General features: G+C 47.5%; 1 protein-coding gene across 1 annotated transcript; it reads right to left on the bottom strand.

Moving 5' to 3' along the window:
* Positions 1-41,788: 41,788 nt before the first annotated feature.
* Positions 41,789-46,593, bottom strand: LOC143768472 (beta-microseminoprotein-like). Its single transcript, XM_077257153.1, has 4 exons — positions 46,469-46,593; positions 44,859-44,964; positions 42,434-42,533; positions 41,789-42,197 (listed from the first exon to the last, which is right to left on the bottom strand). The coding sequence occupies exons 1-4, from the start codon at positions 46,469-46,471 to the stop codon at positions 42,071-42,073; spliced, it is 336 nt and encodes a 111-aa protein (XP_077113268.1). The 5' UTR covers positions 46,472-46,593; the 3' UTR covers positions 41,789-42,070.
* Positions 46,594-72,089: the final 25,496 nt, after the last annotated feature.

Here is a 72,089-nt window from a genome sequence, read left to right as displayed (position 1 = left end):
CACCCGAGCATGCTCGGGAAATCTCGAGTAACGAGTATATTCGCTCATCAGTGATCACTAGTAGCAACTAAAGAATGAACTAGTAAGCAAAATAAATTGAGATTTTTTTATTGTATCTAGGCTTCATTACATATACTTATTGGTACATTATAGGGTTTTCATGTAATAAAGACTAGAACAACTTATAGATTCTATTGCACTGCAAACAAATGAGATGAGAAACATGTTGGAAAGAATGTGGTACCTTTTTTGCACGATCTGCAAAATATCACTATGTTATTAAAGCCTTTTACATTGTTGCATAATTTAATAAAGTGTGACAAACAAGCTTAAAAAAAAAAAAAAAAGTAGACTGTACTGGAGGATTGTCAGGTGCATTATCCAACCATTCCTGTGATCTCACATTCTTCAGATGGATTATCTTTTTTGGTCACTGTGTAACTACATGATTCCTGATGAAAAGTAGCTTCACAGATCTGTTTATCATAACTTGGAGTTTTCGTCCTAAAACAAAAAAAATTAAAAAAAAGTCAAAATTTGCATCCACATGTTGTAATTGTCGTCAGTTCTAGATTTCTTTAAAGTGACATTTTTTCGTGCAAAACTAATATATACAAAATATATTTATTATCTCCTCACAGGTGCACATACCCAAATGCTGCCAATGGGAGATTAGATCAACAATTAAAGATGTTATATGCAACAACCCATTAATGTGCTTACAAGTAAAACTATATAGAACTTACAGTGAACAACACCTCATGCCTTTTGGGCCGCATGAGCACTCTTCACAGTCTGCAGTCCAATTTTCCCCTGCTGAGTGAAGTATTCCGTTGTGCTCACATCCTGAAATAGAGAACAAGATGAGAAAGAAAATCTAAATTCAGGAAGGAGCAAGGAGAAAAAAAAAAAAAAAAAGATGCACCTTTATCACCAGAGAGTTGCAGTAACCTATAGTCAGCATCCCACTGTATGGTCTCATCATTATTAATGATCATGATGATGTTTAGGCAAAAGCACCCTGGCAGCATGGTGGAATGGCAACAATCGACTGACATGGCATGGACTTAAGGCATGTGGACATTGGAAAGTTAGTTCTAGTTCATCAGGGAACAGGTCACCGGTGGGGAGAAAACGATCTTTATTCTCCCAGTCAGTATGTGGCATTCAGTCATGGGGTCAGCAGCGGTTCAGTCACCGCTCTGAGTATACAGAGTGGCCACTGGAAATGCACCCCCAGCTGTGACTGACACATGACACTAATGCAGAGCCTGTGTCAGTCAGGGCCGGGGGCGCAGTTACAGCGGCCGCATTGTATACTCAAAAATGAAGAGCAAAGTCTACCAATAAATTCCCATATATATATATATATTTTACACATACACTAGATGGTGACCCGATTCTAATGCATCGGATATTCTAGAATATGTCCATGCATTACAAAACACAGCCCACACAGTATCAAGCACTGGCCACGTAGTATATAGCATATATAGCAGCCTACGTAGTATACAGTAGTGTGGGCGCCATATCCCTGTTAAAAAAAATAAAAATAAATAAAAATAAAAAAATTGTTATATACTCACCCGCCAGGATCCACCGAAGCTCTGGCGATGCGCGCGCGGCTGCTGCCATCTTCTGTTCCCAGGATGCATTGCGAAATTACCCAGATGACATAGCGGTCTCGCGAGACTGCTAAGTCTTCTGGGTAATTTCGCAATGCATCTCTGGGAACGGAAGCTGGTGGAAGCCGCGTGCGCCTCGATGGAAGTGCCTCCGAAACGCATCGGTTTGCTTTTTGCCCTAGTGAGACTCCGTAGGCTTGTGACGTCACACGCTGCCTAGCAGCGCCGGCCATTTTTTCAGTACAACCAGGATCGCCTCCGGCTGGGACAGTTCCTGGCTCTGTACTGTATACTGGCACCCGGTCCTCTGGCTGTACAAGTGGTAACCGGAGTGTGCCTATCTGACCGCCACCGCTTTGAGGACCACCCTTACCAACAGACCCCTGGCCCATCGCCGTGGAGTACCGCATGTATCTGGGGGTATACTCATTTCAAGCCATCAGCTAAACCATCACGGTATGTGATCTATTATTTGTTTACCCCAATTATACATAGTGTACATACTAATTGTGAGGTATTCTAATTGAAGGTAGGAACAGTGTCAGTCGACGTTTGTTTGGACACTAGTGCAGATTATTCACTACATTGTGCAAAGCTTGCCATGCAAAGGCGAACCGGTAACTAACTTGGAGATCAGTTCAAACTAGCTTTTAGACCCTTGTGGTGCGGTATTTATTATTTTAAATTGGGGAATCAAAGTCGGCAGAGAGTGGAGGACAGGAAAACACCTACAGTGCCAATTTTAATGCCAAAAACATCAATTCTTATTACTGAAGCTTGTCAATCTTAATTTACTTTAAAATAATAGTTAGGCATTGAAAATTGGGGGTCATTTGGCTAAAGTTGTGGGGGGGTAGGGCTGGTTCAAGTTTTTCGTGGGCCCAGGAAGCACGGTCTACGTCACAGCGGTAGAGTAGGGAGAGGTAAGTATTTAAACTTTGCAAGTGCTGTGATCCTGAGCAAGCAGGGGGGGCCCACTCGTTCGCATTGGCACTGGCACAGGGCCCCTCAAAGTACGGCGGTGTGTTTGACGGCGTGGGCGCCTCCCACCGGCGGAGACACTTTTGCGTACTATGAGGGGCCCTGTGCCAGTGACATTGCCAACGAGTATGCCCCCCCCACCTGATGAAGGAACCTGCACTTTCACCTGCACCTTCCTGTTTGTCCCCATGTAAGGTGGTATAGTATGCGGGAAGGGGAACCTGACTCTCAGCAGGGTCAGATTCTGGCTGTGTAGAATGCAAGGGAAATGTAGTGGTCTGGGTCAATGTACCAGCAGACTCATCTAGCAGTGGCTGGGCAATGGGCAGGATGACGAGGAAACACAGATATAGGCCCAAATAATAAAGTGGACTAAATGCAGTTAAAAATTGGTAACAGGAGTAAACTAGCGGCATAGCATTGTTCAGCGGAGGACAATTGTAAGGAGTGGCAGACACAGTTAGTAGGCCCAAAAATGTACGTAGGCTAAATGCAGTTCAAAATTGGTAACAGGAGTACACTGGCGGCATAGCTTTGTTCAGCGGAGGCCAATTGTAAGGAGTGGCAGACACAGTTAGAAGGCCCAAAAAAGTAAGTAGGCCAAATGCAGTTTAATATTTGATATAGGCTGATAATTGAAGCTCAGCTTTGTTCAGTGGAGGAGAACAACAAGCAGCGGCAGACACCGTTAGTAGGCCCAGCCAAACTAGTAGGCCAAATGCAGTTTAATATGTGATATAGGCTGAAAATTGAAGCTCAGCTTTGTTCAGTGGAGGAGAAAAGCAAGGAGCTGCAGACACCGTTAGTAGGCCCAACCAAACTAGTAGGCCAAATGCAGTTTAATATGTGATATAGGCTGAAAATTGAAGCTCAGCTTTGTTCAGTGGAGGAGAACAACAAGCAGCGGCAGACACCGTTAGTAGACCCAACCAAACAAGTAGGCCAAATGCAGTTTAAAATTGGTTACAGGGGTACACAGGCGGCATAGCGTTGTTCGGCGGAGGACGATTGTAATGAGTGGCGCAGACAGACTTAGTAGGCCTAAAATAAAAAAGTAGGCTCAGTGCAGTTTAAAATTGGTTACAGGGGTACACAGGCGGCATAGCGTTGTTCGGCGGAGGACAATTGTAAGGAGTGGCTGACACAGTTAGTAGGCCAAAATAATAAAGTCAGGTAAATGTCTGCCAAAAATTTTTTCCAAAATAAACAGGTGGCATAGCTACGTACAGGGGTGGGCTCCTCTGCTGAGTAGCAGACAGTGGTAGTTGGCGCAAAGTATTAAATGGTCTAAATGGAGGCCAGGGCCCCTGTATGTTTTAACTATCATCTATCATTAAAACAAATTTGTATTGGCAGTGCCATTGAAGGATTTATCAGCACAGACTGCACTGTGGTGGAGCAGGGAGAGATAAGTATTGCAAGTGGTAGAGCACTGTTCGACCAGGGGGGGAACACTCTCATGGGCGGCGGTACTGGCAAAGGGCCCCTCATATTACAACGGTGTGTCTGACGTTGGTTGTGCACCACCACCGTCAGAGACACTTCATTGTACGATGAGGGACCCTGTGCCAGTGCCGTCGCCCAAGAGTGGGCACACCCACCTGTCCAGGCAAACGGCACTCGCACGGGTGGTGGCCACGGCCCTTTGGGGGGAGTCAGCCCATTTAGGGAGGTAAAAAAATGGCCTATGGTGGACATCCAGCAGCTGAAAATGGAGGAATTGGAGCAGTCAGTAAGAGGAGGCCATAAGCAAGACATTTTTCAGGCAAGCTACGTGTCAGCAGAGGAAGGTGGGGCAAAATAATTTGAAATCCATGATTGGTTAATTTTAATGAAGGTTAGATCATCAACATTTTGGGTAGCCAGACGAGTCATTTTTTCGGTCAGTATTGAACCAGCAGCACTGATGACTCTTTCTGATAGCACACTAGCAGCTGGGCAAGCGAGCTCCTGTAATGCATATTCTGCCAATTCAGGCCAGGTGTCTATTTTAGATGCCCAGCAATCAAAGGGGAAAGACGTGTGAGGGAGACCATCGATAAGGGAGGAAAAATAGTTCGTAACCATACTGGACAAATATTGTCTCCTGTCACTTTGAATTGATGCAGCAGTACCTGTGGTGTCTGCGGTCATTGCGAAATCACTCCACAACCTGGTCATAAAACCCCTCTGTCCAACGCCACTTCTGATTTGTGCACCTCTAACACCTCTGCCATGTTGCCCCCTGCAGCTTGTGTGAGAACCATCACCGCCGCTGTGTGCTGGGAATGCCTGAAACAAATGGTCTACAAGAGTTGCTTGTTTGGTAGCCAATATTTGCTCAAAGTTCTCATGTGGCATGATATTTTGTAATTTCCCTTTGTAGCATGGATCCTGGAGGCAGGCCAACCAGTAAACGTCATCGGTCATCATTTTTATAATGCGGGGGTCCCTTTTTAGGATACGCAAAGCATAATCAGCCATGTGGGCCAATGTTCCATGTGTCAATTCACTGCTTGTGCTGGGTTGAGGAGCACTTTCTTGCAAATCAACATCACTTTTGTCCCACAAAAACCCTGTACCTGACCTTGCAACTTCACCAGTTTCTATTGCCCCCTGAGAAGCATCCTCCTCCCATAAATATTCATCCCCATCATCCTCCTCCTCCTCCTCTTTGTCCGCCACCTCATCCAGGAGAGTCCCCTGAGCGGACAATATCTGACTGTCATCAAGGCTTCCCTCATCCTCGGCTGCAGACGCCTGCTCCTTAATGTGCGTCAAACTTTGCATCAGCAGACGCATTAGTGGGATGCTCATGCTTATGATGGCGTCGTCTGCACTTACCAGCCGTGTGCATTCCTCAAAACACTGAAGGACTTGACAGAGGTCTTGTTGCTTCGACCACTGCACAACTGACAACTCCATGTCTGCCATCCAACTGCCTGCCCGTGTATGTGTATCCTCCCACAAATACATTACAGCACGCCTCTGTTCGCACAGCCTCTGAAGCATGTGCAGTGTGGAGTTCCACCTTGTTGCAACATCGATTATTAGGCGGTGCTGGGGAACCTTCAGCTGATGGTTCTGCATACAGCTGGAGTGTACGGGCGACCGGCGGATGTGCGAGCAAAGTCTTCGCACCTTTACGAGCAGGGCTGGTAACCCTGGATAACTTTTCAGGAAGCACTCCACCACCAGGTTCAAGGTGTGAGCCAGGCAAGGTATGTGTTTCTGTTCTGAAAGGGCTATGGCAGCCATAAAATTCCTTCCGTTATCACTGACTACCTTGCCTGCCTCAAGATGTTCACTGCCCAGCCATGACTGAGTTTCTTGCTGCAAGTACTCTGCCAGTACTTTTGCGGTGTGTCTGTTGTCGCCCAAACACTTCATTTCCAACACAGCCTGCTGACACTTACCACTAGCTGTTCCATAATGGGACACCTCGTGTGCAACACTGGCAGCTGCGGATGAAGTGGTAGGGCGACTGTGCTTTGTGGACGAGCTTTCGCTTCTGGAGGAGGAAGAGGAGGGGTGTCGAACGCCTACTGCCAACTGTTTCCTAGACCATGGGCTAGGCAGAACTGTCCCGCTATGGCTGTCCCCTGTGGACCCTGCATCCACCACATTAACCCAGTGCACCGTGATGGACACGTAACGTCCCTGGCCATGCCTACTGGTCCATGCATTTTTGGCCTGATACCGGCCTGCCAGATGAAAGCTGTTGTGATGTTGATGCCTGCTGCGGATCATCCTCCTCCGCTTCAGAGCTACTGCCAGCGGCACCCTGTTCCCCCAATGGCTGCCAATCTGGGTCAACAACTGGGTCATCTATCACCTCTTCTTCAATGTCATGTGCACCTTCCTCAGTGTCACCGTGTAAGATGCTATAGCGTTCGGGACGGGGCACCATAGTTTCATCAGGGTCAGATTCTGGCTCAGTACACTGCAAGGGCAATGTAGTGATCTGAGTCAATGGAACAGCATAATAATCTAGCTGTGGCTGTGCATCTATGCACTCCATGTCCGATTCATCTTGTAATGGGCTGTTAACTATTTCCCTTTCTATCCCTGGCATGGTATGTGTAAAGAGCTCCATGGAGTAAACTATAGTGTCGCCTGCCGCATCCTTCACTTTTACTTTGGGTGAAGGACACAAGGAAGCGTCTTGATCCTGACCGGGAGCATCCACTGATGACTCGCTGCTTTTATATTTCAAACTTTCTGAAGAGGAGGCGAAAGAGCTAGAGGCTGAGTCAGCAATGAAAGCCAAAACTTGTTCCTGCAGCTCCGGCTTTAGAAGTGGTTTTCCTACTCCCAGATAAGGGAGCCTTCGAGGCCTTCTGTAGCCAGACGATTACGCTGTCTGAACAACTCGAGCCTTAGGTGCTATTTTGCTTTTCCCACTACCACCAGATGCTCCACCACCACCACCATCATTACCAGCTGGCAATGACCGCCCACGGCCTCTTCCACCAGACTTCCTCATTTTTGGGAAAATGTAACCATACTAACAACCGTTATATGGTACTGTAAAACAAGGTAGAAAGTGTATATAAACTTGTTGGCAATTTAAATCTCCCTTTATTACGTGGGAGACTGCTGCAAAAACTAGGCCCACTGTATTACACTACAGAATGTAAGTGGCAGAACGTGGCTGGTAGATATACGAGAAACAGAACTGACGCAGATCCACTTAGGGGCAATTTAAGTCTCCCTTTTTTGTGTGGGAGACTGCTGCAAAAATCAGGCCCACTGTATTACACTACACAATGTAAGTGGCAGAACATGGCTGGCAGATATACGACAAACAGAACTGACGGAGATCCACTTAGGGGCAATTTAAATCTCCCTTTTTTGTGTGGGAGAGTGCTGCAAAAATCAGGCCCACTGTATTACACTACACAATGTAAGTGGCAGAACGTGGCTGGCAGATATACGACAAACAGAACTGATGCAGATCCACTTAGGGGCAATTTAAATCTCCCTTTATTATGTGGGAGACTGCTGCAAAAACCAGGCCCACTGTATTACACTACACAATGTAAGTGGCAGAACGTGGCTGGCAGATATACGACAAACAGAACTGACGCAGATCCACTTAGGGGCAATATAAATCTCCCTTTATTATATGGGAGACTGCTGTAAAAACCAGGCCCACTGTATTACACTACACAATGTAAGTGGCAGAACGTGGCTGGCAGATATACGACAAACAGAACTGACGCAGATCCACTTAGGGGCAATTTAAATCTCCCTTTATTATGTGGGAGACTGCTGCAAAAACCAGGCCCACTGTATTACACTACACAATGTAAGTGGCAGAACGTGGCTGGCAGATATACGACAAACAGAACTGACGCAGATCCACTTAGGGGCAATTTAAATCTCCCTTTATTATGTGGGAGACTGCTGCAAAAACCAGGCCCACTGTATTACACTACACAATGTAAGTGGCAGAACGTGGCTGGCAGATATACGACAAACAGAACTGACGCAGATCCACTTAGGGGCAATTTAAATCTCCCTTTTTTGTGTGGGAGACTGCTGCAACAATCATGCCCAGTGTATTACACTACACAATGTAAGTGGCAGAACGTGGCTGGAAGATATATATATATATATATATATATATATATATATATATATATATATATACATATATATATATATATATATATATATATATATATATATATATATATATATATATATATATATATATATATATATATATATATATATATATATATAAGAAGGGACTCTACTACAATAGCAATCTCCCTACAATGATCTCAGGACAAGTATTGCAGCCAGCAATAAAAAGGACTGCTGCACACAAAAGTGTGGACAAATAAACAATAGAACTGTGCAGAAAGGAGCAGCAGGATTTTTTATTTTAAAAAAGCAGTTGGTTTGCACAGTGGCGTACAAACAGCAATGCAGCTATCAGGGAGCCTTATAAGCTACAGAGCTGATGCACAAAAATCTAGCCTCCACTGTCCCTGCAAAGAAAAAGGTGGTGTTGGACAGTGGAAATCGCTACAGCACAAGCGGTTTGGGGGTTAATCTTCCCTCCTTAACTATGTCCCTGCTTCTGACGAAGCTGCAGCAACTAGTGTTGAGCGATACCGTCCGATATTTGAAAGTATCGGTATCGGAAAGTATCGGCCGATACCGGCAAAGTATCGGATCCAATCCGATACCGATACCAATACAAGTCAATGGGACTCAAGTATCGGACGGTATCCCTGATGGTTCCCAGGGTCTGAAGGAGAGGAAACTCTCCTTCAGGCCCTGGGAACCATATTAATGTGTAAAATAAAGAATTAAAATAAAAAATATTGCTATACTCACCTCTCCGACGCAGCCTGGACCTCACCGAGGGAACCGGCAGCGTTGTTTGCTTAAAATGCGCGCTTTTCCTTCCTTCCGTGACGTCACGGCTTCTGATTGGTCGCGTGCCGCCCATGTGGCCGCGACGCGACCAATCACAGCAAGCCGTGACGTAATTTTCAGGTCCTTCTAGGCATTCAGTATTTTAAAATTACGTTCCGGCTTTGTGATTGGTCGCGTCGCGGTCACATGGGCGACGCGACCAATCACAAGCCGTGACGTCACGGGAGGCAGGAGACGCGCGCATTTTAAAATGCGCGCGTGTCCAGCCTCCCGTGACATCACGGCTTGTGATTGGTCGCGTCGCCCATGTGACCGCGACGCGACCAATCACAAAGCCGGAACGTAATTTTAAAATACCGAAGGACCTGAAATTACGTCACGGTTTGCTGTGATTGGTTGCGTCGCGGCCACATGGGCGACGCGACCAATCACAAGCCGTGACGTCACGGGAGGCTGGACACGCGCGCATTTTAAAATGCGCGCGTCTCCTGCCTCCCGTGACGTCACGGCTTGTGATTGGTCGCGTCGCCCATGTGACCGCGACGCGACCAATCACAAAGCCGGAACGTAATTTTAAAATACTGAATGCCTAGAAGGACCTGAAAATTACGTCACGGCTTGCTGTGATTGGTCGCGTCGCGGCCACATGGGCGGCACGCGACCAATCAGAAGCCGTGACGTCACGGAAGGAAGGAAAAGCGCGCATTTTAAGCAAACAACGCTGCCGGTTCCCTCGGTGAGGTCCAGGCTGCGTCGGAGAGGTGAGTATAGCAATATTTTTTATTTTAATTCTTTATTTTACACATTAATGTTGTTTCGATACCGATACCCGATACCACAAAAGTATCGGATCTCGGTATCGGAATTCCGATACAGCAAATATCGGCCGATACCCGATACTTGCGGTATCGGAATGCTCAACACTAGCAGCAACCTCTCCCTATGCTCAGATCAGCAGAAGTAAGATGGCGGTCGGCGTGCACGCCCCTTTATAGCCCCTGTGACGCCGCAGAAAGCAAGCCAATTAGTGTCATGCCCTTCTCTAAGATGGTGGGGACCGAGACCTATGTCATCACGCTGCCCACACTCTGCGTCCTCCTTCATTGGCTGAGAAATGGCGCTGAAAGCGTCATACGAAACGTGACTTTGGCGCGAAGATCGCCGACAGCGTGGCCGATCCCACACTGGGATCGGGTCGGGTTTCATGAAACCCAACTTTGCCGAAAGTCGGCGAGTTTTCAATTTGTCCGATCCGTTTCGCGCAACCCTAATAGGCTGTTCTGCAATCAGCAAGAAGGTTGAGTTTACAAGAAAAGTCAGGCTGTAACAGACTGACAATACAGATTTCCATCAGTGAGCACGACAAGATTATTTAGCACGATTTGGTCTTATTTATTTATTTATTTATTTAGTATTGTGTGGAGAAAAAAATAGGCTATACATATGTAGCGCCCCCACTGCCGCAGGGCCGAGGGGTACCCGGTACTGGGCCTCTGAGTCTCTGTTCTGGGGTTGTCACGGTGGCTAGACCCGGTCCGTGACCCTGCTGAGGGGCGTACAATGATAGGTGTGCGTGATGGTGATGTTGTAGTGGTGCGGTGCAGGTCACAGTAAATAACAGGGACACCAGGTTGCAGTCTCTTTACCTTTTTACTGAAGGTTTGGAGGTACCCAATCCAGGGCACTGTTAACAGGGCTGGCTGAGACCGGCCGGTCCAACGGCACATCCGGAGCTCCCTTTTCAGGTGGGAATCAGTGTCTACCTTCTAGCGCCTGTGTGTTGTAGTCCTTCCCTGCTGAGCACTCCAGGATAGTCCTCACACCTTATTCTGTCTGTCTCTGATGTTCATTCTCTCTCCGTCCCCCAGATGATATGGCAGGACGCACCCGTTTGATGGGGTAGGCCTGGAGTTCTTCCGGGACTCTAGAGTCGCCCCTCTCCCACAGCTGCCTCCGTTGTCTGCTTAGGTGTTTAAGTGAGACAGCCAACCTATAATTGGCTGCCCTGCCGTGGTTTGAAGTAATGCTTAAAGTCTCTTACTTTCTCGGCGTTCCGGCCACCGACTGTTTGCGCCTCAGAAGGATGTTGCCTCGGTCTTACAGCACGACTCCTTCTGGTCCTATCGCCTCTTTGCTGTATTCCTGTTTTCTCACTTAGCACAATAAACCTCGCTTCTTGTCCTTTCTTAGGAATCTGTCAGGATCCCATCTCTGACAGGTCCTCTCTCTAGCTCTTCCCAGTTACTTCTTCCTGTCTTCCTGTCCAACCCCCAGTTTTACCAGAGTGTGAGGAGTGGCCTACTAGGTAGAACCACCCCCCCTGGTGGCCAGAGTGTGAAGTGTAGTGTGAGTGTTACCTGATCAGGTGAACCCCTTTAGTGCAGTCAGACGTAACATCACTCCCCTTAGCGGCAGAGCGACATTACTGCAACGACCAGGACTCTGGGGCGCTGCACTCCCCCCCGGTTAAATCCAGTACTCCCGGACTGGGAAAACAAGAACAACAATACATGTTAACAGGAAACACACAACAATTTGAAAGGTTATAAACAATTAAACATAACAGTGCTTCCCCTTGTGGGAGGTGAGGACTTCTTGAACGTTGCGAAAGTTAGGTCATGCACAGTTTATGACTCTCAGTTCAGTGGTTGAAACAGCGGGGACCCCAGGTAAACAAAGGGGTCCCCTTTTAGAAGTTTTTGGAGCAATTCACTGTCCATTACTTCGTTGTCCATTTTTAAAACCTGTAACAGAAGATATGCACACAAACATTTTCAACTAAATAGCAGCCCTCATTAATACCTCCAAGTTTTGTAGCGGAGGGGAGTTTGATTCTGAGTGCTGCGTGTGGACCTTCGCAGGGCAGTGGTCGCTATTGACCTACCAGGGCCCGCTATGCTTGCTACCGCTGGTGTAGTGCACTGTCTTCTGGCTACACTTCTAGTGAGTCTGGGTGGCACTGGCAGGCTAGAGCTCTCAGGGCGGCTGCTGCTACCAACAGTGGGTACGGCAGGCTCGCCGATAGCAGAGGGAGGATTTGCCATTTCAACGGTCAGCACAGCATCTTCAGGTAGGGCTTGTTGAGGTTGCGGGACCGGATGATCTGGTACCACCATTGTTTCTGGTGGGTCCGGCTGGTGGAACGTTAGAACAGGTACCACGATGGCCTGATTTATCTGAGTCCAGGACTGGGGAAAGTCACCAAGGACAGTGTGGATCATCTTCTCCTTTTCTACAGGTGGGGAGGTTCCTGGATCCATTTCCTTCGCTCTCAGCTTATCAGGGCAGGCTTTAAGGTGGTCCCTGGATATCACCGTCGAGGTCTCCCCTCTGTCCTTGCTGATGAGACAGACCTTCGTGTTGTCGAAATCGGATGGCAGGATGGTATATGGTTCCGCTTCCCATTGGTCATCGAGCTTGTGTAGTCTCCTCTTTCGTTTGAGTACTTGCTCACCAGGTGACAGGGGAATCGCAGGAGCGTGCTGGTTGTAGTCCCTTTCTTGTTTCTGCCGAGCCTGGGCGAGACTTCTTTCCACGCGCTCCTGTACTTTGCGGTACCTTCGCTGCCTTTCTGCATCCCAATCTGCATCCGGCGAGGTATCTTCGGGGACTAGGACCCCCATGTCCAGATCAACGGGTAACTGGCTAGACCATCCTCGCATCAGGTACGCTGGAGTGCAGTTGGTGATTGTATATATCCACCAAGTCAGGCAACTTTGTCGGCCACAGGTTCCGTTCCTCTACGGGCAAGGTCTTCAATAAGTCGATCACCACTTGGTTCATCTTTTCGCACATCCCATTGGTTTGAGGATGGTACGGTGTGGTTCTGATCTTCTTACACCCGTACAGTTGGCAGAACTCTTGGAACACTTCTGCTTCGAATGCTGGTCCCTGATCGGTCAGTACCTTCTCCGGGTAGCCATGGGGCCTACAAAAGTACTGCTGGAAGGCCTTGGTGGCAGTCCTGGCCGTTAGATCCTTGACAGGCACAACCACCAAAAATCTGGAGTAGTGATCTACGATGGTAAGAGCGTAAATATAGCCTGACTGGCTAGGTGTCAGCTTCACATGATCCAGCGCGACCAGTTCGAGCGGCCGCCTGGTGATGATAGGCTGCAAGGGAGCCCGCTGGCTGCCACGGTCCCTCCTGCGTAGGCTACATGGACCGCACTCCCGACACCACTTCTCAATGGCTCTCTTCATGCCAATCCAATAGAACCTCCCTCGGAGTAGCCTCTCCAGCTTCCTCCACCCGAAGTGTCCGGCTCCATCGTGGTAGGCTCCTAGAACCATGGGCGCATCTCGCCTTGGCACCACTATCTGCTATACCAATTCGTGAGCATGTGGGTTGATGCTTCTCCGCCACAGCTTGCCATTATGGATAAACAGTTTGCTTCTCCCCTTCCACAGCTGTTGGATCTCCTGTAGATCATCTGGGACGGGATGCAGCCCTGCCTGCGTCAAGAGCTCTTTCACCCGACGGACTGCGGGGTCACCATCCTGAGTTTCCGCCCATCCGTGATGGGGCAGGGGATTCAGCATGGCATCCGGTTGGTTCTTGTGCCTGTTCCTCACATGATGGGAGTTCTGAGTGGCTTTGGGGCGATGGAATGCAGGCAGCTCCACCTCTTCAAGTGCCTCCGGGTCTTCCCCCGTTTCTGGCAAATTTGGCATTCGAGACAAGGCATCGGCATTTGCATTCTTGCGTCCTGCCCGGTACTTGATGGTGAAGTTGTAGTTGGACAGCCGGGCCATCCACCGCTGTTCCAAGGCCCCGAGTTTGGCGGTATCCAGATGCGTTAGCGGATTGTTATCCGTGAAGACGGTGAATTTCGCTGAGGCCAGGTAGTGTTTGAACCTCTCTGTCACTGCCCAGATGATGGCAAGGAATTCCAGCTTAAAGGAGCTGTAGTTGTCAGGGTTCCTTTCCGTGGGGCGAAGTTTCCTGCTGGCGTAAGCGATTACCCTTTCCTTGCCTTTCTGGACCTGGGACAGCACGGCTCACAATCCTACATTGCTGGCGTCCGTGTACAGCACAAACGGTTGGTCGTATTCAGGGTAGGCCAGTACCTCTTCTCCCGTCAGTGCCGACTTCAAGCAAGTGAAGGATCCTTCCAGCCCCTCGTTCCAAACAAATGGGGTGTTCTTCCCCTTGGTCTTCTTTGATTGGCCCACCAACAGGTCTTGCAAGGGCACTGCCTTCTTGGTGAAGTCCTTAATGAACCTCCGGTAATAGCCTACCAGCCCGAGGAACTGCCGGACTTCGTGGAGGTTGCTGGGCTTCGGCCAGTCCTGGATCAACGTGACCTTGTCGGGGTCTGGGGCCACTCCTTCAGCACTCACCACATGGCCCAGGTACTGCACTTTGGGTTTCAGCAGATGACATTTGGACGGTTTCACCTTTAAGCCAAAGTTGGACAGGGCTTCAAACACCTCAGCCAGGTGTTTCAGATGGTCTTCGTAGGTCTTAGAGAAGACAATGACATCATCCAAATACAGCAGTACGGTCTCAAAGTTCTTGTGCCCCAGACAGCACTCCATCATTCTCTGGAACGTCCCCGGGGCATTGCACAATCCGAAGGGCATGTAGTTGAACTCGCAGAGACCCATCGGTGTCGTGAAGGCCGTCTTCTCTTTGTCCGCCTCCGCCACGGGAACCTGCCAATACCCACTGGTGAGATCTAAGGTAGAGAAATAGTTAGCAGACTTTAGGGCAGCCAGAGACTCTTCTATCCTGGGCAGTGGGTATGCGTCCTTATGTGTAATGCGATTCAACTGCCTGTAATCAACGCACATCCTCATGGTGCCGTCTTTCTTTTTACCAAGGACTAACGGAGCTGCCCAGGGGCTACAACTGTCTCTCACCACCCCAGCCTCCTTCATTTCTTGCAACATGTCCTTAGCGCACTGGTAATGAGCTGGGGGTACAGGGCGGTATCTCTCTTTTCTGGGCCGGTGATCTCCCGTGGGGATATGGTGTTGGATCCCTTTCACCTGTCCAAAATCTAAGGGGTGTTTGCTAAATACCCGCTCGTACTCGTGAACCACCCTGTAGGCCCCCTGTTTCTGATGGGATGGGGTGGAATCAGTGCCCACATGCAATTCCCGACACCAATCTTTCGAGGGCCCTGCAGAACCGTTGTCCCCCGCCAGATTAGATGGGGCCAAGGGTCCAGGTGTCTGTATCACACTATTATTGACGGTGAACAGTTTGGCGAGCGTGGCATACTTGGTGAGATGGACCTCTTCCTCCCCGCAATTAAGGACACGTACTGGCACCCTCCCCTGGCGGACGTCGACCACCCCCCTGGCTGTTAGGAGCGTAGGTCTATTGTCTGAATAGACGGGTTCTACCAGGGCCTGGTAGTCCTTTCCCCTGAGGCCTATGGCTGCCCGACACCATATTAACATCTCACTCCTGGGGGGTATCGCGATGGGGTTTGAATCACTCACAGTGACACGACCAGTCTCACCACCAGTCAGCTCTACCTGCTGTCTTTGCATCAGAGCTCTGATTTCTTTTTGCAGGGCGCGTTGTTCACTGTGGCCAGCGGTTTCTGCTACCTGTTGCAACAGAACAATAACTTCTGCAAGACAATTTTCTATAACATTAGTACCGATAGTCATCATGGGATTACATTCTCGGCGGTCAATATCAACAATTACAATCCCCTGGGCTTTCAATTCCACCCGCCCCACTTTGATGGTGGCCTCTTTATACCCCACTTGTGGCAATGGCTGACCATTACTGGCTATTATGGTGAAATCATCATCGGGGCCACGAGTAATATCGGTGTCCTCCCAATACCGTTTATAAAGCACGTAAGGCATAGTCGTCACCTGAGAACCAGTGTCCAGCAAAGCGTTCATGGGGATACCGTCAACCACTACAGGAAGAACTGGTCGCCCTCCAACGTATTTGGCTCTCCAATGTTGCGGGCCTGATCGTCCTACTCCTGGGGGTTGGCCCTTTGCCCCAGGGGTTGCTCGTTTAAAGGACAGTACCTTGCAAGGTGGCCCACCTGGTGACAGCGGCGGCAGATGGGTCGTCCGTCCTGATGGAAGCGATCGCTGTCCTGGCCTCTGGTCAGTGGAGTCCTCCTCTGTCGCGTCCAGGGAACATCTTCTGGTCTGGAGGCCAGCTGGATCTTCTCCTTGGGGGCCTCCTGTAGGGACTGCACCGTCCGGGCCAGGGCAGCAACGCTCTTGGTCGGCTCCTGCATCTGGAGGCGGAGTCCTGCAGGGGAGTCGTCCTCTAGGCTCTGGGCATCGGCCTCGGCGGCAACTGGGGCATCCGACGCCACCTCCTGGTGGTATGTGAGAGCGGGACGCCTGGGTGGTATTGTGCGGCTGGGTTGTCGCTCCTGCAGCGCCTGGATAGCTTTATCCTTGAATTGCGCAAAAGTCAAGTCTGGATTCTGCATGGCCAGGAAGTGTAATTGGCTCCTTTGGTGACTGCACAGGAGCCCCTCAATGAACCGCTCTTTCAGGAGTTTATCCTCATCTTGCATGCTGCCGGGGTCACTCTGCTTAATGGCCCGCAGTGCCTCCTGGAGATTAAGGGCATAGTCCCGTAAGCTATCCTGCAGTCTCTGTTTGCATCCATAGAAAGTCAATTTAATTTCTGTAGCAGTACGGGTATCGAAGGTGGCTTTAAGCTTTGCAAAAACCTGCTGTGCCGTTGCCTTATCCGCGGCGGGCCAGGACTTCACTTCTCTCAGAGCCGCCCCAAAGAGTTGGCCGATGATCATATGAACCTTCTGAGGCTCTGTCAGGGGATAGAACTCGAGCAGGCTGCAGATCCCTTCTTTAAAGTCAGTGAATGTATGCGACTCCCCGGAGTATCGTGGGAGCCAGGCCGCTCCGGGCAGGTACGGCATAGAGAAGGGCATTATGGCCTTTGTGGTAGCGGCAGCGTCCGACTGGCTGAGGGGGGCAGCGGGTTCTGCGGCCACCAGTGGTGGTATTAGGGCCGCGGCTTCGTCCGCTGTGGGGACGGGAGCTGCCCCTGCGTCCACGACTGCGACCACCGCCCCCGCTCCTCCCGACTCGGACATGGCTGTCCCTTCCTCCCACTAACCTGCTGGAGGTCGGAGTTCCTCTTCCGGGGCTGGCACTTTACCGCGCTTTCTCGTTCCGCGCTTCTTTTTGACCGGTTCCGCCCACGAAGCTAAGGCTCCTCCCTCCGTGCGCGGCAATGGAGAATTGTGGCAAGAACTCTTGGCAGCAATTGGCAATACACAGTCTTTGCAATAAGTCACAGTCCAAGCACAACAAATCACAGTTCCAAGGCACACATGACCTGATTCTTCAGGCTTAAGTAGATCCTGTTCGTGACGCCAAGTTGTAGCGCCCCCACTGCCGCAGGGCCGAGGGGTACCCGGTACCGGGCCTCTGAGTCTCTGTTCTGGGGTTGTCACGGTGGCTAGACCCGGTCCGTGACCCTGCTGAGGGGCGTACAATGATAGGTGTGCGTGATGGTGATGTTGTAGTGGTGCGGTGCAGGTCACAGTAAATAACAGGGACACCAGGTTGCAGTCTCTTTACCTTTTTACTGAAGGTTTGGAGGTACCCAATCCAGAGCACTGTTAACAGGGCTGGCTGAGACCGGCCGGTCCAACGGCACATCCGGAGCTCCCTTTTCAGGTGGGAATCAGTGTCTACCTTCTAGCGCCTGTGTGTTGTAGTCCTTCCCTGCTGAGCACTCCAGGATAGTCCTCACACCTTATTCTGTCTGTCTCTGATGTTCATTCTCTCTCCGTCCCCCAGATGATATGGCAGGACGCACCCGTTTGATGGGGTAGGCCTGGAGTTCTTCCGGGACTCTAGAGTCGCCCCTCTCCCACAGCTGCCTCCGTTGTCTGCTTAGGTGTTTAAGTGAGACAGCCAACCTATAATTGGCTGCCCTGCCGTGGTTTGAAGTAATGCTTAAAGTCTCTTACTTTCTCGGCGTTCCGGCCACCGACTGTTTGCGCCTCAGAAGGATGTTGCCTCGGTCTTACAGCACGACTCCTTCTGGTCCTATCGCCTCTTTGCTGTATTCCTGTTTTCTCACTTAGCACAATAAACCTCGCTTCTTGTCCTTTCTTAGGAATCTGTCAGGATCCCATCCCTGACAGGTCCTCTTTCTAGCTCTTCCCAGTTACTTCTTCCTGTCTTCCTGTCCAACCCCCAGTTTTACCAGAGTGTGAGGAGTGGCCTACTAGATAGAACCACCCACCCTGGTGGCCGGAGTGTGAAGTGTAGTGTGAGTGTTACCTGATCAGGTGAACTCCTTTAGTGCAGTCAGATGTAACATCACTCCCCTTAGCGGCAGAGCGACATTACTGCAATGACCAGGACTCTGGGGCACTGCACATATATCTCTCAATAGAGGTAGTTGGATTAGGATTCGGAACTGATAAATTGTCCTATCCAGCCAGCAGAATCCCCTTAGAGGTGTATACACTGCTCACAGGAGAGCCACCCCAACTGGACCTGTTGAAAAAAAGGGGCACACTGGAAGCTGAAGCAATTTCCAACTGGAGGGGTGCCAGACATCACAGCACCAGCTGAACACTATTGCAGAGCAAAGAGCCACTGGTTCCTGGCCCACGTTACTTATTCAAGCTACAGGTGTATCAGGCCAGCAGCAGTGCAATGGTATCATGTCTTGGGGAAATATGGGGTCAGCATGAATCAGACACTGGCTGCATTATGGTAACCTGGTATTTCTGAGAAGGAAAAAAAAAAACCACACACCTTTATGTTGGAACTGGGGGAGGGCTTTAAATAAATATTGTACTTTATGACAAATACAACTGTAGGAACAACCATTTCATGTATTTTAAAGATGTCAAATAATAGTATTGACTAGCTATTTCCAGCCAGCTAACGCTCGGCTTGCTCATTGCTATCTATTAACTAGTGTTGAGCGATACCGTCCGATACTTGAAAGTATCGGTATCGGAAAGTATCGGCCGATACCGGCAAAGTATCGGATCTAATCCGATACCGATACCCGATACCAATACAAGTCAATGGGACTCAAGTATCGGACGGTATCCCTGATGGTTCCCAGGGTCTGAAGGAGAGGAAACTCTCCTTCAGGCCCTGGGAACCATATTAATGTGTAAAATAAAGAATTAAAATAAAAAATATTGCTATACTCACCTCTCCGACGCAGCCTGGACCTCACCGAGGGAACCGGCAGCGTTGTTTGCTTAAAATGCGCGCTTTTCCTTCCTTCCGTGACGTCACGGCTTCTGATTGGTCGCGTGCCGCCCATGTGGCCGCGACGCGACCAATCACAGCAAGCCGTGACGTAATTTTCAGGTCCTTCTAGGCATTCAGTATTTTAAAATTACGTTCCGGCTTTGTGATTGGTCGCGTCGCGGTCACATGGGCGACACGACCAATCACAAGCCGTGACGTCACGGGAGGCTGGACACGTGCGCATTTTAAAATGAAGGAAGGAAGGAAAAGCGCGCATTTTAAGCAAACAACGCTGCCGGTTCCCTCGGTGAGGTCCAGGCTGCGTCGGAGAGGTGAGTATAGCAATATTTTTTATTTTAATTCTTTATTTTACACATTAATGTTGTTTCGATACCGATACCCGATACCACAAAAGTATCGGATCTCGGTATCGGAATTCCGATACAGCAAATATCGGCCGATACCCGATACTTGCGGTATCGGAATGCTCAACACTACTATTAACGCTGCTAGAGATTAAACGGGCAGCACGGTGGCTCAGTGGTTAGCACAGCAGCCTTGCAGCACTGGAGTCCTGGGTTCAAATCCCACCTTGGACAACATCTGCAAAGAGTTTGTATGTTCTCTCCGTGTTTGCGTGGGTTTCCTCCGGGCACTCCGGTTTCCTCCCACATTCCAAAGACATACTGATAGGGAATTTAGATTGTGAGCCCCATTGGGGACAGTGATGATAATGTCTGTAAAGTGCTGCGTAATATGTTAGCGCTATGTAAAAATAAAGATTATTATTATTAATAAACTAATGTAAATAATGACAACATTCAATAGCGCTTACGCAAGGTGGTAAATTAACTTAAAGTGAAGTTAATAACTATAATAGTAATTAAAAATCAGAATAATACTAATACATTTTACTCACAGTGTAAAATCAATAGCAAGCTGGATTCATATGGTAATGTGTGGGGACAGAGCCTCGTGTGGTAATGTGTGGGGACGCAGCCTCATGTGGTAATGTGTGAGGACGGAGCCTCATGTGGTAATGTGTGGGGACAGAGCCTCGTGTGGTATTGTGTGGGGACGCAGCCTCATGTGGTAATGTGTGAGGACGGAGCCTCGTGTGGTAATGTGTGAGGACGGAGCCTTGTGTGGTAATGTGTGATGACGGAGCCTCGTTTGGTAATGTGTGGGTACGGAGCCTCGTGTGGTAATGTGTGGGGACGGAGCCTCATGTGGTAATGCGTGAGGACTGAGCCTCGTATGGTAATGTGTGGGGATGGAGTCTCGTGTGGTAATGTGTGAGGATGGAGCCTCGTGTGGTAATGTGGGAAGGCGTGATTATGTGTGGTAATATGGTGGGGGGCGGGATTATCTGTGGTAATGTGGTGGTGGGATTGTGTGTGGTAATGTGGTGAGGGGGTGGGATTATGTGTGGTAATGTGATAATGTGGTGGGGGGCGGAATTATGTGTGGTAATGTAGTGGGGGAGGAATTATGTGTGGTAATGTGGTGTGGGGGTGGGATTATGTGTGATAATGTGGTGGGGGGCGGGATTATGTGTTGTAATGTGGTGGGGCAGGATTATGTGTGGTAATGTGGTGGGGGCGGGACTATGTGTGGAAATGTGATGGGGGGCAGGATTGTGTGTGGTAATGTGGTGGGGGTGGGATTATGTGTGGTAATGTGGTGGGGGATGGGATTATGTGTAGTAATGTGATGGGGGGCGGGATTGTGTGTGGTAATGTGGTGGGGGCCGGGATTGTGTGTGGTAATGTGGTGGGGGGTGGGATTATGTGTGGTAATGTGGTGGGGGGCGGGATTATGTGTGGTAATGTGATGGGGGCGGGATTATGTGTGGTAATGTGGTGGCAGGGCTGGTGTCATGATTCCCAATGGCAGGGACTTAGGCAAAAAACGGACAAGCTCTAGGAAGGATGGTATCTTAGGTAACCGCGATACTGAACCTAACATGCAACTAAAAATAGCCAGGGGGTGTGCCTACGTTGTCTCTAGACACCTCGCGCCAACCGGAGAACTAACTACCCCTAATAGAGGAATACACAGACCTGACTTGCCTCCAGGGAAACCCCAAAAAGGTTATAGTAGCCCCCCACATATAATAACGGTTAGGTAAGAGGAAAACACAAACGCAGTATGAATATAGATTCAGCAAAGCGAGGCCCTCTGACTAGATAGCGGAATATACAAAAGAGGACTTCGCGGTCACCTCAAAACCCTGAACAGCCATCCTGGAATTACCTTAACTCCGTTGTCAACTCATGACACCGGAGTAGCAATTCCAGATCACTAGAGCTTCCAGCCGCACGAGATATGAAAATGCATGCTGGACAAAACAAACACAAAAGCCAAAGATTCAACTTAGCTGACTTGCAGACTTGGAGCAGGAAGCAAGCAACAAGGTGCTCTGATAACATTGATTGCCGGCACTGCAATGACTGGGAAGCCAGACTAAATAGGAGACTCCCAATTTCCTAATGGAAACAGGTGCACTGGAAAAAACAAGACACCAGTCAACCAGTACCACCAGTAACCACCAGAGGGAGCCCAAAAACAGAATTCACAACAGTACCCCCCCCTTAAGGAGGGGCCCCGAACCCTCATGAGAACCACCAGGGCGATCTGGATGCGCCCTATGAAAGGCGCGAACCAAATCCGAAGCATGAACATCAGAGGCAGTCACCCAAGAATTATCCTCCTGACCGTATACCTTCCATTTAACCAAATACTGAAGTCTCCGTCTGGAAATGCGAGAGTCCAAAATCTTCTCCACAACATACTCCAATTCACCCTCCACCAGCACAGGAGCAGGAGGCTCAACAGAAGGAACAACCGGTACCTCGTACCTCCGCAACAACGACCGATGGAAGACATTATGAATGGTGAAAGATGCTGGTAGATCCAAACGAAAAGATACAGGATTAAGAATCTCCAAAATCTTATAAGGACCTATAAACCGAGGCTTAAACTTAGGAGAGGAGACCTTCATAGGGACAAAACGAGAAGACAACCACACCAAGTCCCCAACACGGAGATGATGACCCACATGACGATGACGATTAGCAAACTGCTGAGTCTTCTCCTGAGACAGCTTCAAATTGTCCACCACATGACTCCAAATCTGGTGCAGTCTATCCACCACAGTGTCCACTCCAGGACAATCCGAAGATTCCACCTGGCCAGATGAAAAACGAGGGTGAAACCCTGAATTGCAAAAGAAAGTAGAAACCAGAGTGGCAGAACTGGCCCGATTATTGAGGGCAAACTCTGCCAACGGCAAAAAGGCGACCCAATCATCCTGATCAGCAGACACAAAACACCTCAAATAAGTCTCCAAGGTCTGATTAGTTCGCTCCGTCTGGCCATTAGTCTGGGGATGGAACGCAGACGAATAAGACAAATCAATGCCCATCCTGGCACAGAACGCTCGCCAGAACCTGGACACAAATTGAGATATCCTGTCAGAAACGATGTTTTCCGGGATACCATGTGTTGTGAATTCTGTTTGTGGGCTCCCCCGGTGGTGTTTTATGGTATTGCCACTTATTTGCCTTCTTCTATCCTTGATCACCTGTTCACACCCATTAGGGGAGTTTCCTATTTAAGCCTGCTTGGCTGCTGGTCTGATGCCGGCCAACAATGTATCAGTAGCATTCTGTTGCATTCTCCTGCCTCAAGTTCCAGTTCAGCTAAGTTGAATTTTGTTCCTAGTTAATGCTATTTTTGTCCAGCTATCTGCAATGTGACTCTCTGTAGCTGGAAGCTCTCTTGGACTGAAATTGCCACTCCAGTGGCATGAGTTGTCACTGGAGTTTTAAAGTAATTTCAGGATGGTGTTTTTGAGTAGTGTTTTGAAGTTGACCGTGAAGTAACTCTTTCCTGTACTTCTGCTATCTAGTAAGCGGACCTCACTGTGCTAAATCTGCTGTTCATCCTACGTATGTCTTTTCCTCTTGACTCACCGTCAATATTTGTGGGGGCCTGCTATCTCCTTTTGGGGTTCATCTCTGGAGGTAAGGCAGGTCTGTATATTCCTCTGATAGGGGTAGTTAGATCTCCGGCTGGCGCGTGGTGTCTAGGGCATCGTAGGAAACACTCCCCGGCTACTTCCAGTGTTGTGTCAGGTTCAGGTCACGGTCACTTTAGTTTCCATCACCCGAGAGCTAGTCCGTTTGTTATTTTTGATTTCCCTGCCATTGGGAAAATCATAACAGTTTTGCTGGCCCACATGTGTTAAAACTATGCACTAAAGCAGGAAAGGATATGAAAAGGGTTTTTTTTTCCTTCTGTGTTTGGAAAGTGCACCTTAGTGCTTATTTGTACTCCTTGCTTAAACTGCAGTCTTCAGTCTTTTTTTTTTTTTTTTCTTCCTCTCCTCTTAATCTCTGAATGGCTTTGGTTACACCTGTTTGAATCATGGATCCACAGAGTTTGGTTGCAGGTCTGAATAACCTGGCTTCAAGGGTCCAGAACTTACAAGATTTTGTTATTCATGCTCCAATGTCTGAACCTAAGATCCCTATGCCTGAATTTTTTACCGGAGACAGATCCCGTTTTTTGAATTTCAGAGAGAATTGTAAATTGTTTTTGTCTCTGAAATCTCACTCTGCTGGTGATCCTGCGCAACAGGTTAAAATTGTTATTTCTCTATTGCGGGGTGACCCACAAAGTTGGGCATTTGCATTGTCGCCAGGGGATCCTGCGTTATTAAATGTAGATGCATTTTTTCTGGCTTTGGGGTTGCTTTATGAAGAACCTAATTTAGAGATTTTGGCTGAGAAAGCCTTGATAGCTCTTTCCCAAGGGCAAGATGAAGCTGAGATATACTGCCAGAAATTTCGTAAATGGTCGGTGCTTACTAAATGGAATGAGTGCGCTCTAGCAGCTAATTTCAGAGAAGGTCTCTCTGATGCCGTGAAGGATGTCATGGTGGGGTTCCCTGTGCCTACAGGTCTGAATGATGCCATGAAATTGGCTATCCAGATTGATCGGCGTTTACGGGAGCGCAAATCTGTGCACCATATGGCGGTATCTTCTGAGCAAAAATCTGTGCACCATATGGCGGTATCTTTTGAGCAAAAACCTGTGCACCATATGGCGGTATCTTCTGAGCAAAAACCTGTGCACCATATGGCGGTATCTTCTGAGCAAAAACCTGTGCATCATTTGGCGGTGACCTCTGAAAAGGCACCAGAGCATATGCAATGCGATAGTGTATTGTCTAGAGGCGAACGACAGAATTACAGGCGCAAAAATGGGTTGTGCTTCTATTGTGGAGATCCAGCTCATGTTATATCAGCATGCTCTAAACGCATAAAGAAGGTTGATAAAAAGGTTGATAAATCTTTTTCTATGGGTACCTTGCAGTCTAAATTTCTTTTGTCCGTGACATTGATTTGTACTTTATCATCTGTTACTGTGGATGCTTATGTGGATTCTGGCGCCGCTCTGAGTCTCATGGATTGGTCCTTTGCCAAGCGTTGTGGGTTTGATTTAGAGCCTCTGGAGGTTTCTATTCCCTTAAAGGGTATTGATTCTACACCTTTGGCTAGCAATAAACCACAATATTGGACACAAGTGACTATGCATCTTTCCCCAGACCATCAGGAGATTATTAGTTTCCTTGTGTTATATAATCTACATGACGTATTAGTACTTGGATTACCATGGTTACAAATTCATAATCCAGTCTTGGACTGGAGATCAATGTCTGTGCTGAGTTGGGGATGTCGGGGGATTCATGGGGATGCACCTTTGGTTCCCATTTCTTCATCTACTCCCTCTGAGATCCCAGCATTTCTGTCAGATTTTTATGATGTCTTTCAGGAGCCTAAAACTGATTCTCTCCCCCCTCACAGAGAGTGTGACTGCGCTATTGAGTTGATTCCCGGTAGTAAATTTCCTAAGGGTCGCTGGTTTAATTTGTCTGTACCTGAACATACTGCTATGCGGGAGTATATCAGAGAATCTTTGGAAAAGGGTCATATTCGCCCCTCTTTGTCTCCATTGGGGGCAGGGTTTTTTTTTGTGGGTAAAAAGGATGGTTCATTGAGACCTTGTATCGACTATCGACTTCTGAATAAGATTACTGTTAAATACCAGTACCCGTTACCTTTACTGACTGATCTTTTTGCTCGCATAAAGGGGGCGAAGTGGTTCACTAAGATCGATCTACGTGGTGCGTATAATTTGGTGCGGATTAAGCAGGGGGATGAGTGGAAGACCGCATTTAATACGCCTGAAGGCCATTTTGAGTATTTGGTAATGCCTTTCGGTCTCGCGAATGCCCCTTCCGTTTTTCAGTCCTTTATGCACGATATTTTCCGTGAATATCTGGATAAATTTATGATTGTGTATTTGGATGATATTTTGATTTTTTCGGAGGACTGGGAATCTCATGTTCAACAGGTCAGGAGAGTTTTTCAGGTTTTACGAGCTAATTCTCTATTTGTGAAGGGCTCAAAGTGTATTTTTGGGGTTCAGAGAATTTCCTTTCTGGGATATATTTTTTCCCCTTCATCTATGGAGATGGACACTGTTAAGGTTCAGGCTATTTGTGATTGGATACAACCTACTTCTCTAAAGAGTCTTCAGAAATTCTTGGGATTTGCTAATTTCTATCGCCGATTCATAGCGGGTTTTTCTGCCATTGCTAAACCTTTGACTGATTTGACCAAGAAGGGTGCTGATGTTGCTAATTGGTCCTCTGCGGCTGTGGAGGCCTTTCGGGAGCTTAAGCGCCGCTTTTCTTCTGCTCCTGTGTTGCGCCAGCCTGATGTTTCGCTCCCGTTCCAGGTTGAAGTAGATGCTTCCGAGATCGGAGCAGGTGCAGTTTTGTCGCAGAAAGGTCCTGACTGCTCAGTGATGAGACCATGTGCGTTTTTCTCTCGAAAGTTTTCGCCCGCTGAGCGAAATTATGATGTTGGAAATCGGGAGCTCTTGGCCATGAAGTGGGCATTTGAGGAGTGGCATCATTGGCTTGAGGGTGCTAGACACCAGGTGGTGGTCTTGACTGACCACAAAAATCTAATTTATCTTGAGTCAGCCAGGCGTCTGAATCCTAGACAGGCGCGCTGGTCGTTGTTTTTCTCTCGATTTAACTTTGTGGTCTCATATCTGCCTGGGTCTAAGAATGTGAGGGCGGATGCCCTCTCTAGGAGTTTTGAGCCTGACTCGCCTGGTGATTCCGAACCTACTGGCATCCTGAAGGATGGGGTGATATTGTCAGCTGTCTCCCCAGACCTGCGGCGCTCTTTGCAGGAGTTTCAGGTGGATAGGCCTGATCGCTGTCCGCCTGGTAGACTGTTTGTCCCTGATGACTGGACCAGTAGAGTTATTTCGGAGGTTCACTCTTCCGCGTTGGCAGGTCATCCTGGAATTTTTGGCACCAGGGATCTGGTGTCTAGGTCCTTCTGGTGGCCTTCCTTGTCTCGAGATGTACGTATTTTTGTGCAGTCTTGTGATGTTTGTGCTCGGGCTAAGCCCTGCTGTTCCCGGGCCAGCGGGTTGTTGTTGCCCTTGCCTATTCCTAAGAGGCCTTGGACGCACATCTCTATGGACTTTATTTCTGACCTTCCTGTTTCTCGTAGGATGTCCGTCATCTGGGTGGTGTGTGACCGTTTTTCCAAGATGGTTCACTTGGTACCTTTGCCCAAATTGCCCTCCTCCTCTGAGCTGGTCCCTCTATTTTTTCAGAATGTTGTGCGTTTGCATGGTATTCCTGAGAATATAGTGTCTGACAGGGGTACTCAGTTTGTGTCTAGATTTTGGCGGGCGTTCTGTGCCAGGATGGGCATCGACTTGTCGTTTTCGTCTGCATTCCATCCTCAGACTAATGGCCAGACTGAGCGTACTAATCAGACCTTGGAGACTTACTTGAGGTGTTTTGTGTCCGCTGATCAGGACGATTGGCTTGATTTTTTGCCATTGGCAGAGTTTGCCCTTAACAATCGGGCCAGTTCTGCCACTTTGGTTTCTCCATTTTTTTGTAATTCAGGGTTTCACCCTCGCTTTTCGTCCGGTCAATTGGAGTCTTCGGATTGTCCTGGAGTAGATGCTGTGGTTGATAGAATGCATCAGATTTGGGGACAGGTTGTGGACAATCTGAAGTTGTCCCAGGAGAAGACTCAACAGTTCACTAATCATCATCGGCGTGTCGGTCCTCGTCTTTGTGTTGGGGACCTGGTTTGGTTGTCTTCTCGATTTGTTCCTATGAAGGTCTCGTCTCCTAAGTTTAAGCCTCGGTTTATCGGCCCTTATAGGATTCTGGAGGTTCTCAATCCTGTGTCCTTTCGTTTGGACCTCCCAGCATCTTTTACTATTCATAATGTTTTTCATCGGTCATTATTGCGGAGGTATGAGGTGCCGGTTGTTCCGTCTGCTGATCCTCCTGCTCCTGTGCTGGTTGAGGGTGAGTTGGAGTATGTGGTGGAAAAGATCTTGGACTCCCGTGTTTCCAGATGGAAACTTCAGTATCTGGTTAAGTGGAAGGGCTATGGCCAGGAGGATAATTCTTGGGTGACAGCATCTGATGTTCATGCTCCTGATTTGGTTCGTGCATTCCATAGTGCTCATCCAGATCGCCCTGGTGGTTCTGGTGAGGGTTCGGTGCCCCCTCCTTAAGGGGGGGGTACTGTTGTGAATTCTGTTTGTGGGCTCCCCCGGTGGTGTTTTATGGTATTGCCACTTATTTGCCTTCTTCTATCCTTGATCACCTGTTCACACCCATTAGGGGAGTTTCCTATTTAAGCCTGCTTGGCTGCTGGTCTGATGCCGGCCAACAATGTATCAGTAGCATTCTGTTGCATTCTCCTGCCTCAAGTTCCAGTTCAGCTAAGTTGAATTTTGTTCCTAGTTAATGCTATTTTTGTCCAGCTATCTGCAATGTGACTCTCTGTAGCTGGAAGCTCTCTTGGACTGAAATTGCCACTCCAGTGGCATGAGTTGTCACTGGAGTTTTAAAGTAATTTCAGGATGGTGTTTTTGAGTAGTGTTTTGAAGTTGACCGTGAAGTAACTCTTTCCTGTACTTCTGCTATCTAGTAAGCGGACCTCACTGTGCTAAATCTGCTGTTCATCCTACGTATGTCTTTTCCTCTTGACTCACCGTCAATATTTGTGGGGGCCTGCTATCTCCTTTTGGGGTTCATCTCTGGAGGTAAGGCAGGTCTGTATATTCCTCTGATAGGGGTAGTTAGATCTCCGGCTGGCGCGTGGTGTCTAGGGCATCGTAGGAAACACTCCCCGGCTACTTCCAGTGTTGTGTCAGGTTCAGGTCACGGTCACTTTAGTTTCCATCACCCGAGAGCTAGTCCGTTTGTTATTTTTGATTTCCCTGCCATTGGGAAAATCATAACAACCATGTAAATGAACCACATTCTGAAAAAATAAAGGAACCAACTCCGATGAAGAAGGCAATTTGGGCAAGGGTACCAAATGAACCATCTTAGAAAAACGGTCACACACCACCCAAATGACGGACACTTTCTGAGAAACCGGGAGGTCCGAGATAAAGTCCATAGAGATGTGCGTCCACGGCCTCTTCGGAATAGGCAAGGACAACAACAATCCACTAGCCCGAGAACAGCAAGGCTTGGCCCGAGCACAAACATCACAAGACTGTACAAAGGTACGCACATCCCGAGACAGGGAAGGCCACCAGAAGGACCTGGCCACCAAATCTCTGGTACCAAAAATTCCAGGGTGACCTGCCAACACAGAAGAATGAACCTCTGAGATGACTCTACTGGTCCATTCATCTGGAACAAACAGTCTCCCAGGCGGACAACGATCAGGCCTATCAGTCTGAAACTCCTGCAAAGCACGCCGCAAGTCTGGGGAGACAGCAGACAAAATCACTCCATCCTTAAGGATACCCGTAGGCTCAGAATCACCAGAGGAGTCAGGCTCAAAACTCCTAGAAAGAGCATTTGCCTTCACATTTTTCGAGCCCGGCAAGTATGAAACCACAAAATTAAACCGGGAGAAAAACAAAGACCAGCGCGCCTGTCTAGGATTCAGACGCCTGGCAGACTCAAGGTAAATCAGATTCTTGTGATCAGTCAAGACCACCACCTGATGTCTAGCACCCTCAAGCCAATGACGCCACTCCTCAAATGCCCACTTCATAGCCAAGAGCTCCCGATTACCGACATCATAATTTCGCTCGGCGGGCGAAAATTTTCGAGAGAAGAATGCACATGGTCTCATCACTGAGCAACCGGGACCTTTCTGCGACAAAACCTCCCCTGCTCCAATCTCGGAAGCATCAACCTCAACCTGAAAAGGGAGCGAAACATCAGGCTGACGCAACACAGGGGCAGAAGAACAGCGGCGCTTAAGCTCCCGAAAGGCCTCCACAGCCGCAGAGGACCAATTGGCAACATCAGCACCCTTCTTAGTCAAATCAGTCAGAGGTCTAACCACACTTGAAAACCCAGTTATAAATCGACGATAGAAATTAGCAAAGCCCAAGAACTTCTGAAGACTCTTCAGGGAAGTAGGCTGCGTCCAATCACAAATAGCCCGAACCTTGACAGGATCCATCTCAACAGAAGAAGGGGAAAAAATATACCCCAAAAAGGAGATCTTCTGAACCCCAAAAATGCACTTTGAACCCTTTACAAACAAAGAATTGGACCGCAAAACCTGAAAAACCTTCCTAACCTGTTGAACATGCGACTCCCAGTCATCCGAAAAAATCAAAATATCATCCAAATACACAATCATAAATTTATCCAGGTATTTACGGAAAATATCGTGCATAAAGGACTGAAAGACTGAAGGAGCATTAGAAAGACCAAAAGGCATTACCAAATACTCAAAATGGCCCTCGGGCGTATTAAATGCAGTTTTCCACTCATCTCCCTGCTTAATCCGCACCAAATTATACGCACCCCGAAGATCAACCTTAGAGAACCACTTTGCCCCTTTAATACGAGCAAATAAATCAGTCAATAGTGGCAAAGGATACTGATATTTGACTGTAATCTTATTCAACAAGCGATAATCAATACAGGGCCTCAGGGAGCCATCTTTTTTACCCACGAAAAAAAAACCTGCTCCTAAAGGGGATGAGGATGGACAGATATGTCCCTTTTCCAAGGACTCCTTAATATACTCTCGCATAGCAGCATGCTCAGGCACAGACATATTGAACAAACGACCCTTGGGAAACTTGCTGCCAGGAATCAATTCTATAGCTCAATCACAATCCCGGTGAGGGGGAAGAGAACCAAGTTTAGGCTCCTCAAAAACATCACCATAATCAGACAAAAATGCCGGAATTTCAGAGGGAGTAGATGAAGCAATGGAAACCAAAGGTACTTCCCCATGAGCCCCCCAACATCCCCAGCTTAACACAGACATTGTTTTCCAGTCGAGGACTGGATTATGAGTTTGCAACCATGGCAATCCAAGCACTAAGACATCATGCAAGTTATGCAACACAAGGAAGCGAATCACCTCCCGATGGTCAGGAGTCATACACATAGTCACTTGTGTCCAGAATTGTGGTTTATTCCTAGCCAAAGGTGTGGAGTCGATACCCTTCAGAGGGATAGGAACTTCCAAAGGCTCTAGGCTAAACCCACAACGTCTGGCAAAGGACCAATCCATAAGACTCAAGGAAGCGCCAGAATCCACATAGGCATCCACAGTGATAGATGACAATGAACAAATCAAAGTTACAGACAAAATAAACTTAGATTGTAAGGTGCCAATTGAAAAAGACTTATCAACCTTTTTTGTGCGTTTAGAGCATGCTGATATAACATGAGCAGAATCACCACAGTAGAAGCACAACCCATTTTTGCGCCTATAATTCTGCCGTTCACCTCTGGACAGAATTCTATCACATTGCATAATCTCTGGTGCCTGCTCAGAAGACACCGCCAAATGGTGCACAGGTTTGCGCTCCCGTAAACGCCGATCAATCTGAATAGCCATAGTCATGGATTCATTCAGACCTGTGGGCGTAGGAAACCCCACCATGACATCTTTAACGGCGTCAGAGAGACCTTCTCTGAAATTCGCCGCCAGGGCGCACTCATTCCACTGAGTAAGCACAGACCATTTTCGAAATTTTTGACAATATATTTCAGCTTCATCATGCCCTTGAGAGAGGGCTATTAAGGCCTTTTCAGCCTGAATCTCCAAATTGGGTTCCTCATAGAGCAACCCCAGTGCCAGAAAAAACGCATCCACACTGAGCAGCGCAGGATCCCCTGGTGCCAATGCAAATGCCCAATTCTGGGGGTCACCCCGCAACAAGGAAATAACAATTTTAACCTGCTGAGCGGAATCTCCAGCGGAGCGAGATCTCAGAGAAAGATACAATTTACAATCAGGGCCGGTTTTAGGCAAAGTGGGGCCCTAGGCAAAGTTTAAAATGGGGCCCCAAATGCTAACATATTGCACGTCACACAGAAGCATTTCGGTTGTATTTACCTGCGCTGATCTCAGGCCGCTAAACGAGTGTGATCGACAATACTGAAGTCGTTGGACGCTTGTTTCCCGGCCTCTTTCCACCATCTGAGAAAGAATGATGGGACAGAACCATCACTAATAGATCACTAACAGATCACCATACAGTATCATGTTATCAGCAGCACATCTACAGTTTACATAGGGTGATGTGCTGCTGAGAACAATGATTTTTATTCCGGCATAAACAATCCAATCACCCAATGAATATGCAGCATTTTACTTGTTTAGTAAAATACACCCCATAGTCCTCCATATAATATAATGTGCTCCACAGTCCTCCATATAGTATAATACACTCTTCATAGTCCTCCATATATTAAAATGCACACGCCATAGTCCTCCATATAGTATACAGCAGAGCCCACAGTAGTATACAGCAGAGCCCACAGGGATATACAGCAGAGCCCACAGGGGTATACAGCAGAGCCCACAGGGGTATACAGCAGAGCCCCCAGGGGTATACAGCAGAGCCCCCAGGGGTATACAGCAGAGCCCCCAGTAGTATACAGCACAGCCCCCAGTAATATACAGCAGAGCCCCCAGTAATATACAGCAGAGCCCCCAGGGGTATACAGCAGAGCCCCCAGGGGTATACAGCAGAGCCCCCAGGGGTATACAGCAGAGCCCCCAGGGGTATACAGCAGAGCCCCCAGTAGTATACAGCACAGCCCCCAGTAATATACAGCAGAGCCCCCAGTAATATACAGCAGAGCCCCCAGGGGTATACAGCAGAGCCCCCAGGGGTATACAGCAGAGCCCCCAGGGGTATACAGCAGAGCCCCCAGTAGTATACAGCACAGCCCCCAGTAATATACAGCAGAGCCCCCAGTAATATACAGCAGAGCCCCCAGGGGTATACAGCAGAGCCCCCAGGGGTATACAGCAGAGCCCCCAGGGGTATACAGCAGAGCCCCCAGTAGTATACAGCACAGCCCCCAGTAATATACAGCAGAGCCCCCAGTAATATACAGCAGAGCCCCCAGGGGTATACAGCAGAGCCCCCAGGGGTATACAGCAGAGCCCCAGGGGTATACAGCAGAGCCCCCAGGGGTATACAGCAGAGCCCCCAGGGGTATACAGCACAGCCCCCAGGGGTATACAGCACAGCCCCCAGTGGTATACAGCAGAGCCCCCAGGGGTATACAGCAGAGCCCCCAGGGGTATACAGCAGAGCCCCCAGTAGTATACAGCACAGCCCCCAGTGGTGTACAGCAGTGCCCCCAGGGGTATACAGCAGAGCCCCCAGTAGTATACAGCACAGCCCCCAGTGGTGTACAGCAGTGCCCCCAGGGGTATACAGCAGAGCCCCCAGTAGTATACAGCACAGCCCCCAGTGGTGTACACCACAGCTCACATCCCCCCCCTCTCCTCTCCTCTCCCCTCCTCCCCTCTCCTCTCCCCGTCCAGTAAAAAGAAAAAAAAAAAACACAAGCTCCTCACCTCTCCACACGTGCCCGCGCTGCTCCTGTGTCGGCGGCTGCAGCTGCTCTGCCTGGGACACAGTGAGTGCGCGCGCACCCGCTGTGTCAGAGGCAGAGCGGGGAATGATGGGAGAGGGGGCGTCAGGTGACGCTCTCTCCTCCATCATTGCTTTGAACTGTACCGGCAGATGCCGGTACAGTTCAATGCGGCGGGGGAGTCAGCGCTGGCGGCAGGCGGGCCCCCTGCCTCACAGGGGCCCGGGGCCCCATAGCGGCTGCGTGATTTGCCGCTAGCTGGGGGCCCCTGGGGGAGTGGGGGCCCCAGGCAGCTGCCTGGTCTGCCTGCCCCTAACGCCGGCCCTGTTTACAATTGTGCTTAAAATTCAAAAAACGAGATCTATCTCCAGAAAAGAACTCTTGGTATAGGGATCTTGGGTTCAGACACAGGAGCATGCATAACATAGTCTTGGATATTTTGAACCTTAGAAGCGAGAGCATTCAGGTTTGAAGCCAAACTCTGGATATCCATTTTTCAACAGCAGAGATCTGAGCCATACAGGGGTTAAGAGGAGAGAAAAAAAAAAAACCAAAACCAGCAGACTGCAATTATGGCTAGGAGAACTTCTGAGCAAAAAAAAAAAAAAAAGTGTCAGAAACTTCTTTTTACTCTCTTTCTTCAGCCAATACTCTTAATACATTAGGCCGGCAATACTGTCATGATTCCCAATGGCAGGGACTTAGGCAAAAAACGGACAAGCTCTAGGAAGGATGGTATCTTAGGTAACCGCGATACTGAACCTAACATGCAACTAAAAATAGCCAGGGGGTGTGCCTACGTTGTCTCTAGACACCTCGCGGCAGCCGGAGAACTAACTACCCCTAATAGAGGAATACACAGACCTGACTTGCCTCCAGGGAAACCCCAAAGGTTATAGTAGCCCCCCACATATAATAACGGTTAGGTAAGAGGAAAACACAAACGCAGTATGAATATAGATTCAGCAAAGCGAGGCCCTCTGACTAGATAGCGGAATATACAAAAGAGGACTTCGCGGTCACCTCAAAACCCTGAACAGCCATCCTGGAATTACCTTAACTCCGTTGTCAACTCATGACACCGGAGTAGCAATTCCAGATCACTAGAGCTTCCAGCCGCACGAGATATGAAAATGCATGCTGGACAAAACAAACACAAAAGCCAAAGATTCAACTTAGCTGACTTGCTTAGCTTAGCTGACTTGCAGACTTGGAGCAGGAAGCAAGCAACAAGGTGCTCTGATAACATTGATTGCCGGCACTGCAATGACTGGGAAGCCAGACTAAATAGGAGACTCCCAATTTCCTAATGGAAACAGGTGCACTGGAAAAAACAAGACACCAGTCAACCAGTACCACCAGTAACCACCAGAGGGAGCCCAAAAACAGAATTCACAACAGGCTGGATTATGTGTGGCAATGTGGTGGCGGGGCAGGATTATGTGTGGTAATGTGGTGTGGGGGCGGGATTATGCGAAGTAATGTGGTGGGGCGTGATTATGTGTGGTAATGTGGTGGGGGGCGGGATTATGCATGGTAATGTGGGGGGCGGGATTTTGTGTGGTAATGTGGTGGGGGGCGGGATTATGCGTGGTAATGTGGTGGGGGGCGGGATTGTGTGGTAATGTGGGGGGCGGGATTGTGTGTGGTGATGTGTGTTGGGGCGGAGCTACTGTACAGGGGGTGGTATTAGCGAGTAATCACGATGCCTCATATATATAGATACGTTTTAAAGTAATTGCAAAACCTAAGACAATGGATCAAACAATACAATAGAGGACCCTAATTTAACGTGAATCAAGTTAATAGTCAAGTTTATACACTTCACGCAAGATATTCATCTTGCGCAAACCCAAAGCATTATACCAGGAGTGCACGGAATGTCCTAAGAATTGCAGTAGGTGAAATGATAAGTGGCCAATAAGAGTTACACATGAACTCCTGGTATAACAGTATTGTAAATTATAGAATCTCAAGGTAAGACATGAGCTACAGTTGTACCAAGGGCTCAGACACAAGACAATATTATAGATGGGTTTTACAAAGGTGCCCATAGACACCAACCCAAACTATACCTCAGTTTGCACAAAACCTGCATAAGTGGTTATTCAATTACAAGAAGCTTTCAAATCAAATATTGTTTTGAGTCTACTACCCCACCGACTCTTCTTTTCAAAGCATAACCATGTAATATTAATCATAGCTAAAGGCCTTACCATTGTCACCATGGCTGAACAACTGCTGGAAGTGCAAATCCCAGTGTTCAGCAGACTATTTATACCATGTGAGTGATGCTAATTAATGACTTGACACATTATCTGTTTGCAAAGGAGATTAGGAATGTTTTCAACATGTCACTCCCATAAGGTATTTCTATAGCAGGTGTTTGTGCTGTGGGTGTGTAAGTGTAGGTAATACTATATGTGTGTCTGGGAAGTTATTTTAATGTTAGAGATGGTTGAAGTTCCAAAATGGTAAATTAGAACACATTTCCTTTCTGAAACGTGTGTTTCTGTAAGGAGTTAAAACACAAGAAGAGTCTGGGGGCGGTTACCTTCTCGGCTCTGTGCCTAGAACCATTGAGCTGTGCTGCAGGTTTCCCAGAGGGCAGACTTGGAGACTAGGACAGGAAGGAAGCGGGCAGAGAGTGGGAAAGGCATGCACACAGGGGACAGAGCAGGGTGCAGCTGCGCTCCTGGAGAGAGCTCCCAGTCTGAGGACAAATAGAGGGAGACTGCCCAGAAAGACTGCATCTTGTGAGTACATGAAAGCGGACTCTGCTGTGACTGGAAAGGGACGCTTTGAGACCCGTGTAGAGACATTGGCCCGTGCAGAGACTTCGACCCCCTGGTCCCCGCGGTATCAGTACAGAGACTGTGATTCCTGGTACAGAGACTTAACAGTGCAGAGCCCCTGATTCCTGGCTGTGCTGTAAAAGCTAAAGACTCAGAGCCTGTGCATACCACATTAACTCCCGAATCCCCAGTCAGCAGGCTCCTAGAGACTACTTAGCCCGCGGACAACAGAGGGACGACAAGTGCCGCTGTTTCTCGGTGCCTACGTTGGAGAAGACAACCCTCCAAGCAAGTCGTCATCAGACTGATAAGTGTTCTTTTCTCAAGAAATCCTGCTTAATTCTGTTATGTTGTTTGACTCCCACATTTTTGCACTGTTTTATTCCTAGTTATTTTCCATTGCTTCCTCCCTGCGAGGAGAACCTTATTCCTGTTATTAAACCCCTCAACTGTTGGTCTGTCTGTTCCGTGGTGACATACTCAGTACCTGCATACTATTACATTTCAACAAGCAGAAGGGTTTAATTCAGATTGTAATTGTAGTTTCTTGCCAGAAAACATGAGCAATGTTTTATCTTCACACACTAATTCATAATCCACTAAGGTCTCTAAATATTTGCAGGAACATCCATTTCATCCTCTTAATCCATGGAAGGTGAAAGCCAATTTTGTCAAGGATGCTGTAAATAATTGGTCATTGTGTTACACATGACACATTTGGATCATCACTTTCATTTATTAATCTCAATGATGAAAAATGTTTTATAAAATCGCATTTCCCAAGTCTGAATAAAGGCTATTTAGGGTTTATTCTCAAAATATAGCTGCAGTACTTTTGAGTGCCATTTTTTCTTATTGTATGTGAAAATATATATATTTTAAATTTTTTCATTGTGTCTGTGAGTTTCCCACAAATCAGGTGTGCCTATATGTATAGCGCTGTATGTGTGGCATCCCAGGAGTTTGCTGCCTTCCTCTCGGGGAGGGTAGTGCCATGCCTGGAAACAGGAGGAATCCCTTTGGAAGGTAGCGTTACATGCAACACATTCTGACTCACGGCTAGAAGGGGGAGCTCTAAACCCGGTTCAAGGGGAACTTACCTATAAACATCCTGGTCTGGAGGAGGAGTCAGTTAGTCTGGTGCTGACAGGCGGAGAGTTGGTAGCAGACAGTGAAAGAGCACTGAAGGACTTAGGTGCTAGAGAAGGGCTGCGACTGGGCCTCTCTAACCTGAGTGCAGAAACCGGGAGCCCAAGGAAGTGAGGAAATACAGGTCCCAAGGCAGAACCGGAGGGCAGGCAACTAAAAAGGATTTGCCCACATAATACCTGAGGTACAGCATCAATAAGAGTCTGGAGTCACCGTGGACAGAGACCCAAAGAGACTGCTCAAGTTGCCTATCATGCGGGTACTTAGAAAAGCCGCGGAGACTGGCTATTAGGAGCAGTGCCTAGTGAAAAGGCTATAAACATAAGGATGAATGACCTCGGGGAGATCAAATAATCCAACATCACGGAGACACCATCACGTGTTTCTTGCTTGCGTTGAGAAACACGTGATATTGTCACCGTGGCTTTTCTACATGCATTTGCATATTTCCCATGTTCTGGATCACTGCGTATGAGAAACACGTGATGGTGTCTCCGCGGTGTTGGATGTTTTGATCTCCCCGAGGTCATTCATCCTTATGTTTATATCATGCAGGTACTGTCCCTGGACAGGGAAGAAAGAGGACCTTGTTAGACAACTACAGGCAGCAAGGGACTACACACCAAAGCGCATAGTGGAAGGCTCCAAAACTGTCCTGTCAAGGGGATTTCCACTTGTCTTCAGGCTGCCTGGACTCCATCCATACCGGTTGCTGGTACCCTGGACTGAGGCTGCTTAACACTAGTAAACCAGGTAAAGACTGCAACCCTGTGTCCTCCATTTATTTGATGGCATTCACCATCCCTGCCAAATACACCGGGTCCCTGGGGACACCGCTTCACCTGTGGGAAGCGACACCATCTTTGCAGCAGCACCATTGCCCCAGAGGACCCCTTTAGTTAGGTGGCGTCACAAACTTTCATTATTTCTACAACCCCTTTAAAGACCGTCTGTTTTACTTGGGTGCCCAGGGCCACGGACCGGGTCGCTGCCACCGTGACCCCCCCCCCCCCCCAGGCCCAGCGCAGCCGCAGGCCCCATGATTCCACCAGGCCCCACAGCTCCTATAAACCGGCAGGACCCCGCCGCAGTAACAGCTCCTATAGTGCCGCTATCCATGCCCTATATACCAGGAGCGGCCTGGCTGCCACAATATTCAGGGGAGTCCATACGCTAAGTGACTTTAAAGAAAGGCTATGCAGCCTGTTTGAAGTATTTCACCTGAGAGAATATCAAAAGGTCAACATCTTAACTGGTCAATTAAGTAGCGCGGCACAAAGAGAAGGGAAATCCTGGCTGGATATTGAAAAGGTTTTATTATGAATATTTTAAAAATACACCACCCAGTGCTATTTAGGCACAATTCGGCCTAAAGGTAAAAAAGACCAAGGTCTAGCGCATACCCTGCAATCTTGCTACTCATCTATGGCATCTAACATTTTGAGAACCCTCTGACGGGCCTCCTGATGAACCGAACTACGGGGAAACGCGTTGAGGCGAGGCACAGTGTATCATGATAAGTAACACGCCATCCTGCTTATACCATTGTAAAATTGTACAGTCTTGCCTGTTTTAGGCTTTTGCACTAGTATCTTTGTGACTGTTTAGCCCTGTTTATATATGGGGGCAACCCCCTAGGGCTGGTATATCTATGGCTTGATAGTCCATGAAGAAGAAAATGTATATGGTATAATTTGCAATTTTTAAGGCAGTTATCTATGCTAAGGCTATGAGGCGAAGTGCAATATATCATGATAAATAACATATAATTCTACCTACACCACTGAGATACCTTAAATACTTGGCCCTGGTTATCTATTTGGGTTGCGTTTAATATTAACTGCAGGCTTTAATCCCTTATGGGTATAATTTATGCTAATAATAGCTAGACAAACTGCAGTATTTTGAGTATATGTGGTATAGGCTGTAGTGATTGATGCTATAAATTTTTATGTGGCACATCTGACAGCATACCCATTGCCTATTATTGGTGTTTAGCAAATTGGTTTATGAAAGGGGCCGGAGCCTATATAGGTCTTATCTAATATCCTGCTTTTGCCTCTGTTCTTTTGCTAATTTTTTTCTATTGAGTTTTTTGTGTGTTTTTTTGACCATTTTTTTGCTTTCTTCATCTCTGTCTTATGTATTTTGTTTTCACACCTGCAGCATAGGGTGATCTAGGGCAGTGAGGGGTAGTCCACGTTGAGTGGGGGCGCCAAAACATCGTAATTAGGGTGCCAACCTCCACAGCCAGGCAGGTGACAGAGTAGGCCATTGCAGGGTATGCGCTAGACCTTGGTCTTTTTTACCTTTAGGCCGAATTGTGCCTAAATAGCACTGGGTGGTGTATTTTTAAAATATTCATAATAAAATCTAATTTTTTAAGGGGATATATGTTCACTAGTTAATTCAGATTCCCAGGTTTATAAATATTTTTTCCTATAATGGATATTGAAAAGGGAACTGTTAAGCAGATACAGTATTTGTCAAACTTAAAACCACTTTTGACACCCGCACCGCTGCAGAAATCAAAATGAGATTTTTCCGGAGCAAACAAAGAGCATATGGGACTATGCCCTTAATCTCCAGGAGGCACTATGAGCCATTAAACAGGTTGACCCTACAAAGTGTGCAGGATGGGGACAAGATATTAAAGGAACAGTTCATTGAGAGACTCCTATCCAGCACCCACAGGACACAGCTGCGCATCCTGGCCTTGCAAAACCCTGACCTGGACTTCCCACAATTTAAAGACAGGGCCATCCGCATGCTGCATGAACCTCAGCCCAACCGCATGGTGCCCCTAGGCGTCCAACCCTCACATACCACCAGGAGTTGGCACCCTTTCCTCAGGTCCCATTGAGGCTGACGCACAGATCCTGGATGATGATCCCTCCACCGAATTGCGCCTCCAGGTCCAGGAACTGACTAAAAGCGGAGCTGCACTAGCCAGGACCGTGCAGTCCCTGCAGGAATCTCCGAAGGAAGAGATCCAGCTGGCTTCCAGTCCAGAGGACGTCCCCTGGTGACGACAGAAGAGGATTCCACCTATCAAGAAGGAACAACGACTGCTATCATCAGGACGGATGACCCTTCTGCCGCCGCTGCAATCAGCCGGGGCACATTGCAAGGTTCTGCCATTTAAACGAGCGACCCCTGGGGCAGAGGGCCAACCCCCAGGAGTAAGACGACCAGGCCCACAAAACTGGTGAGCCAAGTATGTCGGAGGACGACCTATCCTCCCCATTATGATCCCGATGAACGCTTTTCTGGACACCGGTTCTCAGGTGACGACTAATGGTATCTACAAACGGTATCGGGGTGACTGATATTAACCATGGACCAGATAGTGATTTGACAATAGTAGCCAGTAATGGTCAGTCTTTGCCACAGGTGGGGTACAAAGAGGTAACCATTAAGGTGGGGCGGGTAGAATTGAAGGCCCAAGGAATGGTGATTGTTGATATTCACCGTCAAGAATGTAACCCTATAATGACCTTAGGTACTAACGTCATAGAAAAACTGTCTTGGTGAGGTTATTGTCTTGTTACAACATGTGGCCGAAACTGCTCGTTCCAGTGAGCAACGTGTCCTGCAAAAAGAAATCAGAGCCCTGGTACAGAGACAACAGGTAGAATTGAATGGTGGAGAAATTGACCTCGTCACAGTGAGTTATCCGATCCCTATTGCAATACCCCCCAGGAGTGAAATGCTAATTTGGTGTCAGGCAGCAATAGGCCTCAGAGGTAAAGATTACCAGGCCCTGGTAGAACCTGTGTATTCAGATAGTAGGCCCGCAATCCTGACAGCCAGAGGGGTGGTTGATGTCCGCAAGGGGAGGGTACCAGTAAGTGTCCTTAACTGTGGAGAGAAAGCGGTCCACTTACCCTGTTTACTGTTAATAATAATGCAATACAGGCAACAGAACCCTTGGTCCCGTTAGACCAGGCAGAGGACAATGGCCCTGCAGGACAGTTGGAGGCTTGGTGTCGGAAATTACACATGGGCACTGATTCTACCCCTTCACACCAAAAACATGGGGTTTACTGGGTGGTCCACGAGAATGAGCGGGTATTCAGAAAACACCCAGTAGATTTTGGGCAGGTAAAAGGGGTTCAACATCATATCCCCACTGGAGGTCATTCGTCCATTAAAGAAAGTACCGGCCTGTAACTCCAGCTCACTACCAATGTGCGAAGAGTATGTTATGAGGGATGAAGGAGGTTATGGTAATCAGAGATAGTTGTAGCCCCTAGGCAGCTCCATTAGTCCTCGTCAGGAAAAAGGTCTGTCTAACTTTGGCCTGAAGGTAAAGCCATCCAAGTGTCATCTGTTAAAGCCCAAAGTACAGTACCTGGGCCATGTCGTAAGCGCCAAAGGAGTGGCACCAGACCCTGACAAGGTCACTGTGATCAGGGACTGGCCGAAACCCAGGAACATCCACGAAGTCCGGCAGTTCCCCGAGTTGGTAGGCTACTACTGAAGGTTCATTAAGGATTTCACTAGCAACTAGGATTTTCCCTAGCAACCAGGCAACCCCCACATGTACTTATGCTGGCTATCAGATGTAAGTCATTCAGCTGAGGCGATGAAAATCTCACAGCACTAAAAAAAAAAAAAAAAAAAAAAAAAAAAATTCTCGGGAAATTTCGAGTAACGAGTATAGTCTCTCATCACTAGTAGCAACTAAAGAATGAACTAGTAAGCAAAATAAATTGAGATTTTTTTATTGTATCTAGGCTTCATTACATATACTTATTGGTACATTATAGGGTTTTCATGTAATAAAGACTAGAACAACTTATAGATTCTATTGCACTGCAAACAAATGAGATGAGAAACGTTGGAAAGAATGTGGTACCTTTTTTGCATGATCTGCAAAATATCACTATGTTATTAAAGCCTTTTACATTGTGGCATAATTTAATAAAGTGTGACAAACAAGCTTAAAAAAAAAAAAAAAAGTAGACTGTACTGGAGGATTGTCAGGTGCATTATCCAACCATTCCTGTGATCTCACATTCTTCAGCTGGATTATCTTTTTTGGTCACTGTGTAACTACATGATTCCTCTTGAAAAGTTGCTTCACAGATCTGTTTATCATAAATTGGAGTTTTCGTCCTAAAACAAACAAAAAAAAGTCAAAGTTTGCATCCAAATGTTGTAATTGTCGTCAGTTCTAGATTTCTTTAAAGTGACATTTTTTTGTGCAAAACTAATATATACAAAATATATTTATTATCTCCTCACAGGTGCACATACCCAAATGCTGCCAATGGGAGATTAGATCAACAATTAAAGATGTTATATGCAACAACCCATCAATGTGCTTACAAGTAAAACTATATAGAACTTACAGTGAACAACACCTCATGCCTTTTGGGCCGCATGAGCACTCTTCACAGTCTGCAGTCCAATTTTCCCCTGCTGAGTGAAGTATTCCGTTGTGCTCACATCCTGAAATAGAGAACAAGATGAGAAAGAAAATCAAAATTCAGGAAGGAGCAAGGAAAAAAAAAAAAAAAAAAAGTGCACCTTTATCACCAGAGTGTTGCAGTAACCTATAGTCAGCATCCCACTGTATGGTCTCGTCATTATTAATGATCATGATGATGTTTAGGCAAAAGCACCCTGGCAGCATGGTGGAATGGCAACAATCGACTGACATGGCCTGGACTTAAGGCATGTTGACATTAGAAAGTTAGTTCTAGTTCATCAGGGAACAGGTCACCGGTGGGGAGAAAACGATCTTTATTCTCCCAGTCAGTATGTGGCATTCAGTCATGGGGTCAGCAGCGGTTCAGTCACCGCTCTGAGTATACAGAGCGGCCGCTGGAAATGCACCCCCAGCTGTGACTGACAGATGACACTAATGCAGAGCCTGTGTCAGTCAGGGCCGGGGGCGCAGTTACAGCGGCCGCACTGTATACTCAAAAATGAAGAGCAAAGTCTACCAATAAATTCCCAGTGTGTCAGAAATAGTGAGATATATATATTTTTTTAAATTAGGTGATAAGTCAAGGATATCAAACCAAGATAGATAACTAACACAAGGGGTGCACACCCAGAATACTGTAATTGGCACATCTAATAGATGTATGCAGGATGCCATTTTTTCAGCTGCGGGGGTGCGCAATTCCATTGCCCCTTACCAGCCGGGGGAAGGCCAGCCCCCAGCTGTCCTTTAGGCTATGTGCACACGTTGCGGTTTTTGCTGCGGATCCGCAGTGTTTTTGACGCTGCGGATCCACAGCAGTTTTCCAGGCGTTGTATAGTACAATGTTAACCTATGGAAAACAAAAACCGCTGTGCACATGCTGCGGAAAAAAAACGCGCGGAAACGCTGCGGTTTATTTTCCGCAGCATGTCAATTCTTTGTGTGGAATCCACAGTGGTTTGGCACCTGCTCCATATTAAACAACCGCAGGTGTCTAAAACCACAGTGGAAACCGCGCAAAAAAACGCAGTACTTTTTGCACTGCGGATTTACTCAATTCCGCTGCGGAAAATTCCGCAATGGAATCCTCAGTGTGGGCACATACGCTTACAAGGCTGGCAAAAAAGCCAGGTGGAGGCTTGGGAAGACCCTCCCCTCCATCCTCTATTCTTGAGAACCAACCTTGCTGATGCCGACAGCTGAGGGTTGCAGCCCGCGGTTTTGCCTGGTTGGTCATCAAAAAATACAGGGGAATCCAACAGCTTTTTCTTCTAAGAAAATAAAAAAAAATTGGAGTCTGGCTCAACAGGACTGGATTTTCCTTTTTATTTTTCAAAAGAAATTATAGTGCATACAAAAGAAAAAATGTACATGGTCGACATGACCCAGTCGACGCGTTTTGACTGCACTAGGCAGTCTAAGGCTATGTGCACACGTTGCAGATTTTGCTGCGGGTCCGCAGCAGCTTTCCATGTGTTTACAGTACAATGTAAACCTATGGAAAACGCAATCCGCAGTACCCATGCTGCGGAAAAAAACACGCAGAAACGCTGCGGTTTACACTCCGCATCATGTCAATAATTTGTGCGGATTCCGCAGCGGTTTACACCTGCTTCATAATAGGAATCCGAAGGTGTAAAACCGCAGGTGGAATCTGCACAAATTCCGCAGCAAATCTGCAGGTAAAATGTAGTGCCTTTTACCTGCGGATTTATGAAATCCGCTGCGGAGAAATCCACAGCCCTCAAAAATACGTGTGCACATACCCCTACTCATGACTAAGACTGCCTAGTGCAGTTGAAACACGTCAACTGGGTCATGTCGACCATATAAATTTTCTCTTTTGTATGCACTGTAATTTCTTTTGAAAAATAAAAAATCCAGGCCTGTTGAGCCAGACTCCAATTTTTTTCTATTTTCCTTGATGTGAGGCCAGGGCGAGGCCGGTGTCTGAGCCCCAGGTGGATGAGCATAGAGCAACTGGGTGAGCTGGAAACAAGTTTCTATAGCTTTTTCTCCTATTTTATAGGGGAAGGGGGGAGGAAGCGTGAACAGTACCACTGCTTCCCAGGTGCCAGTACATGTCACACGGCTGTGCTGCTGTTTAAAAAAAACATAACCACACAGACATGTCAGAGTGTTTTGCCCACAGACACATGTCAGTGGAAACACTCTGACATGTGCAAGTTTCTCTGGTACGGGTGAAAACGGTCACCACACGTTCCAGACACACTGATCTCTAGGCCACTTAGGATCAGTGGGGTCCCAGATGTATCTCATCCCACTTGCTCCCAATAAATACGTGAACTTAATTTTGAATGCATATATAGGAGATCATAATTCACCTGTGGTTTTTTCTTGCCGATTAAATTTCAGTTTATCAATGTAGCAGGCAGCACTGGACAGTGCAACAGAGACTGCGAGCACAACACCGAGAGCCAAGAGAACTTTCTGCAACAGAATCAGGGACAATACAGAACAATTAGATACACACCTTTATTTACATAGTTTCTAAAAGGAGGTCAGGGTGGACATTACACATAAATATATTTATCTGCCTATCTAACATACAGTAGAAGATTCCTTCACGGAGGTGGAGTTTATACTATGCACACATTTTTTTGGGCTCATGTAGCAGCGTTAAATCCTAGTCCAATTAGTAACCAAATCTAAAAGCATGCAGGGTTTCTGGTTATACAGGATGGTTTGCTTTAACGATCTCACAAAACATCAAAAACATTGCAGTTTACGCTCCTTTTTAACAAATTGGGACTTGCCACCCAAAGTAATTATAGGCTGTTCTGCAATCAGCAAGAAGGTTGAGTTTACAAGAAAAGTCAGGCTGTAACAGACTGACAATACAGATTTCCATCAGTGAGCGTGACAAGATTATTTAGCACGGTTTGGTCTTATTTATTTATTTTGTATTGTGTGAAAAAAAAATAATAATTATATATGAAGACATTTATAGGTTATACATAATTCTCTCAATAGAGGTAGTTGGATTAGGATTCGGAGCTCATAAATTGTCCTATCCAGCCAGCAGAATCCCCTTAGAAGTGTATACACTGCTCACAGGAGAGCCACCCCAACTGGACCTGTCGAAAAAAAAGGGGGCACACTGGAAGCTGAAGCAATTTCCAACTGGAGGGGTGCCAGACATCACAGCACCAGCTGAACACTATTGCAGAGCAAAGAGCCACTGGTTCCTGGCCCACGTTACTTATTCAAGCTATAGGTGTATCAGACCAGCAGCAGTGCAATGGTATCATGTCTTGGGGAAATATGGGGTCAGCATGAATCAGACACTGGCTGCATTATGGTAACCTGGTATTTCTGAGAGGGAAAAAAAAACCCCACACACCTTTAAGTTGGAGCTGGGGGAGGGCTTTAAATAAATATTGTACTTTATGACAAATACAATTGTAGGAATAACCATTTCATGTATTTTAAAGATGTCAAATAATAGTATTGATACGTTTTAAAGTAATTGCAAAACCTAAGAAAATGGATCAAACAATACAATAGAGGACCCTAATTTAACGTGAATCAAGTTTATACACTTCACGCAAGAAATTCATCTTGCGCAAACCCAAAGCATTAGACCAGGAGTGCAACAGAATGTCCTAAGAATTGCAGTAGGTGAAATGATAAGTGGCCAATAAGAGTTACACATGAACTCCTGGTATAACAGTATTGTAAGTTATAGAATCTCAAGGTAAGACATGAGCTACAGTTGTACCAAGGGCTCAGACACGACAATATTATAGATGGGTTTTACAAAGGTGCCCATAGACACCAACCCAAACTATACCTCAGTTTACATAAAACCTGCATAAGTGGTTATTCAATTACAAGAAGCTTTCAAATCAAATATTGTTTTGAGTCTACTACCCCACCAACTCTTCTTTTCAAAGCATAACCATGTAATATTAATCAAAGCTAAAGGCCTTACCATTGTCACCGTGGCTGATCAACTGCTGGAAGTGCAAATCCCAGTGTTCAGCAGACTCTATTTATACCATGTGAGTGATGGTAATTAATGACCTGACACATTATCTATTTGCAAAGGAGATTAGGAATATTTTCAACATGTCATTCCCATAAGGTATTTCTATAGCAGGTGTGTGTGCTGTGGGTGTGTAAGTGTAGGTAATACTATATGTGTGTCTGGGAAGTAATTTTAATGTTAGAGATGGTTGAAGTTCCAAAATGGTAAATAAGAACACATTTCCTTTCTGAAACGTGTGTTTCAACCAGCAGAAGGGTTTAATTCAGATTGTAATTGTAGTTTCTTGCCAGAAAACATGAGCAATGTTTTTTCTTCACACACTAATTCATAATCCACTAATGTCTCTAAATATTTGAAGGAACATCCATTTCATCCTCTTAATCCATGGAAGGTGAAAGCCAATTTTGTCAAGGATGCTGTAAATAATTGGTCATTGTGTTACACATGACACATTTGGATGATTACTTTCATTTAATAATCTCAATGATGAAAAATGTTTTATAAATTCACATTTCCCAAGTCTGAATAAAGGCTATTTAGGGTTTATTCTCAAGATATAGCTGCAATACTTTTGGGTGCCATCTGTGCCAATTTTGTGTATTTTTTCTTATTGTACGTGAAAATATATATTTTTTTAATTTTTCATTGTGTCTGTGAGTTTCCCACTTTATGGGTAAATCAGGTGTGCCTATATGTATAGCGCTGTATATATGTAAGTGTGGCACCCCAGGAGTTTGGGTACCACAGTGGTGCTGCCTTCCTCTCGGGGAGGGTAGTGCCATGCCTGGAAACAGGAGGAATCCCTTTGGCAGGGAACGTTACATGCAACACATTCTGACTCCAGGCCAGAAGAGGAAGCTCTAAACCTGGTTCAAGGGGAACTTACCTATAAACATCCTGGTCTGGAGGAAGAGTCAGTTAGTCGGGTAAAGACAGGCAGACAGTTGACAGTTGGTAGCAGACAGTGAAAGAGCACTGAAGGGCTTAGGAGCTAAAGAAGGGCTGCGACTGGGCCTCTCTAAGCTGAGCGCAGAAACCGGGCACCGGGAGCCCAAGGAAGTGAGGAAACACAGGCCCCAAGGCAAAACCGGAGGGCAGGAAACTAAAAAGGATTTGCCCACATAATACCTGAGGTACAGCAGCAATCAGAGTCTGGAGTCACCGTGGACAGAGACCCCAAAGAGACGGCTCAAGTTGCCTATCGTGCAGGTACTGTCCCTGGACAGGGAAGAAAGAGGACCTTGTTAGACAACTACAGGCAGCAAGGGACTACACACCAAAACGCATAGTGGAAGGCTCCAAAACTGACCTGTCAAGGAGATTTCCACTTGTGTTCAGGCTGCCTGGACTCCATCTATACCTGTTGCCGGTACCCTGGACTGAGGCTGCTTAACACCAGTAAACCAGGTAAAGACTGCAACCCTGTGTCCTCCATTTATTTGATGGCATTCACCATCCCTGCCAAATACACCGGGTCCCTGGGGACACCGCTTTACCTGTGGGAAGCGACACCATCTTTGCAGCAGCACCATTGCCCCAGAGGACCCCTTTAAGCAGGTGGCGTCACAAACTTTCATCATTTCTACAACCCCTTTAAAGACTGTCTGTTTTGCTTGGGTGCCCAGGGCCACGGACCGGGTCGCTGCCACCGTGACCCCCCCCCCCCAGGCCCAGTGCAGACGCAGGCCCCATGATTCCACCAGGCCCCGCGGTGCCCGCAGCTCCTATAAACCGGCAGGACCCCGCCGCAGTAACAGCTCCTATAATGCCGCTATCCATGCCCTATATACCAGGAGCGGCCTGGCTACCACAATATTCAGGGGAGTCCATACGCTAAGTGACATTAAAGAAAGGCTATGCAGCCTGTTTGCAGTATTTCACCTGAGAGAATATCAAAAGGTCAACTTCTTAACTGGTCAATTAAGTAGCGCAGCACAAAGAGAAGGGAAATCCTGGCTGGATATTGAAAAGGGAACTGTTAAGCAGATATTTGTCAAACTTAAAAGCACTTTTGACACCCGCACCGCTGCAGAAATCAAAATGAGGTTTATCGGGTGCAAACAAAGCATACGGGACTATGCCCTTAATCTCCAGGAGGCACTGCGAGCCATTAAACAGGTTGACCCTAAAAGCGTGCAGGATGGAGACAAGCTATTAAAGGAACAGTTCATTGAGGGTCTCCTATCCAGCACCCACAGGACACAGCTGCGCATCCTGGCCTTGCAAAACCCTGACCTGGACTTCCCACAATTTAAAGTCAGGGCCATCTGGGTGCTGCATGAACCTCAGCCCAACCGCATAGTGCCCCCTAGGCGTCCAACCCTCACATACCACCAGGAGTTGGCACCCTTTCCTCAGGTCCCCGTTGAGGCCGACGCACAGATCCTGGATGATGATCCCTCCACCGAATTGCGCCTCCAGGTCCAGGAACTGACTAAAAGCGGAGCTGCACTAGCCAGGACCATGCAGTCCCTGCCGGAATCTCCGAAGGAAAAGATCCAGCTGGCTTCCAGTCCTGAGGACGTCCCCTGGCGACGACAGAAGAGGATCCCACCTATCAGGAAGAAACAACAACTGTTATCATCAGGACGGATGACCCATCTGCAGCCGCTGCAATCAGCCGGGGCACATCACAAGGTTCTGCCATTTAAACGAGCGACCCCTGGGGCAGAGGGCCAACCCCCAGGAGTAAAATGACCAGGCCCACAAAACTGGCGAGCCAAGTGTGTCGGAGGACGACCTGTGCTCCCCATTATGATCGACGGCATCCCGATGAACGCTTTACTGGACACCGGTTCTCAGGTGACGATTATGCGTTACATTCTCTACAAACGGTATCGGGATGACTCTGATATTAACCATGGCCCAGATAGTGATTTGACAATAGTAGCCAGTAATGGTCAGTCTTTGCCACAGGTGGGGTACAAAGAGGTAAGTGCAGCGCCCCAGAGACCTGGTCCTTGCAGTAACATCGCTCTGCCACTAAGGGGAGTGATGGTACGCCTGATTGCACTGAAGGAGTTCACCTGACCAGGTATCACAGGCACCAATACACTTCACAGTCTGGCCTCCAGGGGGAGCAAAGGGTACTATGTATTAGGCCACTCCTCACAATCTGGTAAAACTGGGGGTTGGATAGGAAGTTAGGGAGAAGCTGACTGGGTTGGAACCAGGCAACATCCTGTGGCAGAGGGTGTTGCGGGGGAAGATTCATGGGGGTCCCTGTCAGGGGTGGGATCCTGACAGAGGCCTAGCGAACAAGACAGAACGTTAAGGAACCGAGCCTGCACTACATTGCGGCGGTATCTCAAGAAAGGACAAGAAGCGAGGTTTATTGTGGAGAAGTGAGAAACGAGATCACAGCAAAAAGGAGACAATACCAGTAGGAGTCGTGCCCCGAGATCGGTAACATCCTACTGAGGCGCGTAGCCGGTGGCCGGAACGCCGAGGAAGTATTGGGCTCCAAGCATTACTTCAAACCAACGGCAGGACAGTTAATTATAGGTTGACTGTCTCACCTAAATCACCTAAGCAGACATAGGAGGCAATTGTGGGAGAGGGGCGACACTAGGGTCCCGGAAGAACTCCAGGCCTACCCGTCATACGGGTGCGTCCTAGCCATATCATCTGGGGGACGGAGAGAACAATCATCAGAATAGAAACGAGAGTTGTGAGAAAGAACATCAGAAACAGACACAACAGTTGTGAGGACTATCCCGTGGTGCTCAGCAGGGAAGTACTACAACACACAGGCGCTAGAAGGTAGGCACTGATTTCCACCTGCAAAGGGAACTCTGGATGTGCCTTCGGACCGGCCGGTCTCAGCCAGCCCTGTTAGCAGTGCTCCGGATTGCGGATCCTGAAGCCTACAGTAAAGAGGTAAAAAGACTGCAACCCTGTGTCTTCGCTATTTCATCGCACCACGCACCACCACCTTTAATTGGACGCCCCTTAGCAGGGTCACGGACCGGGTCAGGCCACCGTGACAAACCCAAGACCAAGACAGAGAGGCCCGGTACCGAGTGCCCCGCGGCCCTGCGTCTGGGGGCGCTTCATAACCATTAAGGTGGGGCGGGTAGAATTAAAGGCCCAAGGAATGGTGATTGTTGATATTCACCATCGAGAATGTAACCCTGTAATGACCTTAGGTACTAATGTCATAGAAAACGGTCTTGGCGAGGTTATTGTCTTGTTACAACATGTGGCCGAAACTGCTCGTTCCAGTGAGCAACGTGTCCTGCAAAAAGAATTCAGAGCCCTGGTACAGAGACAACAGGTAGAATTGTATGGTGGAGAAATTGACCTCGTCACAGTGAGTGATCCAATCCCTATTGCAATACCCCCCAGGAGTGAAATGCTAATTTGGTGTCAGGCAGCAATAGGCCTCAGAGGTAAAGATTACTAGGCCCTGGTAGAACCTGTGTATTCAGATAGTAGGCCCACAATCCTGACAGCCAGAGGGGTGGTTGATGTCCGCAAGGGGAGGGTACCAGTACGTGTCCGTAACTGTGGAGAGAAAGAGGTCCACTTACCCTGTTTACTGGTAATAATAATGCAATACAGGCAACAGAACCCTTGGTCCCGCCAGACCAGGCAGAGGACAATGGCCCTGCAGGACAGTTGGAGGATTGGTGTCAGAAATTATACGTGGGCACTGATTCTACCCCTTCACACCAAAAACATGGGGTTTTTGGTGTGAAGAGGTAAGCTATAGGCTAGACCACGGTGAGTCATTGGACGTGGTATATCTCGATTTTTCCAAAGCGTTTGATACCGTGCCGCACAAGAGGTTGGTACACAAAATGAGAATGCTTGGTCTGGGGGAAAATGTGTGTAAATGGGTTAGTAACTGGCTTAGTGATAGAAAGCAGAGGGTGGTTATAAATGGTATAGTCTCTAACTGGGTCGCTGTGACCAGTGGGGTACCGCAGGGGTCGGTATTGGGACCTGTTCTCTTCAACATATTCATTAATGATCTGGTAGAAGGTTTACACAGTAAAATATTGATATTTGCAGATGATACAAAACTATGTAAAGCAGTTAATACAAGAGAAGATAGTATTCTGCTACAGATGGATCTGGATAAGTTGGAAACTTGGGCTGAAAGGTGGCAGATGAGGTTTAACAATGATAAATGTAAGGTTATACACATGGGAAGAAGGAATCAATATCACCATTACACACTGAACGGGAAACCACTGGGTAAATCTGACAGGGAGAAGGACTTGGGGATTCTAGTTAATGATAAACTTACCTGGAGCAGCCAGTGCCAGGCAGCAGCTGCCAAGGCAAACAGGATCATGGGGTGCATTAAAAGAGGTCTGGATACACATGATGAGAGCATTATACTGCCTCTGTACAAATCCCTAGTTAGACCGCACATGGAATACTGTGTCCAGTTTTGGGCACCGGTGCTCAGGAAGGATATAATGGAACTAGAGAGAGTACAAAGGAGGGCAACAAAGTTAATAAAGGGGATGGGAGAACTACAATACCCAGATAGATTAGCAAAATTAGGATTATTTAGTCTAGAAAAAAGACGACTGAGGGGCGATCTAATAACCATGTATAAGTATATAAGGGGACAATACAAATATCTCGCTGAGGATCTGTTTATACCAAGGAAGGTGACGGGCACAAGGGGGCATTCTTTGCGTCTGGAGGAGAGAAGGTTTTTCCACCAACATAGAAGAGAATTCTTTACTGTTAGGGCAGTGAGAATCTGGAATTGCTTGCCTGAGGAGGTGGTGATGGCGAACTCAGTCGAGGGGTTCAAGAGAGGCCTGGATGTCTTCCTGGAGCAGAACAATATTGTATCATACAATTATTAGGTTCTGTAGAAGGATGTAGATCTGGGGATTTATTATGATGGAATATAGGAATATAGGCTGAACTGGATGGACAAATGTCTTTTTTCGGCCTTACTAACTATGTTACTATGTTACTATGTTACTGGGTGGTCCACGAGTATGAGCAGGTATTCAGAAAACACCCAGTAGATTTTGGGCAGGTAAAAGGGGTTCAACATTATATCCCCACTGGAGGTCATCTGTCCATTAAAGAGAGGTACCGGCCTGTACCTCCAGCTCACTACCAATGTGCAAAGAGTATGTTACGAGTAGTGTTGAGTGATACCTTCCGATATGCAAAGGTATCGGTATCGGATTGGATCGGCCGATATCCAAAAAATATCGGATATCGCCGATACAGATACCCGATACCAATGCATATCAATGGGACACAAAATATCGGAATGGTTCCCAGGGTCTGAAGGAGAGGAAACTCTCCTTCAGGCCCTGGGATCCATATTCATGTATAAAATAAAGAATAAAAAAAAAAAATATTGATATACTCACCCCTCCGACAGCCCCGGCTCTCACCGGTCCAAGCGTCTGCCTCCGTTCCTAAGAATGCAGAGTGAAGGACCTTCGATGACGTCACGGCTTGTGATTGGTCGCGTGACCGCTCATGTGACCGCTCACGTGACCAATCACAAGCCGCGACGTCATCGAGGGTCCTTCAGTCCCTGCATTCTTAGGAACGGAGGCACCGCTAATAGCCAGGGGCCGTCCGAGGGTGAGTATATCAATATTTTTTATTTTTATTATTTATTTTTTACATGAATATTGATCCAAGGGCCTGAAGGAGAGTCTCCTCTCCTCCAGACCCTGGGAACCATACGCACCGCACACTTCCGATTCCGATTTCCGATATCGCAAAAATATCGGAACTCGGTATCGGAATTCCGATACAGCAAATATCGGCCGATACCCGATATTTGCAGTATCGGAATGCTCAACAGTAGTTACGAGGGATGAAGGAGGTTTTGGTAATCAGAGATAGTTGTAGCACCTAGGCAGCTCCATTAGTCTTCGTCAGGAAAAAGGTCTGTCTAACTTTGGTCTGAAGGTAAAGCCATCCAAGTGTCATCTGTTAAAGCCCAAAGTACAGTACCTGGGCCATGTGGTAAGCACCGAAGGAGTGGCACCAGACCCTGACAAGGTCACTGTGATCAGGGACTGGCCAAAACCCAGCAACATCCACAAAGTCCGGCAGTTCCTGGAGTCGGTTGGCTACTACCGAAGGTTCATTAAGGATTTCACTAAGATAACTGCACCCCTGCAAGACCTGTTAGTGGGCCAATCCAAGAAGACTAAGAGCAAGGGAACTCCATTTGAATGGAATGACAGGCTGGAAGGATCCTTCACTCGGTTGAAGTTGGCTCTCATGAGAGATGAGGTACTGGCCTACCCTGACTATGACCAACCGTTTGTGCTCTACACAGACACCAGCAACATGGGACTGGGAGCGCTATTGTCCCAGGTGCAGAAAGGCAAAGAAAGAGTAATTACCTACGCCAGCAGGAAGCTTCGTCCCACTGAAAGGAACCCCAAAAACTACAGTTCCTTCAAGCTGGAGTTCCTCGCCATAGTCTGGGCGGTAACAGAGCGATTCAAACACTACCTGGCCTCAGCAAGATTCACCGTTTTCAAGGACAACAATCTGCTGACCCACCTGGAAACTGCAAAACTAGGAGCATTGGAGCAGCGATGGATGGCCCAGTTGTCCAACTACGAATTCAACATCAAGTACCCTGCAGGGCACAAGAATGTAAATGCTGATGCACTGTCCATGATGCTCCATTTACCAGAAGTGGGAGAAGATCCGGTAGCACTTGAAGAGATTGAGTTACCAGCTTTCCATCGCCCCAGGGCGACTCAGTATTCTTATCATGTGAGGAACAAGCGCAATAACACGCAAGAAGTCACGCTGAAACCATTGCCCCACCATGGATGGGCAGAGACGCAGGACAGTGACCCAGCAGTCCATCTGGTAAAAGAGCTGCTGACACAAGCCGATTCACACCCTGGTCCAGATGCTCCACAAGAGACTCAGCAGTTGTGGAAGGAGAAGTGCAAATTGTTTATCAATGATGGTAAGCTGTGTCGGAGGAATATTGACCCACGCACTCACGAGTTGGTCTGGCAGCAGGGCCGACTTTAGGGGCAGGCAGACCAGGCAGCTGCCTGGAGCCCCTGCTCCCCCAGGGCCCCCAGCTAGTGGTAAGTCACACAGCCGCTATGGGGCCCCTGTGAGGCAAGGGGGTCCGCCTGCCACCAGCGCCGACTCCCCCGCCACATTGAACTGTACCAGCGTCTGCAGGTACAGTTCAAAGCAATGATGGAGGAGAGAGCGTCACTTGACACTCCCTCTCCCATCATTCCCTGCTCTGCCTCCGACACTGCGGGTGCGCATCATCGCACACTCACTGAGTGCCAGGCAGGCAGTGCAGCGGCAGTCGCCGACACAGGAGCAGGAAGCAGCGTGGGCATGAGGAGAGGTGAGGAGCTTGTGTTTTTTTTTTACTGGACTGTGGGGCCATTTTCAGGAGGGGAGAGGAGGGGAGGGAAGTGGGGATGTGGGCTTTGCTGTATACTACTGTGTGGGCTGTGCTGTTTACTACTGTGTGAACAGTGCTGTATACTACTGTGTGTGCTGTGCTGTATACTACTGTGTGGGCAGTGCTGTATACTACTCTGTGGGCAGTGCTGTATACTTCTCTGGGCAGTGCTGTATATTACTCTGTGGGCTGTGCTGTATACTACTGTGTGGGCAGTGCTGTATGCTACTGTATGGGCAGTGCTGTATACTACTGTGTGGGCTGAGCTGTATACTACTGTGTGGGCAGTGCAGTATTCTACTGTGTGGCCAGTGCTGTATACTGCTGTGTGGGCTGTGCTGTATACTACTGTGTGGACAGTGCTGTATACTACTGTGTGGGCTGTTATGATCTGGTGGCCTAAGAGCAGCATGAGACGTACTCTGGAGAAGGTGGTACCTGTACTGACCGCAGACCCTGAACCTAACACCGTACCTAGCGCTCCCTAGACATCTCGACACAGCCGGAGGACTAATTACCCCTAGAGATAGGAAAGGGAAAACTATCTTGCCTCAGAGAAAATTCCCAAAGGATAGGCAGCCCCCCACAAATATTGACTGTGAGAGGAGATGGAAAAAACATACACAGACTGAAATGAGAATTTAGCAAAAGAGGCCACTTCTAGCTAAATAGAAAGGATAGGACAGAGTACTATGCGGTCAGTATTAAAACACTACAAAATATCCACCACAGAAAATACAGAATCTCCACAGCTATCTAAAGATATGGAGGGTATATCTGCATCTCCAGAGATACCAGCTTGGCTAAAAAAAATCCTTATACAGACCAAGCTGGACAAGACAAAACATAGAAAAGAACTGAACAATAAGACCACAGCATGTGGACAGCAAAATCAAGGCCAGAACTTATCTTTGTTGAAAAGAACTGCAAAGCAGAAGAGACCAGGCAGGGATGTGAATCCTCCAGGAACAATGGACAACTGGCACTGACTAAAGGGTGAAGCAAGACTAAATAGCCCAGTCCAAATTGCAAAAAGTGAACACACCTGATAAATGCTGTGATTCAGAGACAGCAGCGCTACCACTTACAACCACCGGAGGGAGCCCAAAAGCAGAATTCACAACAGTACCCCCCCCCCTTGAGGAGGGGTCACCGAACCCTCACCAGAACCCCCAGGCCGATCCGGACGAGCCAAATGAAAGGCACGAACCAAATCCTCAGCATGAACATCGGAGGCAACAACCCAAGAATTATCCTCCTGGCCATAACCCTTCTATTTGACAAGATACTGAAGCCTCCGTGTCATGGTTCCCAATGGCAAGGGAACGTAAAAAACACATAAGTAACGAACGAGCTCTCGGGTCATGGAAACTCGAGTTGACCGTGAGCTAAATCTACCACACAACTAACAGTAGCCAGGGAGCATACCTACGGCTTCCTATATGCCACGCGCCAGCCGGAGGACTAACTACGCCTGGTAGAGGAAGAAACAGACCTGGCTTACCTCTAGGGAAATACCCCAAAAGATGATAGCAGCCCCCCACATGTAATAACGGTGAATTAAGAGGAAAAGACATACACAGTATGAAAGTAGATTTAGCAAAGAGAGGTCCACTTACTAGATAGCAGAAGGATACAAAAGAGGACTTCACGGTCAACTGAAAACCCTTTCAAAAACCATCCTGAAATTACTTTAAGACTCCTGTGTCAACTCATGACACAGGAGTGGCAATTTCAGCCCGCAAGAGCTTCCAGCTACAGAGAATTACAAAAACTGCAAACTGGACAAAAGGTACAAAACAAAAGGACAAAGTCCACTTAGCTGATCAGCAGACTAGTAGCAGGAACATGCAACCGAAGGCTCTGGTTACAATGATGACCGGCAAGGAAATGACTGGAGAGCAAGGCTAAATAGGAAACTCCCAAACACTGATGGAAGCAGGTGAACAGAAGAAGCAAAGTGCAAACAAGTCACCAGTACCACCAGCAACCACCAGGGGAGCCCAAAAAGCGGATACACAACAGTACCCTCCCCTTAAGGAGGGGGCACCGAACCCTCACAAGAACCGCCAGGGCGATCTGGATGAGCCCTATGAAAGGCACGAACCAAATCCGAGGCATGAACATCAGAGGCAGTTACCCAAGAATTATCTTCCTGACCATAGCCTTTCCATTTAACCAGATATTGAAGTCTCCGTCTGGAAATACGGGAGTCCAAGATCTTCTCCACGACGTACTCCAATTCACCCTCCACCAGCACAGGAGCAGGAGGTTCAGTAGAAGGAACCACCGGTACCTCATATCTCCGCAACAACGACCGATGGAACACATTATGGATAGCGAAAGATGCCGGGAGGTCCAAACGAAAGGAAACAGGGTTAAGAATCTCCAAAATCCTATAAGGACCGATGAACCGAGGCTTAAATTTGGGAGAAGAAACCCTCATAGGGACAAAACGGGAAGACAACCACACCAAGTCCCCAACGCGAAGGTGGGGACCAACACGACGACGACGGTTAGCAAACTGCTGAGTCCTCTCCTGGGACAATTCCAAATTATCCACCACTTGTCCCCAAATCCGATGCAACCGATCCACCACCGCATCCACTCCAGGACAATCCGAAGATTCAACCTGACCAGATGAAAAACGCGGATGAAACCCTGAATTGCAAAAGAAAGGAGAAACCAAAGTGGCAGAACTAGCCCGATTATTAAGAGCAAACTCCGCCAACGGCAGAAAGGCAACCCAATCATCCTGATCCGCAGACACAAAACACCTCAAATAAGTCTCCAAAGTTTGATTAGTTCGCTCCGTCTGGCCATTGGTCTGAGGATGGAATGCAGACGAAAAGGACAAATCAATGCCCAACCTGGCACAGACTGCCCGCCAAAATCTAGACACGAACTGGGTACCCCTGTCAGAAACGATGTTTTCCGGAATACCATGCAAGCGAACCACATTTTGAAAAAACAGAGGGACCAACTCAGATGAGGAAGGCAACTTAGGCAATGGCACCAAATGAACCATTTTAGAAAAACGGTCACACACCACCCAGATGACAGACATCTTCTGAGAAACAGGGAGATCCGAGATAAAGTCCATAGAGATGTGCGGCCAAGGCCTCTTCGGAATAGGCAAGGGCAACAACAACCCACTAGCCCTAGAACAACAAGGCTTGGCCCGAGCACACACATCGCAAGACTGCACAAAAACACGCACATCTCGAGACAGGGAAGGCCACCAGAAGGATCTAGCCACCAAATCTCTGGTGCCAAAAATTCCCGGATGACCTGCCAGAGTAGAAGAATGAACTTCCGAGATGACTCTAGTGGTCCACTCGTCAGGAACAAACAGTCTACCAGACGGACAACGATCAGGTCTATCCGCCTGAAATTCTTGCAAAGCACGTCGCAAATCTGGAGAGACAGCAGACAAAACCACTCCATCCTTAAGGACACCAGCAGGTTCAGAATTCCCAGGAGAGTCAGGCTCAAAACTCCTAGAAAGAGCATCTGCTTTCACATTCCTAGAACCCGGTAAGTACGAGACCACAAAATTAAACCGGGAAAAGAACAACGACCAACGTGCCTGTCTAGGATTCAGGCGCCTGGCAGACTCCAAATAAATTAAATTCTTGTGATCAGTCAAAACTACCACCTGATGTCTGGCACCCTCAAGCCAATGACGCCACTCCTCAAATGCCCACTTCATGGCCAAAAGCTCCCGATTACCAACATCATAGTTTCGCTCGGCGGCCGAAAATGTTCGCGAAAAGAACGCACAAGGTCTCATCACTGAGCAGTCGGAACTTTTCTGCGACAAAACCGCCCCCGCTCCGATCTCGGAAGCATCGACCTCAACCTGAAAGGGAAGAGAAACATCAGGCTGGCGCAACACAGGGGCAGACAAAAAGCGGCGCTTAAGCTCCCGAAAGGCCTCCACAGCAGCAGGGGACCAATTGGCAACATCAGCACCCTTTTTAGTCAAATCCGTCAGAGGTTTAGCAACGCCAGAAAAACCAGCTATAAATCGACGATAAAAATTAGCAAAGCCCAAGAATTTCTGGAGACTCTTCAAAGAAGTAGGCTGCGTCCAGTCGTAAATAGCCCGAACCTTGACAGGGTCCATCTCAATAGAAGAAGGAGAAAAAATATACCCCAAAAATGAAATTTTTTGAACCCCAAAAACACACTTTGAACCCTTTACACACAAAGAATTCTCCCGCAAAACCTGAAAAACCCTCCTGACCTGCTGAACATGAGACTCCCAGTCATCAGAAAAAATCAAAATATCATCCAAGTACACAATCATAAATTTATCCAAATATTCCCGGAAAATATCATGCATTAAGGACTGAAAGACAGAAGGTGCATTAGAAAGGCCGAAAGGCATTACCAAATACTCAAAATGGCCCTCAGGCGTATTAAATGCGGTCTTCCACTCATCCCCCTGCTTAATTCGCACCAAATTATACGCCCCACGAAGATCAATCTTAGAGAACCACTTAGCCCCCCTTATGCGAGCAAACAAATCAGTCAGCAAAGGCAACGGATACTGATATTTGACTGTAATTTTATTCAGGAGACGATAATCAATACAAGGCCTCAGAGAGCCATCCTTTTTAGAGACAAAGAAAAAAACGGCTCCTAAAGGTGATGAAGAAGGACGAATATGTCCCTTTTCCAGGGACTCCTTAATATACTCGCGCATAGCAGCATGTTCAGGTACAGATAGGTTAAACAAACGACCCTTTGGAAATTTACTGCCAGGAATCAGATCTATGGCGCAATCACAATCCCTGTGAGGAGGGAGTGAACCAATCTTAGGCTCTTCAAAAATATCACGATAATCAGACAAAAATGCCGGAATCTCAGATGGAATAGATGACGAAATGGACGCCATAGGAGTGTCCCCATGAGCCCCCCGACATCCCCAGCTTAACACAGACATAGCCTTCCAGTCAAGGACTGGGTTATGAGACTGTAACCATGGTAATCCAAGCACCAAAACATCATGTAAATTGTACAACACAAGGAAGCGAATCACCTCCTGATGGTCTGGAGTCATACGCATAGTCACTTGCGTCCAGAACTGTGGTTTATTACAAGCCAAAGGTGTAGAATCAATACCCTTCAGAGGTATAGGGACTTCCAGAGGCTCTAAATCAAACCCACAGCGCCTGGCAAAGGACCAGTCCATAAGACTCAGAGCGGCGCCCGAGTCCACATAGGCATCCACGGTAATAACTGATAATGAACAAATCAAGGTTACAGACATAATAAATTTGGACTGTAAAGTGCCAATTGAAATGGACTTGTCAACCTTCCTAGTACGCTTAGAGCATGCCGATATAACATGAGCAGAATCACCACAATAGAAGCATAACCCATTTTTACGCCTATAATTCTGCCGCTCGCTTCTGGACATAACTCTGTCACATTGCATTTTCTCTGGCGTCTCTTCAGAAGATACCGCCAAATGGTGCACGGGTTTGCGCTCCCGCAAACGCCGATCAATCTGAATTGCCATTGTCATGGACTCATTCAGACCTGTAGGCGCAGGGAACCCGACCATAACATCTTTAACGGCATCAGAAAGGCCCTCTCTGAAATTTGCCGCTAAGGCGCACTCATTCCACTGAGTAAGCACAGACCACCTACGAAATTTTTGGCAGTATATCTCCGCTTCATCTTGCCCTTGAGATAGGGCTATCAAAGCTTTTTCAGCTTGAATCTCCAAATTAGGTTCCTCATAAAGCAACCCTAAAGCCAGGAAAAACGCATCCACATTGAGCAACGCAGGATCCCCTGGTGCCAATGAAAATGCCCAATTTTGAGGGTCACCTCGCAGCAAAGAGATTACAATCTTAACCTGCTGGACAGGATCTCCTGAGGAGTGAGGTCTGAGAGAAAGGAATAATTTACAATTATATTTGAAATTCAAAAACCGAGATCTATCTCCGGAAAACACCTCTGGTGTAGGGATTTTAGGTTCAGAAATAGGAGCATGTATAACAAAATCTTGTAAATTTTGAACCTTCGTAGCAAGATTATTTAAACCTGCAGCCAAACTCTGGACATCCATGTTAAACAGCTAAGGTCAGAGCCATTCAAGGGTTAAGAGGAGGTAAGAAGCAGCTAGACAGCAATTAAGGGCTAGGCAGCAAAACTCTGAGGGAAAGAAAAAAAAAAAATTTCCCTTCAACACTTCTTTTTCTCCTGCTTCAGCCCAAACAATTAACACTTTGTAGGCCGGTCATACTGTCATGGTTCCCAATGGCAAGGGAACGTAAAAAACACATAAGTAACGAACGAGCTCTCGGGTGATGGAAACTCGAGTTGACCGTGAGCTAAATCTACCACACAACTAACAGTAGCCAGGGAGCATACCTACGGCTTCCTATATGCCACGCGCCAGCCGGAGGACTAACTACACCTGGTAGAGGAAGAAACAGACCTGGCTTACCTCTAGGGAAATACCCCAAAAGATGATAGCAGCCCCCCACATGTAATAACGGTGAATTAAGAGGAAAAGACATACACAGTATGAAAGTAGATTTAGCAAAGAGAGGTCCACTTACTAGATAGCAGAAGGATACAAAAGAGGACTTCACGGTCAACTGAAAACCCTTTCAAAAACCATCCTGAAATTACTTTAAGACTCCTGTGTCAACTCATGACACAGGAGTGGCAATTTCAGCCCGCAAGAGCTTCCAGCTACAGAGAATTACAAAAACTGCAAACTGGACAAAAGGTACAAAACAAAAGGACAAAGTCCACTTAGCTGATCAGCAGACTAGTAGCAGGAACATGCAACCGAAGGCTCTGGTTACAATGATGACCGGCAAGGAAATGACTGGAGAGCAAGGCTAAATAGGAAACTCCCAAACACTGATGGAAGCAGGTGAACAGAAGAAGCAAAGTGCAAACAAGTCACCAGTACCACCAGCAACCACCAGGGGAGCCCAAAAAGCGGATACACAACACCTCCGCCTCGAAAAACGAGAATCCAAAATCTTCTCAACCACATACTCCAACTCCCCATCATTCAACACCGGGGCAGGAGGATCAACAGAGGGAACAACGGGCACCGCATATTTCCGCAACAAAGATCTATGAAAAACATTATGGATGGAAAAAGAGGCTGGAAGGGCCAAACGAAAAGACACTGGATTGATAATCTCAGAAATCCTATAAGGGCCAATAAACCGAGGCTTAAACTTAGGGGAAGAAACCTTCATAGGGACATGACGGGAAGACAACCAGACCAAATCCCCAACCCAAAGCCGGGAACCAACACAGCGACGACGGTTAGCAAAACGCTGAGCCCCCTCCTGAGACAACACCAAATTGTCAACAACATGAGCCCAAATTTGCTGCAACCTGTCAACCACAGAGTCCACCCCAGGACAATCAGAAGGCTCAACCTGCCCCGAAGAAAAACGAGGATGAAAACCAGAGTTACAAAAGAAGGGTGAAACCAAGGTAGCAGAACTAGCCCGATTATTAAGGGCAAACTCGGCCAATGGCAAGAAAGCCACCCAATCATCCTGATCAGCAGACACAAAGCATCTCAAATAAGTTTCCAAAGTCTGATTAGTTCGCTCGGTTTGGCCATTTGTCTGAGGATGAAATGCGGAAGAAAAAGACAAATCAATGCCCAGCCTAGCACAAAAGGCCCGCCAAAACCTAGAAACAAACTGGGAACCTCTATCGGACACAATGTTCTCCGGAATGCCATGCAAATGAACCACATGCTGAAAAAACAACGGAACCAAATCAGAAGAGGAAGGCAACTTAGGCAATGGTACCAAATGAACCATCTTAGAAAACCGGTCACAAACCACCCAGATAACTGACATCCTCTGGGAAACCGGAAGATCCGAAATAAAATCCATAGAAATATGCGCCCAAGGCCTCTCAGGGACCGGCAAAGGCAAAAGCAACCCACTAGTGCGGGAACAGCAAGGCTTGGCCCGCGCACCAGTCCCACAGGACTGCACAAAAGAACGCACATCCCGTGACAAAGAAGGCCACCAAAAGGACCTACCAACCAAATCTCTGGTACCAAAAATCCCAGGATGACCGGCCAACACAGAACAATGAACCTCCGAAATCACTTTACTAGTCCATCTGTCAGGAACAAACAGTTTCCCCACTGGACAGCGGTCAGGTTTATCAGCCTGAAATTTCTGAAGAACCCGTCGTAAATCAGGGGAGATGGCAGAAAGAATCACCCCTTCCTTCAGAATACCGACCGGCTCAAGGTCCCCAGGAGAATCAGGCAAAAAGCTCCTAGAGAGGGCATCAGCCATAACATTCTTAGAACCCGGAAGATACGAGACCACAAAATCAAAACGGGAGAAAAACTGGGACCATCGGGCCTGTCTAGGATTCAGCCGTTTGGCAGACTCGAGATAAATCAGATTCTTATGATCGGTCAAGACCACAATACGGTGCTTGGCCCCCTCAAGCCAATGTCGCCACTCCTCAAATGCCCACTTCATAGCCAACAACTCACGATTGCCGACATCATAATTGCGTTCCGCAGGCGAAAACTTTCGAGAAAAGAAGGCACACGGTTTCATCAAGGAACCATCAGAATTCCTCTGAGACAAAATGGCCCCTGCCCCAATCTCAGAAGCGTCAACCTCAACCTGAAAAGGAAGTGAAACATCCGGCTGACGCAACACAGGGGCAGAAGTAAATCGGCGTTTTAAGCTCCGGAAAGGCAGAAACAGCCGCAGAGGACCAATTCTGTTATGACCCCAATGGCGAGGGTCTCAGAGATATCAGCAAGTCTGCGAAGTACAAAAATCCAGCTCATAGGGCAGTGGTAACTGGGTTGACCATATATCTACTCCTAACGCCAACACTAGAAGTAGCCGGGGAACATGCCTACGTTGGTCGCTAGATGTCTCGCGCCAGCCGGAGGACTAACTACCCCTAGAAGAGGAAAACAAAGACCTCTCTTGCCTCCAGAGAATAGACCCCAAAAGTAGGATACAAGCCCCCCACAAATAATAACGGTGAGGTAAGAGGAAATGACAAACACAGAGATGAACTAGGTTTAGCAAAGAGAGGCCCGCTTACTAATAGCAGAATGTAGTAAGATAACTTATATGGTCAACAAAAACCCTAACAAAATTCCACACTGGAGGTTCAAGAACCCCTGAACCGTCTAACGGCCCGGGGGGAGAACTCCAGCCTCCCTAGAGCTTCCAGCAAGGAAAGGATACAGATAATGAACAAGCTGGACAAAAATGCAAACAAAAACAAATAGCAAAAAGCAAGAAAGCGGACTTAGCTTAATCACGCAGGAACCAGGATCAGTAGACAAGAGCACTACAGATTAGCTCTGATATCAACGTTGCCAGGCATTGAACTGAAGGTCCAGGGAGCTTATATAGCAACACCCCTGACCTAACGACCCAGGTGAGCATACAAGGGATGATAGACATACCCAGAGTAAAATCACTAGTAGCCACTAGAGGGAGCCAAAAGGTAAATTCACAACAGTACCCCCCCCTTAGTGAGGGGTCACCGAACCCTCACCAAGACCACCAGGGCGATCAGGATGAGCGGCGTGAAAGGCACGAACTAAATCGGCCGCATGCACATCAGAGGCGACCACTGTCATGATCTCAATGGCAAGAGATCATAGCATCAGCATATAAAGGAACTAGCTCTTGGAAGATGGGAACTGAGCTGACCATGAACTAAACCTAACGCACAACTAGCAGTGGCCGGGTAGCATGCCTACGTTGATTCTAGATGCCCAGCACCAGCCGGAGGACTAAATAATGCTAGCAGAGGAAAATATTAGTCCTAGCTCACCTCTAGAGAAATACCCCGAAAGGAGACAGAGGCCCCCCACATGTATTGGCGGTGAATTAAGATGAAATAACAAACGTAGTGTGAAAATAGGTTTAGCAAATTTGAGGTCCACTTACTACATAGCAGAAGACAGAAAGGACACTTTCATGGTCAGCTGAAAACCCTATCAAAACACCATCCAGAAATTACTTTAAAACTCTGGCATTAACTCATAACACCAGAGTGGCAATTCCTGTTCACAAGAGCTTTCCAGACACAGTAACGAAACTACAGCTGTGAACTGGAACAAAAATGCAAAAACAAACATGGACAAGAGTCCAACTTATCTAGTAGTTGTCTAGGAGCAGGAACAAGCACAGAGAGGCTTCTGATAACATTGTTGACCGGCAAGCAACTAACAGAGCAGCAAGGTTATATAGCGACTCCCACATCTTGATGGGAACAGGTGAACAGAGAAGATGAAGACACCAGTTCAATTCCACCAGTAGCCACCGGGGGAGCCCAGAATCCAAATTCACAACAGTACCCCCCCCTCAAGGAGGGGGCACCGAACCCTCACCAGAACCACCAGGGCGATCAGGATGGGCCCTATGAAAGGCACGAACCAGATCAGAGGCATGAACATCAGATGCATTCACCCAAGAATTATCCTCCTGGCCGTATCCCTTCCACTTGACCAGATACTGGAGTCTCCGTCTGGAAACACGAGAGTCTAAGATTTTCTCCACAACGTACTCCAACTCACCCTCAACCAACACCGGAGCAGGAGGCTCAACGGAAGGCACAACCGGTACCTCATACCTGCGCAATAATGACCGATGAAAAACGTTATGAATAGAAAAGGATGCAGGGAGGTCCAAACGGAAGGAAACAGGGTTAAGAATCTCCAATATCTTATACGGGCCGATGAACCGAGGCTTAAACTTAGGAGAAGAGACCCTCATAGGGACAAAACGAGAAGACAACCACACCAAATCCCCAACACAAAGCCGAGGACCAACACGACGGTGGCGGTTGGCAAAAAGCTGAGTCTTCTCCTGGGACAACCTCAAATTGTCCACCACCTGCCCCCAGATCTGATGCAATCTCTCCACCACAGCATCCACTCCTCAAAAGCCCACTTCATGGCCAAAAGCTCCCGATTCCCAACATCATAATTCCGCTCAGCGGGCGAAAATTTACGGGAAAAGAAGGCACAAGGCCTCATCACGGAGCAGTCAGAACTTTTCTGCGACAACACTGCCCCAGCTCCGATCTCAGAAGCGTCGACCTCAACCTGAAAAGGTAGAGCAACATCAGGCTGACGCAACACAGGGGCAGAGGAAAAACGGCGCTTGAGCTCCCGAAAGGCCTCCACAGCATCAGGGGACCAATCGGCAACATCAGCACCCTTCTTAGTCAAATCGGTCAATGGCTTAGCAATATCCGAAAAAACAGCAATAAATCGACGATAAAAGTTAGCAAAGCCCAAAAATTTCTGAAGACTCTTAAGAGAAGAGGGCTGCGTCCAATCACAAATAGCTTGTACCTTGACAGGATCCATTTCAATGGAAGAGGGGAAAAAATATATCCCAAAAAGGAAATCCTCTGTACCCCAAAAACACACTTAGAACCCTTCACACACAAAGAATTAGACCGCAAAACCTGAAAAACCCTCTTGACTTGCTGGACATGAGAGTCCCAGTCATCCGAAAAAATCAGAATATCATCCAGATACACAATCATAAATTTATCCAAATAATCGCGAAAAATATCATGCATAAAGGACTGGAAAACTGACGGAGCATTTGAAAGACCAAAAGGCATCACTAAATACTCAAAATGGCCCTCGGGCGTATTAAATGCGGTTTTCCACTCATCCCCCTGCCTGATTCGCACCAAATTATACGCCCCACGAAGGTCAATCTTAGAGAACCACTTGGCCCCCTTTATGCGAGCAAACAAATCAGTCAGCAACGGCAATGGGTATTGATATTTAACAGTGATTTTATTCAAAAGCCGATAATCAATACATGGTCTCAAAGAGCCGTCTTTTTTTGACACAAAGAAAAAACCGGCTCCTAAGGGAGATGACGATGGACGAATATGTCCCTTTTCCAAGGACTCCTTTATATATTCTCGCATAGCAGCATGTTCAGGCACAGACAGATTAAATAAACGACCCTTTGGGTATTTACTACCCGGGATTAAATCTATGGCACAATCGCACTCTCGGTGCGGAGGTAACGAACCAAGCTTGGATTCTTCAAAGACGTCACGATAGTCAGACAGGAACTCAGGAATTTCAGAGGGAATAGATGATGAAATGGAAACCACAGGTACATCCCCATGAGCCCCCTTACATCCCCAGCTCAACACAGACATAGCTCTCCAGTCGAGGACTGGGTTGTGAGATTGCAGCCAAGGCAATCCTAGCACCAAATCATCATGTAGATTACACAGCACCAGAAAGCGAATAATCTCCTGGTGATCCGGATTAATACGCATAGTTACTTGTGTCCAGTATTGTGGTTTATTATTAGCCAATGGGGTGGAGTCAATCCCCTTCAGAGGAATAGGAGTCTCCAAAGGCTCTAAATCATACCCACAGCGTTTGGCAAAGGACCAATCCATAAGACTCAACGCGGCGCCAGAGTCGACATAGGCGTCCGTGGTAATAGATGACAAAGAGCAAATCAGGGTCACAGATAGAATAAACTTAGACGGTAAGGTGCAAATGGAAACAGATTTACCAAGCTTTTTAGTGCGCTTAGAGCATGCTGATATAACATGAGTAGAATCACCACAATAGAAACACAACCCATTTTTCCGTCTAAAATTCTGCCGCTCGCTTCGGGACAGAATTCTATCACACTGCATACTCTCTGGCGATTTCTCAGTGGACACCGCCAGATGGTGCACTGGTTTGCGCTCCCGCAAACGCCTATCGATCTGAATAGCCATTGTCATGGACTCATTCAGACCCGCAGGCACAGGGAACCCCACCATAACATCCTTAATGGCATCAGAGAGACCCTCTCTGAAAGTCGCCGCCAGGGCGCACTCATTCCACTGAGTAAGCACAGACCATTTACGGAATCTTTGGCAGTAAATTTCCGCTTCATCTTGCCCCTGAGATAGGGACATCAAAGTTTTTTCTGCCTGAAGCTCCAAATGAGGTTCGTCATAAAGCAACCCCAAGGCCAGAAAAAACGCATCCACATTGAGCAACGCAGGATCCCCTGGTGTCAATGAAAACGCCCAGTCTTGAGGGTCGCCCCGGAGCAAGGAAATCACAATCCTGACCTGCTGTGCAGGGTCTCCGGCAGAGCGAGATTTCAGGGACAAAAATAATTTGCAATTATTTCGAAAATTCTGAAACCCAGATCTATTCCCCGAGAAAAATTCCGGCAAAGGAATTCTCGGCTCAGATACAGGTGCATGACAAACAAAATCTTGCAAATTTTGTACCTTCGTGGCGAGATTATTCAAACCTGCAGTTACACTCTGAAGATCCATTACAAACAGGTGGACACAGAACCATTCAAAGATTAGAAGGAGAGAAAAAAAAAAAAATTTCAGCAGACTACTTATTTCTCTCCTTTCTCAGCCAAGGATTTTAACCCTTTAGTGGGCCGGTCAAACTGTCATGATCTCAATGGCAAGAGATCATAGCATCAGCATATAAAGGAACTAGCTCTTGGAAGATGGGAACTGAGCTGACCATGAACTAAACCTAACGCACAACTAGCAGTGGCCGGGTAGCATGCCTACGTTGATTCTAGATGCCCAGCACCAGCCGGAGGACTAAATAATGCTAGCAGAGGAAAATATTAGTCCTAGCTCACCTCTAGAGAAATACCCCGAAAGGAGACAGAGGCCCCCCACATGTATTGGCGGTGAATTAAGATGAAATAACAAACGTAGTGTGAAAATAGGTTTAGCAAATTTGAGGTCCACTTACTACATAGCAGAAGACAGAAAGGACACTTTCATGGTCAGCTGAAAACCCTATCAAAACACCATCCAGAAATTACTTTAAAACTCTGGCATTAACTCATAACACCAGAGTGGCAATTCCTGTTCACAAGAGCTTTCCAGACACAGTAACGAAACTACAGCTGTGAACTGGAACAAAAATGCAAAAACAAACATGGACAAGAGTCCAACTTATCTAGTAGTTGTCTAGGAGCAGGAACAAGCACAGAGAGGCTTCTGATAACATTGTTGACCGGCAAGCAACTAACAGAGCAGCAAGGTTATATAGCGACTCCCACATCTTGATGGGAACAGGTGAACAGAGAAGATGAAGACACCAGTTCAATTCCACCAGTAGCCACCGGGGGAGCCCAGAATCCAAATTCACAACAGACCACCCAGGAATTATCCTCCTGACCATAGCCCTTCCACTTGACCAGGTACTGAAGCCTCCGCCTGGAGAGACGAGAATCTAAGATCTTCTCCACCACGTACTCCAACTCGCCCTCAACCAACACCGGAGCAGGAGGCTCAGCAGAAGGAACCACAGGCACAACGTACCGCCGCAACAAGGACCTATGAAATACGTTGTGAATGGCAAACGACACCGGAAGATCCAGGCGAAAGGACACAGGATTAAGGATCTCCAATATCCTGTAAGGACCAATGAATCGAGGCTTAAATTTGGGAGAGGAGACCTTCATAGGAACAAATCGAGAAGACAGCCATACCAAATCCCCAACACGAAGTCGGGGACCCACACCGCGGCGGCGGTTGGCAAAACGCTGAGCCTTCTCCTGTGACAACTTCAAGTTGTCCACCACATGATTCCAGATCCGCTGCAACCTATCCACCACAGAATCCACTCCAGGACAGTCAGAAGGCTCCACATGTCCCGAGGAAAAACGAGGATGGAAACCGGAGTTGCAGAAAAATGGCGAAACCAAGGTGGCAGAACTAGCCCGATTATTAAGGGCAAATTCAGCCAACGGCAAGAAGGTCACCCAATCATCCTGATCAGAAGAGACAAAACACCTCAAATACGCCTCCAGAGTCTGATTAGTTCGTTCCGTTTGTCCGTTAGTCTGTGGATGAAAAGCGGAGGAAAACGACAAATCAATGCCCATCCTACCACAAAAGGATCGCCAGAACCTGGAAACAAACTGGGATCCTCTGTCCGACACAATATTCTCAGGAATGCCGTGCAAACGAACCACGTTCTGGAAGAACACAGGAACCAGATCAGAAGAGGAAGGCAGCTTAGGCAAAGGAACCAGATGGACCATCTTGGAGAAACGATCACATATCACCCAGATGACAGACATGCCCTTAGACACCGGAAGATCCGAAATGAAATCCATAGAGATGTGTGTCCAAGGTCTCTTCGGGACAGGCAAGGGCAAGAGCAACCCGCTGGCACGAGAACAGCAAGGCTTAGCTCGAGCACAAGTACCACAGGACTGAACAAATGACCGCACATCCCTTGACAAGGAAGGCCACCAAAAGGACCTGGCCACCAGATCTCTGGTGCCAAAAATTCCCGGGTGCCCTGCCAACACTGAGGAATGAACCTCGGAAATGACTCTGCTGGTCCATTTAGCAGGCACAAACAATCTGTCAGGTGGACAAGAGTCAGGCCTACCAGCCTGAAATCTCTGCAACACACGTCGCAGATCTGGAGAAATAGCTGACAAGATAACTCCTTCCTTAAGAATACCCTCAGGTTCAGCGACTCCAGGAGCATCAGGCACAAAGCTCCTAGACAGAGCATCGGCCTTCACATTCTTAGAACCTGGTAAATACGAGACCACAAAGTCAAAACGGGAGAAAAACAATGACCAGCGGGCCTGTCTAGGATTCAGGCGTTTAGCAGACTCGAGATACATCAAATTTTTGTGATCAGTCAAGACCACCACACGATGCTTAGCACCCTCGAGCCAATGACGCCACTCCTCAAATGCCCACTTCATGGCCAACAACTCCCGATTGCCCACATCATAATTTCGCTCTGCCGGCGAAAATTTCCTAGAGAAAAAGGCACAAGGTCTCATAGTAGAGCAACCAGGGCCTCTCTGCGACAAAACGGCCCCTGCCCCAATCTCCGAAGCATCCACCTCAACCTGAAAGGGAAGTGAGACGTCAGGCTGGCACAAAACAGGTGCCGAAGTAAACCGGCGTTTCAACTCCTGGAAAGCCTCCACGGCAGCAGGAGCCCAGTTAGCTACATCAGAGCCTTTCTTGGTCATATCCGTCAGCGGTTTAACAACGCTAGAGAAATTTGCGATAAAACGACGGTAGAAGTTAGCAAAACCCAAGAACTTCTGAAGACTCTTAACTGACGAGGGTTGAGTCCAATCATGAATAGCTCGGACCTTGACTGGATCCATCTCCACTGCAGAAGGGGAAAAAATGAACCCCAAAAAGGGAACCTTCTGTACACCAAAGAGACACTTTGAGCCTTTTACAAACAAAGAATTTTCACGCAGAATCTCAAAAACCATCCTGACCTGCTCCACATGCGAGTCCCAATCATCAGAAAAAACCAGAATATCATCCAGATAAACAATCAAAAATTTATCCAGATACTTCCGGAAAATGTCATGCATGAAGGACTGAAAAACTGAAGGTGCATTAGAGAGCCCAAATGGCATCACCAAGTACTCAAAATGACCTTCGGGCGTATTGAATGCGGTCTTCCATTCATCGCCCTGCCTAATGCGCACAAGGTTGTACGCACCACGAAGGTCTATCTTGGTGAACCACTTGGCACCTTTAATCCGGGCAAACAAATCTGACAACAGCGGCAAAGGATACTGAAATTTGACAGTGATCTTATTTAAAAGCCGATAGTCAATACAAGGCCTCAAAGATCCGTCCTTTTTGGCCACAAAAAAGAATCCCGCACCAAGAGGGGAAGAAGAAGGACGGATATGCCCCTTCTCAAGAGACTCCTTGATATATGAACGCATCGCGGTATGTTCAGGTACCGACAGATTAAACAGTCTCCCCTTAGGAAACTTACTGCCAGGAATCAAATCTATTGCACAGTCACATTCCCTATGAGGAGGCAGTGCACTGGACTTAGACTCGCTGAAGACATCCTGATAATCAGACAAATACGCCGGAACTTCCGAAGGCGTAGAAGATGCAATAGACAAGGGCAGGGAATCTCCGTGAATTCCATGGCAGCCCCAGCTTGACACTGACATAGCCTTCCAGTCCAAGACTGGATTATGGGTCTGTAACCATGGCAAACCCAAAACAACCAAATCATGCATTTTATGTAGAACAAGAAAACGTATTACCTCCCGATGTTCGGGAGTCATGCACATGGTAACCTGTGTCCAAAACTGCGGTTTATTTTTTGCC

This window comes from Ranitomeya variabilis, chromosome 4, assembly GCF_051348905.1.
Source record: "Ranitomeya variabilis isolate aRanVar5 chromosome 4, aRanVar5.hap1, whole genome shotgun sequence".
Taxonomy (NCBI): Eukaryota; Metazoa; Chordata; class Amphibia; order Anura; family Dendrobatidae; genus Ranitomeya; species Ranitomeya variabilis.
This window is presented reverse-complemented; position numbering and strand designations above follow the sequence as displayed.

Excerpts from the sequence above, each read along its gene's own strand:
- LOC143768472 (XM_077257153.1), bottom strand. Across the intron at positions 42,534-44,858 it reads TCGGCAAGAAAAAACCACAG|GATGTGAGCACAACGGAATA; the intron begins GTGAATTATGAT and ends TCTCTATTTCAG. Across the intron at positions 42,198-42,433 it reads GGCATGAGGTGTTGTTCACT|GACGAAAACTCCAATTTATG; the intron begins GTAAGTTCTATA and ends TGTTTGTTTTAG.